A 66,828-nucleotide genomic window follows, 5' to 3' on the forward strand; every position below is an offset into this window, starting at 1 on the left:
CACCTTCCGCCAGGCCTTCCGGTCTTCCGCCGTCCTCTGAAGTTTGCTCAATTTCATATTTGTTGCATCTATGACACTGTCTAACCATCTCATCCTTTGCCGTCCCCGTCTTCTTTGACCTTCAATCTTTCCCAGCATCAGGGTCTTCTCCAGTGAGTGCTCCCTTCTCATTTGGTGGCCAAAGTATTTGAGCTTCAGTTTCATTATCTGGCCTTCCAGGGAACAGTCAGGGTTGATTTCTTTTAGGATTGACTGATTTGTTCTTCTTGCAGTCCAAGGGACTTTCAAGAGTCTTCTCCGGCACCATAGTTCAAAAGAATCTATTCTTCGGCGCTCGGCCTTCCTTATAGTCCAACTCTCGCAGCCATACATAACTACTGGGAATACCATTGCTTTGACCATGCGGACTTTTGTTGGCAGGGTGATGTCTCTACTTTTTATCATGCTTTTTAGGTTTGCCATGCTTTCCTCCCAAGGAGCAGGCATCTTTTAATTTCATGGCTGCTGTCACAGTCTGCGGTGATCTGGGATCCCAGGAATGTGAAGTCTTTCACTACTTCCACGACTTCCCCTTCTATTTGCCAAGGAGTGATGGGGCCGGATGCCATGATCTTAGTTTTTTTGATGTTGAGCTTCAAGCCCACTTTTGCGCTCTCCTGTTTTACCCTGAACAAGAGGCTCTTGAGGTCCTCTTCACTTTCTGCCATCAGAGTGGTATCGTCTGCATATCTGAGGTTGTTGATCTTTTCCCCAGCAATCTTAATTCCCGCTTGTGATTCAAGGGAATTAACAAGGGAAGGCAGCATGCTATAGCCAGATCTTGTTAGATCTCAGAAGCCATGCAGGGTCAGTACTTGGGAGGGAGACCTCCAAGGAAGGATCTGCTGAGGAAGGCAATGGCAAACCACCTCTGCTTCCCAGTTGTCTTGAAAACCCCTTGCTGGGGTCCCTATGAGTCAGCTATGACTTGATAGCACTTATGTGTGTATAAATGAATTGCGGCTATATATAAACTTTCATGTGGCAAAAGTACATGAAAAATTACAATCAGTGAAGTCAGTGTCACTTCATGCATCTGAAAAGTGGGTACATGCAGCTAGAAAACCTACTCACAGACACATATACATGGGTGTTTAAAATACATGGGCATGTATGCATGCTAAAATGCTGTCCATGTATATACATTATCCATATTGTTGAAGAGAATATAAGTGTGTCTTCTGTGTACAGGCAGCAATAATTTTGGCACTGTCGTCCAAATTTATATGTTACTCTTGAATTTGATCTGCCCCTTCTCTTTGATTGGCTCCTGGATTTCATTTGTCACCTGGTCACTGGATTCTATTTGTCACCTGGTCACTGAGAGCCAGTTTGGTGTAGTGGTTAGGCGAGTGGACTGTAATCTGGGAGAACCGGGTTTGACTCCCCACTCCTCCACACGCAGTTGCTGGTGTGACCTTGGGTCAGTTACAAGTTATTTATTTATTTTTCACATTTATATCCCACCCGTCCTGTAAACAGGCTCAGTGTGGGTTACAACATTTCCATAAATACAATAAAATTTTAAAACACATTATAGGCATATAAAATCAATAATCATAGCTTGTCGTAGGGAGAATTTGGCCCATTGATGTAGGTAGGTAGGTATGGCCGGTTATCAGTGAGTGGGAGACAGCAACCTCAGGGGGCCATGAATGGATGCTCACTGCCTCAGCCAAAAGCCTGGCAGAACAGCTCCATCTTGCAGGCCCTGCAGAATTGAATAAGATCCCGCAGGGCCCTGGTCTCAGTAGGGAGCATGTTCCACCAGGTGGGGGCCAGGGCAGAAAAAGCCCTGGCCCTGGTCGAGGCTAGGCAGACGTCCTTTGGGCCAGGGATCACCAGGAGATGTTGACTCTCAGAGTGTAATGCTCTTCGAGGTGTATATGGGAAGAGGCGGTCCCTTAGGTATGTTGGTCCCAGGTCATATAAGGCTTTGAAGGTGATTACCAATACCTTGAAGCAGATTCGGTACTCATCCGGCAACCAATGCAGCTTACAAAGCACATGCCAAACGTGAGCCCGCACAGTCGTCGCAGTCAGCAGGCCCGCCACCACATTTTGTACCAGTTGTCATTTCTGGATCAGCTTCAGGGGTAAGCCTGCGTACAGTGAGTTGCAGTAATCAAGCCTGGAAGGGACCATTGCATGGTTCACTGTAGCTAAATCCTGGGGAGTGGGGGTGTGCAAAAAAAAAGGAAAGAAAAGAAAAGAAAGAAATTTGGCCCGATGCGGATTTGGCTGAATTGGGTTTCGGTGGGCAGAAAGATTCCCGCATGTCAATTGCAGCAGTAGGAGCCTATTCCGGAGTCTTTTGGTCAGCCGAATGTCAATTTCGGCCCCATTATATCTTATGGGTCATTGAAGTCAATGGTGAAAACATAGGGCATATACTGGGGGCTGGAGGGGAAGGGGTTTGAGGGAGATGCTCCAAACTCATGGGGTAGCTGCTGGAGTCTCCCCCCAAAATACCCACCAAGTTTAAAAAACATTGGACCAGGGGGTCCAATTCTACGGACCCCTAAACAGGTTGCCCCCATCCCCTCCATTGTTCTCTATGGTGGGAAAAAGTTTCGGGCAGCAGCCCAAAAGGGGCCCAAATCAGCCATTTTGGGGGGTGACATCCCTACTGGGGAGAGAGATAGGGTTTCAGTAGTCTGATCTGCCGAAGATGGAAGAATGCAGATCTGACAACTGCAGCACCCTGGGCCTCCATAGATAAGGAGGAATCCAGTGTTACTCCCAGGCTCTTCACTGACTGGGCCGGCACCAAAGGTACCCCTTCCAGTGTGGGAAGCCTGGTGCCCACCTCCATACCCCCACAACCCAAGTACAGGACCTCCGTCTTTGATGGATTTAACTTAAATCGACTCTGCTACAACCATCCAGCCACAGCATCCAAAGCTTCAGCCAGATTTCCAGGAATGGAGGACGGGTGACCGTCTATTAACAGATAGAGCTGAGTGTTACCAGCATACTGATGGTGACCCAGCTCATAAGTCCTGACTAACTGGGCGAGGGGGTGCATATAGATGTTAAATAACATTGGCGAGAGGATTGCCCCCTTCGGAAGTCTGCATTCTAGTGGGTACCACGGGGAGACCCTCTCACCCAGCGCCACCCTCTGTCCCTAAACATGGAGAAAGGAGGAAAACCATTTCAAGGCAGTACTATGAACTCCTAATTCAGCAAGGTGGTGGGTCAAAAGATCATAACTGACCATATCAAATGCTGCCATTAAATCTAACAACAACAGCAGCTTTGACCCGCCTAGATCCGGATGTCTATGGAGGTCATCTGTAAGGGTGACCAGAGCTGTCTCTGTCCCATGGCCAGGATGGAAGCCAGACTGGAAAGGATCAAGAATGATCATTGAACTTTGTATAGTTGGAGACTTCAACGCGGTTTTTGAAACAAAAATGGATAGGAGAAATATGGGGAAAAATAAAAGATGGGGCAATACACTCCCAAAGCCTTTTCTGGAATTAGTTGAAGAACAAAATTTAGCAGATATCTGGAGAGTGAGAAACATGGGAAAGAAAGACTTCACGTTCTTTTCGAATAGACATAAATCATGGTCAAGAATTGACATGATTTGGGCATCAATAACCTTAATCAATGAAGTTAAAGAAATAGAAATACTCCCGTCTACCTTCGCAGATCATAACCCAATTAAGATGACAATATTGGGAACTTATAAGAAATCAAGATGGTTCATGAATAAAAGACTGATAAATAAGAAAAAATTTGTGGGAAAAAAAAAACATCTCAAAGAATTCTTTGAAAATAATACCCAATCCAAAACGTCAATTCTAACAATCTGGGATACTTTTAAAACGTATTTGAGAGGGTTATTTATAACTGAAGAAGCCTGGGAGAAAAAACAGCATAAGAATGAATATATGAAGCTGATAAGTTTAGTGAAACATGAAGAAGACAAAATGAAAAAAGGTAGAGACGAAGAACAACTTAAGACAAAATTAAATCTGTTGCAACACAAACTAAATCTGATCTTAACACAAGAAATAGCCAGAAAACTGGAATATGCGAAACAATACTTCTTTGAACATGCCAACAAACCTTCTAGATGGCTGGCATATAAAATAAGAAAGGAACAGGGGAAAAAACTGATTAAAGTACTCAGAGATGACAAGCAAAAAGAAAAAAATATTAATAGTGATCTTAAGGAAATAGTTGAAAAATTTTATGGAAAATTATATCAACAAGAACCTTGTAACCCACAGAGAACAAAAGATTACATATCAAGGTGGAATAATAAGACGTTTGATGAAAACCAAAAACGTATACTGAATAGTCCAATATTAGATGCCAAAATAATTGAAGCAATTAGGAACCAGAAAAAAAAATAAAACACCAGGACCTGATAGTATACCAATAGAGGTGTATCATAAATTTGAAGAACAAATACTACTCCCATTTAAAGATGTTATACATGAGATTGTACAAGGGGGAGTAATGCCCCAATCGTGGAATGAAGCATTGATTACCTTAATACATAAACCAAATACAGACGCAAAAGAAATTAAAAACTATAGACCTATTTCTTTGCTTAATGTCGATTATAAAATCTATGCGGCTATAATTACATCTAGACTAAAAAAGATCTTAGTAGAGATAATCCACCAAGACCAGGTGGGATTTCTCCCAAGAAGACAAATGAAAAGTAATATAAGGGTGATTATGAACGTACTGGAATATTACAAACTACATCCAGGGAAACAACTAGCTTTAATTTTCTTAGATGCTGAAAAGGCTTTTGATAGAGTAAACTGGAACTTTGTGCTACAAAAACTAGCAAGATGGGATTGTGGTGAAAACTTTTACACAATAATACGAGCAGTTTATTCAAAACAATTTGCAAAAGTGATAATCAATGGAGATACAACACAAAATATTCCTATCCAAAAAGGCACGAGACAAGGTTGCCCGTTATCACCTTTATTATTTATTTTTACACTAGAAACCTTAACAGATTTGATAAGAGACAATGACTCAATATTTGCAGATGATCTAGTGTTTATAGTTGAAAACCCGATAGAATCTATCCCAGCGTTGATGGAGGTAATCGAGAAATATGGAGAAGTAGCAGGCCTAAAAATAAATTATAAGAAAACAAACATGTTAACAAAAAACTGTACACCATATCAAACTGAACAATTAGAAAAAACGACATATATAAAAACGGCTACTAAAGTTAAATATTTGGGAGTGACTATGTCAAAAAGAAACAACACATTAATTGAGGACAATTATGTTAAATTACTAACAGATATAAGAAAAGATTTGTTAAAGTGGGAAAAACTACAACTTTCTTTCATGGGAAAAATTGCAGTATTAAAAATGAATGTGCTACCGAAATTTCTTTTCTTAGCCCAGAATATACCAGTACTGAGAAATGCCAAAATATTTAATGAATTAGATAAAATGTGTAGAAAGTTTGTATGGTCAAACAAACCAGCGCGTATTAAATGGAAGGTATTACAGGACCGAAAAGAGAGGGGAGGTTTAGGACTCCCCAATTGGAAACTTTACTATTCAGCTGCGGCAATGATGTGGATAAAAGATTGGGTTACGTTGGAAAATAAAAGGTTACTGTTGTTGGAGGGTTGTGACCTAGATATGGGTTGGCATGCCTATATAGGATATGGGAAAGATAAAGTCCACATGAAATTTAAACAACATACGATTAGAGGAGCTTTAAACAAAGTATGGCAAGAGACCAAAGATAAATATTATGTTAAAATACCAAAGTGGTTATCTCCGATAGAAGCCTTTACAAAGCCTTCCCTACTGTCCAATTTAGCAAAAATAACATATGAAACTTTACTGGATTCAAATGGAAACCTAAAAACGCAAGAAACCCTAGAAAAACAAGATATTAAATTAACATGGTGGGAAAACATGCAGTTGAAAACAAGGTTTGATAAAGACAAAAGGAAAGGATTTTATTGTGAAAAGAACGATTTAGACAAGTTATGGCTATCCACAAATGATAAATTAATACAAAAACTGTACAAGTTGTTTTTGGTAAATTATGAGCTAGATGAGGAAGTCAAAAGTACTATGATCTCATGGATGCAAAATTTTGGTTATATCATAGAGGACTGGTCTAAAGTTTGGACAGCTGCAAATCATTTGAGATCTATTCCATATAAGGAAAAATATTCAAAATGTTCTATCGGTGGCACTGGTCGCCAGATAAACTAGCAAAATGTTACCCAAATATGTCCAAGAACTGTTGGAAGTGTAAAAATAATGTAGGTACCTTCTACCATATGTGGTGGAGGTGTACTGTGACCCAACGATTTTGGCATAAGATACATAAGATGCTGGGTGACATATTAGGAATAGAGATACCATACCACCCAGAATTTTTTCTGTTAAACGTGATCCCAGAGAAGTATAAAAAAGAAGAAAAAATATGTTATGGGGTATATAATTACAGCAGCACGTATGTTGTTTGCCAAGAATTGGAAACAAGGGGGAATACCTTCGAAAAAAGACCTAATGTCCAAAGAACAGGAAGTGGTTGAAATAGACAAATTGACCACAATACTACAGAATAAAGATACAAAGGTATTTTATAATAGGTGGGGAACGTTTTATAAATGGTTAAAGAAGACGTAAATTGTCAAATAAGATGATGTGAGACTCTGTAAGCTGTTATATGTATATGTAAATTGACTATGATATGCATGGTGTAATGCATACAGGAAAAACTGAAATAAATATAATCTTAAAAAAAAGAAAAGAATGAAAGCATCATTCAGGAAGGCCTGGAGTTGTTTGGCCTTTTAGAGCTGTTCTCTCATGAGCAGTTTTCGAAAGACCTCTCTCAGCCCCACCTACCTTACAGGGTGTCTGTTGTGGGGAGGGGAAGGGAAAGAACATTGTAAGTCACTCTGAGACTCCTTTGGGCAGTGAAGGATGGGATATAAATCCAATCTCCTCTTCTCTTCTTCTTTTTCACTTGGAAGAAATGAATATCGATATTCATGTTTTTAAAATATTGAAATTGATAAAATATCTTATATATACTCTGTTTTAAATGCGGGTTTAATGTTGACATAGTTTGATGTTCACCACTTTGGAAGCCCTCTATTGGTGGAAAGGCGGCATAAAATGTTTTGAATAAATAATCATAATCTCCGGCATCTATGGCACTGATGCAGGTGTGGTATCAATGTGGAGAGTACCCTTGTGGTAGAAGTCTCCACTCAGTTAACAGCTTGGGTGGTGGAAAGTGTTGTCAAGTTACAACTGACTTATGCTGACCCCATAAGATTTTCAAGGCAAGAGACATTCAGAGGTGGTTTGCCGTTGGCTGCCTCCATGTCAACACCCTGGTATTCCTTGATGGCCTCCCATCCAAATACTAGCCAGGGCAGATCCTGCTTCGTGTCCAAGATCTGCTGAGATTGGGCTAGCCTGGACTATCCAGGTCAGGGTAATGAACAGCTTAGGTATTATGAAATTTGGGAGCTGACCACAAGGGATGTTTATTACAGGCCATCCTGATGACAGTTTTTGAAAACACAGTGTAACAGGAAAAGTTTCATAATATTTAATAATACTAATATTTAAAGAAAAGGGTTCTCTGCATAAGAGCACAATCCATACAGAAGCCACACTGACAAGTGAATGCTGCTTCTAGTGGTTCCCCCCCCCTCCATTCTTCTTTAAAGCTGCTCTTGGACTTTATTGTCCACCAGTCAGTAGTGGCACCTGGAAAATGCACAGCTCTTCTCCCTTTACCTCCACTGCTGTCCAGGAGTGTAACCAAATAGTGCCACATGTCCTACCACACTTCTGTGCATGGATACAAATGGCAGACATGTCTAATATCTGGAAGGCATGCAAGTGCTTACAAAAGTATCCTCCTTTCTTAAACAAACCAATCTTTTCTTACTCATTTTGGGTGTAAGGAGGAAAAACATGATTTGGATGGGGCCCAATAGCTGCTGTATAAGTGCTAGAGTGCAGCTGTTCAGGGGATTGCAAGCTCGTTCAGGAGAAGTTCTAGATTGCAGCAGGACAGAGTGATTGTAGGCTTCCTCTAGCTCAGTTTTGTCAACCTTGAGGGGCAACAGCTGTCCATGGTCTTAAGCGGAAAAGTTTCCTTGCCCCACTGCTATTTTTTTCCTTTATAAAAGCAGGTTTTGGAGCAGGCTTTTGAAAGCAGATAAGCAGCTGGGAGGGAAAGCTTAATCCTTTCACTCCTCCAAGCCACCCTCCATGCAGTTTCTTCCCCACAAATATGGTGTAAAGAGAAAGGGCTCCCTTTATACTGCTGCTTCTCCTCTATCAGTAAGCCTCTGCTCTTATAAATGTTTCTAATAAGCATCTGGGCTTATACTTGCATCTGAAGGAAATATGTAGTTATCCCCTAGGGTCTTTAACCAAATATACCCATGACAATTTGATTTTGAGCCTCAGAGTCTTCATGTCATGAGTATCAGAAGGACCCATTCATTTTCATGTGGCAATGCCCCTTGTGAATGTTTTCCCATCTGTGATTTTTGGTTCCATTGTTGAATTCACCAAAGATCTTTTCCTGCCCCTCTAGAATGGGGTCTCCAAACTTGTGAGGACTTTCACAAAAGTAAGAACAGGTAGTGGTCAATGTCACAAAATGATGAACACAGAGGCATGGCCCATTTTAAAATGGCAGACACAGATGTGAAGCAAGTCCCTAAATGCCTGCCACAGTGAAAGCCAATGCCAAAATATTGAGAGGGAAGTTCCAAACTAAGGAACAGATGCAGCTGAATGGGCAGTGCCTGAAGAAACTTCTGAAGTACCTCTTGTACCAAAGGGGCAGAGAAAACTCAGGCCCAACTCAGCACTTTGGGAAAGAAGAAGAAATTGGATTTATAACTCGCTCTTCACTACCTGAAGGAGTCTCAGAGCTTTTCCCTTCCCCTCCCCACAACAGACACCTGTGAGGTAGGTGGGGCTGAGAGAGCTCTCTTGAGAACTGCTCTTGAGAGAACAGCTCTGAAAGAAGTTATGACTGACCCAAGGTCACACCAGCAGCTGCATGTGGAGGAGTGGGGATTCAAACACAGTTCTCCCAGATTAGAGGTAGTGATTAGAGGTAGTGATTAATTTCAGTTTCCAAGGGGGAGGGTTTGCTTCCTGCAAGACCATAGGGAGAGGATTCCAAGCCCAGAGACAAAAAGGAAGACTGCTCCCGTGGACACACTGGGAATATATAGTTGTGAAGCACTGGCTTGGAATAAGAACAGGAGTTTACTAACCAGTCTGCTAGTAGAAAGTGATCCAAAGTGCCCCTTTTCTATTCCATTCCAGGTGCTTTAGATTATATCCCCAAGAGTTAAAAAAGGGAGGCACCAGGGAATGTACTGGGAATCACCCTGGTACCCCTCGAGACCACACAGGATGCTAGTGCTCAAGGCTATTGTGGTATCTGATGCTGCATGTCATATTAGTCCCCCAAGCAAAAAAAGTTGTTGGAATGTAGTGCCTATTAGGGGGTCCCTGCTGTTGCTGGATTTCCACTTTTTTTGGTTTCACAGCAGTTATGGACTAGAAAATGTGCAGTGCCTTGTTAAGCTTCTAGAATGATGTACCACAGAGCATTGACAATGCTTGGGTTATCTCTGTAATGGAGTAGACCCTTCAGTGTAAAGGTGAAATGAACAAGAAACTATAGTCAAATTTATCTCTTAAAGTGGCCCCAGTCACACGAGAGGTTTTGGGCCGGGAAAGGGACAGATCGGGGGCGCAGCAAACAGGCGCGATCCCACCGCAACATCTGGGAAGCGTTGCGCACCTGTCCCCGATCCGGCCCTTCCGCCCAAAACACGCAGCAAGAATAAACCACCTACCGAGGTGGTTCTTCTGGCAAGGCCGCATCAAGGCCGGCCGTGGGATCGCTGGCGCGTCCTTTCGCCGGTGCATCCCTGGCCCCTGGCCGAACTGCGCATGCCGGGGAGCAATTGTGCCGCGGCTCATGGGATCTGTATGATCCCGCCGCCGCATGCCTATTTTGGTGCGGCTTTTAAAAGCCACACTTTTGCCCAACTCCCCCCCCCGTGGCAGGGACCAGTGTTTCTGTGGATTTTGCATCAGAACTGACAGGAAATTCTACCACCCCTGCTTTCTGCAGACATTGAACTAAATTCTGGCAATTGAAACAAATATGTTATGCATGTATTCTATTCTCCGCCGCTGCCCCCCCCCCCAACCGTCATGAAGATGAGTTTGTGTACCCAGTTGCTTGTTATTTTTTCCACAGTATGGGATCATGAGAAAGTATCGTCAGTCCCTGAGGAAATCAGTCAAATTAAGCTTTCAGAATGAATAATACTTAATTGAATAAAAATTAATGCACTTGGTAACACAAATATTGAAGTGGCTCGTCCAATAAAAAAAAAATCGCAACACAACTGGGCAGCTGCAGGATTCAGAACTGGATGACACTGGCGCCATTCTACTGACAAAGCTTCAAGAGGACAGAACAGAAACAAGCAGCCTCGAGGGACATCTAGATATGCTGACTGACAGGAAGTAGGAAGAGACCCAAATGCACAGTGATTGACAGGAAAAGAGGAGACAACAGAATGACACAGAGGGAAAGCAGAAATCCCATTGACTGTATCTGCACATTAAAAAAAATAATACTTGAATATGGCTGTGCAGGGAACGTATCTGGTCAAATTTCAGCTAGTGTATTGGGTATTGGATTATCACTGCAGATTTATTTTACCTTTGCTGCCATTCTGTTTTCTGAACAGTCCTGCAAGGTAGGTTACATTAGGGCAAAAATGTTGCCCCAAGGTCACACAATAATTGTTGTGGCCAAGAAAGGATCTCAACCAAGATTTCCAAGTTTCAGAAACTATGTAGTGCAGTACACTGAATTTCATTTCCAGTTTGTTTGGAACATTTTTTATGTCATTGGCTGTATAGTGATATTGGTCTGTGATTTCTGCAGAAGACAACATAGAATGAACCATTCATGTTAAACAAACCCTACCATATTTCTTGTGTTACTTCAAATTTCAGATGGAAGCAAACTAGGAGGTGCACTTCAAAAAGATGGTGTGGAATTGCTGGAAATATGTTGCAGTTCAAAAACAACAGTGTCCATGCCTCTTTCTAATCGATACAATGTCAGAGCACTTTTTGAAGTCCTTCGTCTTGATTGCTTCACCATTTTGGGAGCCTTTGCCATTTTTTAACTCTGACTTTTCCTGCAGTGGTTCCAGAGATAACTGTACAAGCAGAGGTCACTGGGATCAATAATGATGTTGCCAGCACGAATGTATGAATGGGGAAGATAAAATCAGCACTAGACAAACGGAGCCATAGCACCTGTGGCGCTTTTAAGTAAGAGTAAATACCCTGGGATGTGCAATAAGAATGAAGCTGGAGGATAGAATGGAAAAGGCAAAGCAGGAAGGGAAGTGTCTTCCATTACTTTGGTCTTGTGAATTGAGCCACAAATGTGAACTGAGGCCCCATTCACACGGAGGATTTGCCACGCTAAAGATACAGATGATAGGCAGATTTTCCGGGCACGATCACACTGCAACATCTGGGAAGCAGAGAGCTCCCGTGGCTAACCTGTGGCTTCCCGCCGAAGATGTGGAGTAAAAAACTAGTACTTACGATGTACTGGTTTCCGGAAAACGTGGGGCAAGGGCGGGCGTCTGATTGCATTTCCGCTGGAATCCCGTGGCATCCGGCGCCCGCCCATGTCCCCTTGCAAACCGGATATTTTTTAAAAGTCCCTACAGGATGCGCACAATCATGCACATGCGCAAACTTCGGTGAGACAAACAAAAAATCTCGTTTGCCACGGAAGCGGCGCCTAGCGATTGCTGGTGTGATCGCACCACGCCAGCACCTCACCCCCTAACCACGGGACCTCGACGGGACGTGTGATCGGGTGGCCACGTGTTATTTTGCTCCAGGGCAAACAGCCACGCTTCCCCCCCGCATTTTCCGACCCGTGTGACCGGGACCCAAGTTAGGAGGGACCTGCTTCCCCTTCCACAAGACAGACAAAGGGGGGAAAGTTCTTTTCCCATACAACTGGACCTAGTTAATGGCACTTTTTTTTTTACTGTCAAGCCACAGTTGTCTTACAGCAACCTTGTGGAGTTTTCAAGGCAAGAGATATCCAGAGGTGGTTTGCCATTTCCTGCCTCCACGTCATGACCCTGGTATTCCTTGGTGGTCTCCCATCCAAATACTAGCCAGGGCCAACCCTGCTAAGCTTCCAAGATCTGACAAGTTCAGGCTAGTTGTGAACATGGTGGGCACAATGGGAGAATCTGGGACATGTTGAAATGCAATGGGAACTGTGTTTGTTGCAAAAATGACCTTTTGCAAAGCATCCACGCTGCAGGCTGTGGTCATGAAGGTGAAAATACTCCAAATGAAATGAAATGAAATGAAAAATCCATAGTATAATTTTTGCTCCAAAGTGGACATTTTCCATTACATCACCATCCTCGACCAGTCTATCATTTCAGAGGGCCCAAGCCAAGCAAGTGATAATCTGCATAAAAGCAAAGGTGAATGTTATGGTTAAAAAAAAAAGTTTTAATATATGGATCGCTCCTCAGACAGCCTGTCATGCTTTGCTACTATATTTCCATCACTGCCGACAACATAATGCTGCTGCACCATTCATGTTCCAGCGAACACCTCAAGTCAGGTAGACACATAGCAGGTTAATTAGGGGGCTTGGTAAATTGAATCCGCGGACTGTAATTACTGGCACTCAAGACCTGCAATTTCTGTTTTAATTAAAATAAACAGTCTGAAGAAGCTGACATCACAGTGGAGTAACCAGCATGTAAGTCACAGTTAATTACGTTGAACCGTGGCCTCTACTGTTGGGAAAGGAGGTTGGGGGAGGGGAACCTGATTTGAATACACATGTACTGGACCAGACTGGCTATCTTGGTAGAGCTTAATTAGTGGACGTACACCACAAATCTCCATTTGTAAGCAGACAGCACTGTAAGCAGACAGCACATAATATCTTATGATATTAACCATATACATAGGAAGTTGCTTTGGCTTTTAAGCCAAAATGAAATACTGTGTGCTATCATTTACAGTATAAACCTTCATTTCCGATCCCACCTAATAAACCTTTCTAAGAAACTGGGGGCAGATGGATCTACCAGACTGAAGCCAAATGGCTCCTACTGAATCCAGTGGGACTATGTACTTAAGTGCTGTCAAGTCACAACCATCTTATGGTGGCCCCAGCAAGGGGCTTTGGAGGCAAGTGAGAAGCAGAGGTGGTTTGCCATTGCCTTGCTCTGCAGACTATTCCTTAGCAGTCTCCCATCCTAGTACCGACCCTGTGTAGCTTCCGAGATCTGACAAGATTGGGTTATACCATGCTGCTTTCGCTCTCCCTGTGGGACTAAAGGAGCTTAAACGCAGTTATTCTGTCCTAACTGACTGGAAGATCAAAGATGAAACTGTAAAGATGAGCATTATCAAGCTCAGAGGGAAAAAATCAGCATAAATTACAGTTACATTGCAAAATGGATTAATGCACACCTTATTATTGCTAAGAATGGATTTAAGAGCAAAAATATGCAGAGAAAATATATTTAAAGAATCAAGGATTTGATAACCCAATGTCCCATTGAGAATGCAGCATTGGTACATGTGGGTTCCTCATCAAAGGCTCCTAAGTAAGCTCAAAAATCATGGGATAAAAGGACATGTCCTTTTATGGATCAAAAACTGGCTAATTAATAGAAAACAGAGAGTGAGTATAAATGGGCAGTTCTCCCAGTGGAGGGGGGTAAGCAGTGGGGTACCACAGGGATCAGTACTTGGTCCACTGCTTTTTAACTTGTTCATTAATGATTTGGAGTTGGGAGTAAGCAGTGAAGTGGCTAAATTTGCGGATGATACGAAGTTGTTCAGGGTGGTGAAAACCAGTGAGGATTGTGAGGCACTCCAAAGGGATCTGTCAAAGATGGGCGAGTGGGCGTCAACATGGCAAATGGGGTTCAATGTGGCCAAGTGCAAGGTGATGCACATTGGAGCCAAAAATCCTAAATATAAATACACGTTGATGGGGTCTGAACTGGCAGAGACTGATCAAGAGAGAGATCTTGGAGTTGTAGTAGATAACTCACTGAAAATGTCGAGACAGTGTGTGACTGCAATAAGGAAGGCCAATGCTATGCTGGGGATTATTAGGAAGGGTATTGTAAACAGATCAGCCAATATCATAATGCCGCTATATAAATCAATGGTGCGACCTCATCTGGAATACTGTGTGCAATTCTGGTCACCACACCTTAAAAAGGATATTATAGCTTTGGAAAAAGTGCAGAAAAGAGCAACTCGAATGATAAAAGGGTTGGAACACTTTCCCTATGAGGAAAGGTTAAGGCGCTTAGGGCTCTTTAGCTTGGAGAAACGACGACTGAGGGGTGACATGATTGAGGTTTATAAGATTATGCATGGGAAAGAGCAGGTAGAGAAAGAGGTACTTTTCTCCCTTTCTCACAATACAAGAACCCGTGGGCACTCCATGAAATTGCTGAGCGGTCGGGTTAGAACGGATAAAAGGAAGTACTTCTTCACCCAAAGAGTGATTAACACTTGGAATTCACTGCCACAGGAAGTGGTGGCGGCTACAAGCATGGATGGCTTCAAAAGGGAATTAGATAAGCATATGGAGCAGAGGTCCATCAGTGGCTATTAGCCACAAGGTATAGATAGGGACTCTGGGGCAAGTGATGCTCTGTCATCTTGGTGCTTGGGGGGGGGGGTCAACAGTGGGAGGGTTTCTAATGTCCTGGCCCCACTGGTGGACCTCCTGATGGCACTGGTATTTCTGGCCACTGTGGGATACAGAGTGTTGGACTGGATGGGCCTTTGGCCTGATCCAACATTGGCATCTCTTATGTTCTTATGTTCTCTTAATCACTGTAGCATTCCTAGCTCTGTCCATTCCTTTTTTATGTCCAGGAGAGGGGCATTTTCAGGCACTCTTGTTTTCATGTTCCCATCGAAAAAATACTAAAACATAATGGAGAGGGGTAAGATGCCAAGGAGGAAAAGACTTATAGATATTTAATAATTGTGTGGAAGAGGGATTTCCCCGTGCGTAGGTACAGATTTCTTTGTCCTTGCATAATAAGCGTCATCTCCCAACATTTCCTCTTCCGTACAGCTATTAATTTTTTTAAATTAGGAATCTTGTTCTTCTGTGCATCTGGTCTCTGGGGCTGCAGGACAGGTCTGGGATGGAGGTGTGAGTAGATTAGACATTCGGGGACCCTTGCAACCAGTGATACTTCCCTTCTCCTTGTTTCAGTTTCCCTGTGCTGTCCTCCATTTTCTCCCCAGCAAAAGAACATGATGCTGCATCAGATGTCACCTATTCAAAGAGATATTAAAGTTTTAGTAGTAGATTTCAGTGTCATTGATCCTCACTGGTGGCCATTGAGTGTCCTTATGTTTCAATCCTGGAGTCAGTGATAGAAAGCTTAACCTTCTGTCCAACAGCAGCAGACACTGGGGTGTGGTAGCGTGGGGTGTGAGTCACTTATGGCTTTCTACACAATGATTCTGTTGCATTGGCTGGCACATAGCCAGCCTCCTGACCCAGACAGAACATAGATAAGGAATTAGGTACAGGAGGAGGCAGAAAAGGTGACGGTGTCTTTTCTCTCCACACCTAGTCATGAAGACCTGTTTCACAATGGAAAATATCTATATGGTACAGAAATCTACATTATGATCACCAAACAAAATATGGTCTTCCAGTCATGTGTGGCAGGCCAACAGAAGGTCCTACTTCTGCTCTGTTCCTGGGGCTGCAGAAACCAAGGTGGTAATCAAATATCTGACAAGCCAACCTTGATGGCCGGTGGGCTGAATTCAGCTTGATGGGTCATCAATTGTGCCATAGAAATGCAATCACATTTATTAAGCAAGTTTATTTTTGAATTAGATGGTTCTCTATTAATCCCCCAAATGTGATGTAACTTTATTCTGAGCATGCACACAAACCGGAGATCAAACTGTGGAGATACTATGACTGTGGAGATTGATTTGGGTGAATTGGTTTGATGTGGATTCCCTTTTATCTTAAATTGCTCAGGTTCCACTGGGAATGCAGATAACGAGCTGATAGAACACTTGGTTTTGATATGGCCCACCTTGGCTGCTTATATTATTATATAATTGGCTGCTTATATTATTATATAACCCCCTCCAAAGAGATTTCCATATGCAAGCCTCAAAGAGTCTTGTAATGCTAGCTTTGCCAGCATCAGTGCCTTTATTTGATCCCACACCCCTCCCATATTTTACACTCCACCCAGGCTTCTCTCACATCTACTCCCTTTACCCATTTCCAAATATATGTTTTCTTTGATGTCATCTGACACACTAAGCACATCCTCCTAGTGAATTCATACCAGACTTCCATCTTCTTGTACCAGATGCCCATAGATGTGCTGTGTTAGTCTATAACACATCATAAACACCTGAGATTAAACACAGAGCTTTGAGACATTCAGACAATACTAAGCATGTGCTCAGGGAACTGCAACAGCAGCAGCTGCTGTTACTAAAGCTGCCTCAGGGTTCAAAAACCTTGAAATCCTACATCTGGACAATACAGCAACTTCAGAAAAAAAACACTATAGCAATGTAGTAGCTTAACATTTGCAAAGGAATCTGCAAAACCAGCAACTAAAAATCATAGTAAAATTAGAAGTGAAGATCAGACACAGGTATCAAACAGGATCAGTAGTTCTCAGAACTTGACTACACAGTGGTCTTGATCCAGTGACCTGAGAGGAGCCATATGCCTGGGAGGAATTTTGCTTGCAAACAGGTAGGCTAGGAGACTATTGGTATCTGCCAAAGAAGCTCCCTTGCATCAACTGGCTGGAGTTGGACAAGTGATTCCACTTGACACCTTTTCTTCCAGGGCAGGTGTGCTCAGTAACCTAAGCATCACAATTATGGCCCTTTCTTACACATCCAGGGAAATGCTGATCACCACTTTGGGGTGGGGAAGCAATTTTTTCTCCAGGCCAGTTTGGCTGGGGATCCTGGTGGTTTTTTGTCATCTTCTGGGCATGGAAGAGGGGTCACTGGAGGTGTGGGGGGAAGGTCTTTGTGTATTTCCTGCATTGTGTAGGGGGTTGGACTAGATGACCCTGGAGGCATCTTCCAACTCTAAGATTCTAGGAGCTGTAGATTCAAGACCCACTTTGGGGAGATGTAGCCTTTTGACTGCAATGATACCTTTAGATAGAAAGGAGAGGGGCAATGAGATCAGTACACAAAACCTCCTGCACCAAAGAACAACCTCCTGATCTCATAAGCACAGACAGAAAAGAATCCCTTAATTATGGTGTCTTTGTTGTCCCTCAGCGGTCCTTCTCATTTTGGATAATTTGTTCTGAGATGCTTGAAGCCCTCCCTTAGTACTCATATTCTTCCTTTTAGAACTTCAAGTGATAGCTAGTTATCTTTTTGCCATCTCTCTCTTGCTCCCCTCATTGAGTGGGGTAACTTTCATAGTATTCAGATGCTTGGCTCCTTAGTGATGTTGTCATATTGGGTGTCAATATTGAATGCCTGGATTATTCTCACCATTTGCCAGTTCCCAAGCCTAGATATTTCTACTGCTCCCCTCAATACATTTTTCCTGTGTTCATTCTATATGGATCTCCCTACTTTGCCAAAGATAGTTGCCTGCTATTTTATTCCAGCCCATATCGGGGAGTTCTTTAAGCTGGGTATAAAACCTAAACCAGCAGTTCCTTTAGGTTAGGACCCCGTAAATCCAATCCTCACCAGACTTGGAAGGCAGGTAGAGAAGAGTCAGCTGGAGAGCCCCTGTGAGTTTGGTGCCTCTAATTTGCTGAGGTGGAGCATTCTACTGCATCACAAACCTCACAAACCAAACCAGTATGTTTGGTGCCTAAACGTTTGTGACAGTTTGTGGCTCACGAACTGGGCACACCATGAACCACGAACTGAAACAAACCACATTTTCCTGGTTCACGCCCGTCCCTAGACATGACTAGCATCAGGGTTTGGAGGAAGAGTTTGGCCACACACATACTAAACTATACAAAATTAGCAACACTAAGGCTGCGGTCTCACGGAATATTAGCCACGCAAGAGAGACGGAAGACAGGAGGAGTTTCCGGGCGCGATCTCACCGGCACATCTGGGAAGCGTAGCGCTTCCGTGGCACAACCGAGGCTTCCCGCCAATAATGCGCAGCAAAAAACTAGTACCTTGGAGGTACTAGTTTCCGCAAACCGCGGGGCAAGGGCGGGCATCTGATCGCGTTTCCGGTGGCATCCGGCGCCCGCCCATGTCCCCTTGCAAATAAGGTGGTTTTTTTCCAAGTCTCCGTGGATGCGCACAAGCACTCACCGGGGCATGCGCACACTTTGGTGTCCAAACAAAAAACACCCGTTTGCCGTGCCGTGCCGCTTCTTTGCTCAGCACCTCCCCCCCTGCCACAGAACCTCCACGGGACTGCCACAGTATGTCTGCTGGCACAACCGCACGTTTCTTTGCCCCGGGGCAAACAGCCACGTTCCCCCTCGCAGTTTCCTGGCCGTGTGACCGGAGCCTAAATATATTATTATGATCAGGAATAAGTCATTAAAAGGAATAAAGAACCTAAGGGTTTGCACTTGTTATCTCTTCCTGCACCAGTGCTACTGCTGCCGAGCCTCAGCAACCAGGACCAGCATCAGCATACCCTGAGGTGGGGCAGCTGCCAGGGCCTGGGACTTCTGGCAAGGCCCACCACTGTCACCTCCCCCCTACTCACTTGCTAGAGCTCCACCACCCATGCTCCAAATGCTTGTATTGCCTAATGTGACTGGGGAAAAGGCTGTAGGCAGTGCAGTTGGCCGTGGGCATTGGCAGTGCTGGGAGGGCTCCCAAGTGGGCACTGGGCAGAGGAAGGTCACACAGGCAAGCGGGACTCATATAGTGGGTGGGAAAGAAGGAGGGTATGAGAGAAGGGGTGGGGCCCACCAAAACTGGAGTAGGGTTGCCAGCTCTGGGTTGGAAAATACCTGGAGATTTTCAGGGGTGGAACCTGAGGAGGGCAGGATTTGGGGAGGGCAGGGACTTCAATGGGGTATAATGCCATAGAGTCCACCTTCCCAAGTGGCCATTGTCTCCAGGGGACTGATCTTTGTTGCCTGGAGATCAGTTGTAATTCCAGATCTTCAGCCACCACCTGGAGGTTGGTAACCCTAACTTGGAACCAGCCCTGTCAGCAACAACACACAATAGCAAAGGTATGGTCTGTAGTGCTCACCCTCCTTGTTTCCAACAGGGGGAACAGAAACAGCAGGGCAGAAGAGCATGAATGATGGGCAGACTTAATGGGAAGAGACAACCTTTCAAGTATGCTGGTCCCGGACCTGGAAGGCTTGTGCACTGACCTGACCTAATCAAATTGCATGTTCTGTCTGTCCATCTGTCCTTCCATCCATCCATCCATCCATCCATCCATCCATCCATCCATCCATCCATCCATCATCTGTCTGTCTAGTACTGCTCTTACAGCGGTCGCCTTGAGCAGAAAATAAAACGATAAAAGCCCTATTTAGGTCCTGTTCACACTAGGGGTTTTGGGCCGGGAGCGGGACGGATCGGGGGCGGAGCAAACAGGCTCGATCCCACGGCAACATCTGGGAAGTGTTGCCTGCCCGTCCCCGATCTGTCCTTTCCGCCCGAAAACCCGCACTACAAAGAACCACCTACCTGGGTGGTTCTTCTGACGTGCCGCAGGCCGGGGTGTCGGATCGCCGGCGAGTCTTTGCGCCGGCTCATCCCTGGCTCCTAGCCGAACTGCGCATGCTCTGACATGCGCAGTTCGGCAGGCTCCCCGTCTGAACTGTGTTTTCTCCCCGGCATCTGATCGTGCCGGGGAGAAAAGGCGCAGCGGCCCAGGGGATCGTGGGATCCTGCCGCGGCGTCTCAACTTTGGCGCGGCTTTTAAAAGCCACGCTTTGAGCAACTTATCCCCTGCCGTGTGGCAGGGGCCTTAATATTACAAATGGCATGTTGGATTAACAAAAGATTCACCCACAGCAACTAAAGTTGGTAAGGTGGGGACGGGAGTTTCCTGGAATTATAACTAACCACCAGTCTACAGAGGTCAGATTCCCTGGATGAAATGGCAAGTTTGGAGGGTGGCATCACACTCCACTGAGCTGCCTCTCCTCTCCAGGCACCACCTCCAAATCTCCAGGAATTTTCCAAACCAGAGTTGGCAACACTATCGGGCTGCTACGCCATAGATCTTTTGCCATGTTCACACTTTAGCCATTTCCAGTGACAATTTTGCTGATATCTTGCTAATCTTTAATGCATGTCAGCTAGCATAGGCACAGCTTGCATCTTACTAATTGTCAATTAAAAAGCACTTGGAAAGCAATCATGTGATTAAAGAGGTACTTATTTATTTATCTGGGATATTTCTATAACGCTTCTTCGAAGTCCTGCTCAATTAATAGATTGATATGATTTTAAGGTACCTGGCATCTTTTCAAACATTTCTTTATAAATAATTATCCAATAATTTTTTTAAAAAAAATTAGGAGTTTGCTTAGATCATGTTTCTCTGATCGTCTTTACATTTTAAATATTATGACTTGGGTTTAGTGCTTGTTCCTTGTTTTGGCACTTAATAGACATAGCGCCCCAAAGTCCGTATGTAGGAGAGGGCATTGCAAACCTTGACAGCAGGTACAATTTGCAAAGCAGAATGTTCACACATACTGTAATGCCAGTGCATGAGAATAGAGGGCCAAGGGACTGAAGTATGCATGACCACTGCTGAGCACTGGCATGACTGGGGAAAGCTGAAAGTGTGTGTGGGTTAAGAGATGCACCGAGAACACTCAGATATGGTTCAGCGTCACCCTCCTCCCCAGGTACTCCTCATCCTTCAGTGTGTGGCTTTGCCTGAGCCCTTCCAAGTGGGCAGGTCAATGACAGCAGATAAGCATTGGGGGGGCGGACGGAATCATAAAATGGAGTTGAGAAGGGATGCCCTTAATTTACTTCCTCTTCTCTCTGCCCCAAGGCAAGCATTGCTGTGGGGGACAAAAATGGGAAAGCTGCCACAATGCAGCAAAGCTACATGTTAAATATTTGAAAGGATATTTGACACAGCCACAAATACTGGGCAGTTTGTAAAGTTTTCCAAAGCAGCAGCACCTCCCCAAATTGTCATGGTGTATGGGTCACAAGCCCCCCCCCACATGACATCCTTTATATGCTTGATTCATTCCGTCATGGCTGACCAGAGATGATTGGTTGAGGATCTATCAGCAAAGCATGAGGGAGGAGCAGCCAGGCCCTCTGGAGTGTACCTGGAACGAGACCTCATCGAAAGCCCTCTCCCTGAGCACGTCTTGTAATGAATATTTTTGTTATGACTAACCTCCAAAAGAATGGGTTGCCTTGCAATAAAATGGGAAATGCCAGACGTTCCTCCATCCAAAGAGCTATTGAGGTATGTTGACTAGTAGGTTGGACTAGGACTAGGGGAGACCAGGTTCAAATCCCCACTCAACCCCAAAGCTCACTTGGTTTTGTTGGTCCAGTTACTTTCACTCAGACTAACCTGCTTCACAGGATTGTTGTGTGTGGGGGGGCTAAATGGATGAGGGAAGAGGTTGTGTGTTGTTCTGAGGTGCTTGGAAAAAGGGTGAGATAAAAATTAAATAAATGCTGGATCTCTCCCTCCCCCTCCTCTCTCTCTCTCTCCCTCCCCCCCCTCTCCCTCCCCCTCCTTCTTTCTTTCTTTCTTTCTTTCTTTCTTTCTTTCTTTCTTTCTTTCTTTCTTTCTTTCTTTCTTTCCCCTTCATTGGTACAAGGCTATTTTGATATCTGGAAAAAATTACCATCCATTGTTCCTTGTTAGCTTGTTTTCTCAAATATTCTTCCTTACAGCCTTGACATGCCCCCTCAAACCTTATTTTACATTGCCTGGGCTGATTATCCCATATTTCAGAACCTGGTTTCCTTGCAACCTTACCAGAGAGCCTATCATGGACAAGTCGATCAAGATTTAGATTTTTGTGCTTTCCAGTTGTGTTAAAGAATAACCTTCAAACACACTCAGTCTGGAGCATGTCACAGGAGAGAGAGCTGCTGATGTATTTCCTTACCAAGTAAAGATGACAAAAGAAGGATCACACCCACTTTTGCTGGGTGTGCCATTTCCTTTTCTCATATCCTCCTTTCCATGAACTGGGCTGGGTACAAACCTTCAAGAGTAAAGCAATAGAGATGTTTTCTATGTTAAAGTTGATCCAAAACACCCAGGAAATGTTTCTATGCATTTTGATGACCCTTCAGCATCTTTTGGAAGCTTGGCTTTACATTCAATCAACATATTGTTCTCTTTTGTTGGTGAGAGTAAGCACCCTTCTGATTTCTTGTACATCTTTTTACCATGCTCAGAAGCTTGAAGCGTATAATTTTTGGAAAGAAGAGATCAAAATTTCAAACAGTGTCAGATAAGAAGTGAATGCAACTGAGGAAAGAGCAGATTACGAAAAAGCTTTTGCAGTGACTACTGTAAACTAGTGTTTAAAATGTATTTTGCACCACCAAAGTGACAGATTCTTTATAGAACATTCACATGATCACTTCCTGAAGATCTTAGGGTCAAAGTAGCTGAGAGGCTGCTGCTGGAAGTTCCATGTTTAGAGCCCCCAAGCATTTATTTTTGTTGTAAAACAGCAGCCATATGAACACTTTGTGTGCTGGCCATTTTGTTTTTCTTCCTTCCGGCAGCAGCTACTGGAGGTGGCTGGCTTGGGAATGGAAAGAAGGGATTGAATCTCCTAAAAACTCCTCACCCCAACATAATGGCCAGGGCAGTTCTCCTTCCATGAAGATGATTGTTGTGCTACGGCTGCCCTGCCACTGCTGAAATGATGTATTTTTTTCAGTTTTAGCTAGGGTTGCCAGGTCTGGGTTGGGAAATACCTGGAGATTTTGGGGGTGGAGATTAAGGACAGCAGGGTTTGGGGAGGGGACAGATTTCAGTGATGTGTAATTTCATAGAGTCCACCTTCCAAGGAGGCCATTTTCTCCCAGGGAGCTGATCTCTGTCACCTGGAGAGCAGGAGAGCGGGGATCTCCACTCACCACCTGAAGGTTGGCAACCCTAGTCACAGCAAGCCACACCCAGACCTACCCTCTTTTTGTAAATGCTCAGCGGGAGCAAGAAATGGTGTTCATGGGGGCCCTAGCACCCACAGGCTTCGTGTTGGGGACCCCCGGGTTAGAGTGTCTGACTAGGATCTGTGTGACCCAGGCTCAAATCCACACTCTGCAATGGAAGCCCGCTGGGTGATGTGTGGGCCAATCACACAGTCTTGGTTAAACCTACCTAACAGGGTTGTTGTGAAGATAAATTGTATGAGAGGAGAATGATGTGAGCCAGTTTGGGTCCCCAGTGGGGAGAGAGGCAGGGTACTGCTGAGGTAAATAAAATGAATAAATAATACAATAAACATAAGAACATAAGAACATAAGAACATAAGAGATGCCAATGTTGGATCAGGCCAAAGGCCCATCCAGTCCAACACTCTGTATCCCACAGTGGCCAGAAATACCAGTGCCATCAGGAGGTCCACCAGTGGGGCCAGGACATTAGAAGCCCTCCCACTGTTGACCCCCCCCAAGCACCAAGATGACAGAGCATCACTTGCCCCAGAGTCCCTATCTATACCTTGTGGCTAATAGCCACTGATGGACCTCTGCTCCATATGCTTATCTAATTCCCTCTTGAAGCCGTCCATGCTTGTAGCCGCCACCACTTCCTGTGGCAGTGAATTCCAAGTGTTAATCACTCTTTGGGTGAAGAAGTACTTCCTCTTATCCGTTCTAACCCGACCGCTCAGCAATTTCATGGAGTGCCCACGGGTTCTTGTATTGTGAGAAAGGGAGAAAAGTACCTCTTTCTCTACCTGCTCTTTCCCATGCATAATCTTATAAACCTCAATCATGTCACCCCTCAGTCGTCGTTTCTCCAAGCTAAAGAGCCCTAAGCGCCTTAACCGTTCCTCATAGGGAAAGTGTTCCAACCCTTTTATCATTCGAGTTGCTCTTTTCTGCACTTTTTCCAAAGCTATAATATCCTTTTTAAGGTGTGGTGACCAGAACTGCACACAGTATTCCAAATGAGGTCTCACCATTGATTTATATAGGGGCATTATTATATTGGCTGATCTGTTTTCAATACCCTTCCTAATAATCCCCAGCATAGCATTGGCCTTCTTTATTGCAGTCACACACTGTCTCGACATTTTCAGTGAGTTATCTACTACAACTCCAAGATCTCTCTCTTGATCAGTCTCTGCCAGTTCAGACCCCATCAACGTGTATTTATAGTTAGGATTTTTGGCTCCAATGTGCATCACCTTGCACTTGGCCACATTGAACCCCATTTGCCATGTTGACGCCCACTCGCCCAACTTTGACAGATCCCTTTGGAGTGCCTCACAATCCTCACTGGTTTTCACCACCCTGAACAACTTCGTATCATCCGCAAATTTAGCCACTTCACTGCTTACTCCCATCTCCAAATCATTATCTTGAGCTTTCTGGAAGTCAAGGTAAACAATATCTATTGGATCCCCCTTGTCCACATGTTTGTTCACCCCCTCAAAGAACATTAACAGGTTAATGAGACAAGATCTTCCCTTACAGAACCCATGTTGAGTCTGCCTCAATAGGTTTTGTTCATCTATGTGCCTACTAATTCTTTCCTTAATAATGGTTTCCACCAATTTACCCGGTATCGACATCAGACTGACTGGCCTGTAATTTCCCGGATCTCCTCTGGAACCCTTTTTAAAGATAGGAGTGACATTAGCTACCTTCCAGTCCTCAGGAATGGAGGCAGATTTTAAGGAGAGATTACATATTTTTGTCAGGAGATCCACAAGTTCACAATTGAGTTCTTTAACATCTGTATTGAAGTACTGGGTTTACCACTTGGAGATGATTTAGATCCACTATGGAATTAGTAGAGACTTGGGAGGAACTGAAAGCAAATTGTTTTAACTGATTGATTGATCAGATTGCTGAACAGTAGCAATGGAACAATATTGAATAAAGTTTGAAGTTTGCCTCCCCTAAAAACCAAATTTTCAACCATAAAACGCTTGCATTTCACCAAGATGAAAGTGAAAAAAAATCCATTCCATTCCACAACAGTACACCTGATACCACACTTTGTTCCTCCAAGCATCAGGGCTACCCTGGGCCAGTGCCCTATTGAAACTCATGCGGACAGAAGATTTTAGGAAGGAACTCTCTGTGGATGCCTCCTTTCATTCGTTGCCATATTCATCAGGTTGTTATGTGTCAGCGTCACTCAGCAAAGGCACTGGAATAATTTGTGGTGGCAACAAGAAAGGCTAATAATGTTCTGAGAAGCTAAACTCTAGACTGGGGGGTGGGTGGGATTCAGAAATGCCATTTGCTCTTAAGTTGCAAATTCTACTCTAGCTGTTGCCTTTGCCCTTAATGGCACTCTGTCAGAAAGGAGACATTTCCCCTGGCATTCTGCTTTGGAGCACTTAGCACTGGCTGGGGAACTCTGTATAACTCTTGGAGGGCACAGCCCCCTGAATCTGGGTGGGTGGGTGGGATTATCATTTGTCCAAAGATTATTTGGGGGCGCAAAGCTTAAAAGAAGTACTGTCAATATGTATGACTGGATTGGCAAATAAAGATGAAGGAATCACAAATAAGGAACTGGGAGCTGAAAAACAGCTTCAGCCTCACAACAAATGAAGAGGTAACTTCCCACTCTCAACCCCATGTGGCACTGTGTATGGTGTCCCTTGCCAGTGCAATATATTCTTTGCATGATAGTAGGCTCAGGAGTCTAAACACTGATGTTCCCCTGTTCCTGTGGAACAGAAGCCAAATGGCTATAATATTCACAAACATCAAGGATGACATTATGATGGTGTAAAAACATCTGACGGTAAAACATTGTTTCTGTGGTGGAGCCCTAACCTGGCTGGCCAGTCTCACCAGGCTGGCCAGTCTCACCAGATCTCAGAAACTAAGCAGGGTCAGTGCTGGCTAGCATTTTATGGGTGACTTCCAAGGAATACTGGGGGAGTGACACAGAGGCAGACAATGGCGAACCACCTCTTAAATGTCTCTTGCCTTAACAACAAGTAGCTCACCACCTTGTGGTGCATAACACTAAAAGAGCTAGAACTTCTGGATGCTAGATAATCTTAGGATCTCCTGGGTATACTATACACACTGCCATATGATAATTAATTAGTCCTAGGGTGGAGGAGGGGACACAATCTTTACTGATTCCCTTTCCCACTGCAGACCCCCACTTCACTCCTGTACTCTGTTCCTGCAAGTCTCTTGACCTCTAGGAGCAGAATTTGAAGAGGCCATTGCATTTCAACAAGACGGGGAATGTAGGAAAGCCCTGTAACTTGAGCTTCACCCCAGTTGTGATTGTGCTCCAACTTTGGTTTGGGATTTTACTTCAAAAACGAGTGTGCATAAAGTGCCGTCAAATCATAGGTGACTTATGGCAACCCTGCTGGGTTTTCAAGGCAAGTGATTCAGCAGAGGTGGTTTGGCATTGCCTTCCTCTGCAGAGTCTTCCTTGGTGGTCCCCCATCCAAATATCAACCCTGCTTAGCTTCTGAGATCTGACAGTATTGGGCTACACTATATCATTCCACAGCCCAATTTCAGGAATACATGCACTGTATTCCAAAAGGCAGCATTCTCTGTTATTTCTCAGAAGATACTCAGCCATGAGGAGCAAGAGAGCAAGCAGAATTATGCCTGGCCTCCTGGCCTCAGCAATGTGCTCTCCCATCATAGCTTAGTTCTGTTTATTTATAGACCACCTTGCAACTAAGAAGGTCTCCATGGAAGTTTACAGCACATTAAAATGCAGTAATGCATACTGAGACTTGGAGTCAAACTAGATGTGAAGAAGATCATGGCTCTCCCAGCATCTTTTAATGCTCAGTTATAGCAGTATGGAACATTGATTAAGGTCAGAGCCACAAAGAGAGGGAAGGAGTTTTAACTGTTACCTGCCTGCACAGTGTTGCAAACTGACCCCCCTCCCATCTTTTAAAAAGCTATTTTTAATGGGACATATAATATTTTTTTGCAGAAAGCCTTATTAGGAGGCTTTCTGGAAAAAAAATGGAAAGGCTGAGTTTTTATTGGTATGCTGCCACACCAGAGACCTGTTTGAGGTGGCTAGAACAGGGATACTCAACCTTGTTTAGCCTGGGGGTACTACAGGAAGTTTGGGATCAGATGGTGATTGGGTTGCCAACCTTCAGGCCGGGGCTGGAGGTTTCCTGGAATTACAACTTATCTCCAGACTACACAGATCAGTTTCCCTGGAAAAAATCACAGCTTCTGTGGATGGAATCACATCCACGGCCCTGTTGAGCTCCTCCCCTCCCCAAACACTCCAGGCACTGCTCCAAATCTCCAGGAATTTTCGAGGCCAGTATTGGCAACCCTAGATAGTGGCTGCGATGGAAGAGGGAACTGTTTCTGAAAGGGTGCTCCCTGCAGAAACAAGAGTGATTGCTCTTGGGCTCTTCTGATGCCCTTCCTGCTCTAGTGAGGTGGAGGAAAGCCAGGACTGGTTCCTCGTTGTGGGGGAAGATATGTTTTGCAGACATAGGATGTGTATGCTATTAGGGCTCTTTTTGTAGCAGGTACTCATTTGCATATTAAGCGACACACCCCTAATGTAGCCAATCCTCCAAGAGCTTACAATAGCTCCTGTAAGAAGAGCTCTGTAAGCTCTTGGAGGATTGGCTACATTAGGGGATGTGGCCTAATATGCAAAGGAGTTCCATATATTGGTGGCCACAATGGCACTAGTAGGGTCCATACTGGAAATTCCTAAAGTAGAAGATTGTGGGTAACGGCAGCAGCTTGAAGTTCATAATGATATTATTTTAACTGTTCTTTGCAACCTGATGCTGTGACGTAAGCCACCTTGAGTCCTCTGAGAAATGTGTAATAGAAAAAAAATTAATAAGTAAAGGGGACCGGTATTTGCCTATCATTTCTCTTTAAAGGGCAGTAATAGCTCTGCTGGAAGAATTGATTTGATTAGAGAAAGGATGTGGTGGTGGAAAAGTGAAGCTCTGTCTCCCCTCCCCGCACAATCCTGGTTCAATCTGAGGCCCTACATGGCTGTAATTGAGCTTTGAAAGATGCTAGGAAGATATAACCATGGTCTCTAAGGAAATACCTGGAGATTTTGGAGGTAGAACCTGGAGAGGGTGAGGTTTGGGAAGGAGAGGGACCTCACTGGGGTATAATGTCATACCGTCCACCCTCCAAAGCAACCACTTTCTCCAGGGAAACTGATCTTGGTCATCTGGAGATCAATTGTAATTGCAGGAGACCTCCAGATGGTTGGCTACCCTAACAGTCTCCCGGTCTCTGATTTAAAATCTATGTGAGAATTACTCACTGTGACTGGTACATATATGTGCGAGCACACAGTTTAAAGTCTCAATATTATTACGGGCTCCCCCCCCCCTTCTAAAGGCATTGTTTTTCTTCCCCATTTCTTTCAGTTTGGAAGCAATTTCAGGCACAGGGTTTGTCTGACAGACAGCCTTTTTGCAGTAATTGGATGGCTGCAGCTTCCCTCCCTCAAAAATTCTCATAAATGCTCTCAGAAACTAATATAACAAGGTTGGTGTTCGCCTTTCCAAACCCCAGAATGCGGCACAGCATTACTGGCGAAGATTTCCTTTAGTTAAAGAGAAAGAACAAGACAGCTATTAAAGTTACGAGTGGTGGGAGGGCCTGGTCTGAGCCTAAGTAAGCTCTCAGCAATGTCAACGGAGAGATCTGACTGACATTAGTGGGTGCTGAAGGGAGCCTTTAAGAGAGCAGTGCATTAGGTCTGAAATACCTAGACTTCCTGGAACCACAGGTTCTATTCCTGACAAGGTGACTGAGCCCCTTATTCATCTATGGCAGATAAATTGATTTCTCTTCATTCAGTAGTGTGTGTAGGCTCATCTGTGACACCTCAAACCAATTCCTGTGTTTTCATTGAAACTGAAACAATTGTGCTATGAAAAGTACTCGGAAACGTGGAGTGATTCAGCAAAGAGTACTTTATTTAGATCAGAACAAGACAAAGTAACCCGGCTCGCAGACCGGTATATAAGCACAGAACACCCACCACCAAAACACGCCCCTAATCACCCTATAGGTTATTTACAGTAGCCGAGAGTCCATAGGCTCTTGGCTGCGGACCCGGCCCCCTGATTGGTGCGGGCTAGGATCCGCTTTGGCTATTGTCCGAAAGTGTGAAGCTATGAACGTGTGCTTGACCGCATGGCCCAACGGTCGCGCATGTGGTCATGGCGGATACATTACATGCTAACACCACCAAGGGATTATTTACATGGCACTTTCCCCCCTTTCTCTCGGTTTTTCCCCATGAGCAGTAGTCTGTTGTCATGTCGGCTGAATCCTGATAATATTTTCTCTCTGTGAGTCAAAAGTATGTCATTTTAGGATCCTGATTTATTCATTTCTTTATCACATTTATTTCTTACCTTTCTTCTAAGGCATTCTGGTCCTCATACATAGAATTATCATGGCCCCACCTCACAACGGGCTGAATATGGAGAGTCAGTATGGTATTGTGGTTTGTGGAGTAGTGAGCAAGAGTGTCAAGCTAGTATTGGGAGACCCAGATTTGAATCTCCACTCATGCCATGGAAGCTTGCTGGGTTACCTTGGGCCTGTCTCACTCTCTCAGCCTAACCTACCTCACAGGGTTGTTGTGAGGAAAAAATGGAGGAGAGGAGAATGATGTAAGCCACCCTGGGTCCCCATTGGGGAGAAAGGGGGGTATAAATGAATTAAATAAATCCAGTGGTAGATTTCCACTAATAGCAGTGTGTGTGTGTGTGTGTGTGTGTGTGCGCGCGCACGCACACACAAACACACACACTCTGAATCTCCTATCCCCATTGAAAAGCATTTCTGGGAGCCCTTTGGGATGCAGCAAGATGGGGGAGGCATGAAAGTCTCATTCAGCTGATGGAAATCCCTTCCACTGGACGCAGCCCACTACCTCTGCATTGTGAGTTAGGTTGAGAGGCAGTGATTTGCCACTGACTCTCATGGCAGAACAGGTTTCCAAGTTTTCCCAGCTGAAATCTCCCACACTGTCTATTGTTACCTCCATATTGGGGAGGGGAATCCTTTCACATTGTCATGAGATTGTTCTTCTGCAAACATCTGGAAGTACAACTACAGCTGAGGTTCTGCACTGCACATAATACAGGGTTATATTTCTCATTAAAATCCTGAAAATGTCCCTTCCCCACACAATAAGGCCTCTGAATGTGCTATTTCACTCCTGTACTCCAGCAGATGTAGCAAAGAGGAAATTAGACCTGGAATGATTAATTTAATGGTCAGTTACACTAAAGATGGAGTGAGTGGCGGACAGAAAGATAAAAAGTTTTCTTTTTTGTTTTTAAAGGGTGAATGAGGCAATCTCTGAGAACTGGGGAAGAGAAGTTAGAACTAGAACCTCAGCTAGGCTCAGTTCCCATCCAGTGGGGAATGGAGTGGATTGGCAGGGCAGAGGGGAGCCCAGCTGCTGAGGACTCTCCCAGCTGAGAAGGGTGACAATAGTCTGATGTATACTCTGATTCGCTCCTGGTAGCCACAGATCCTTGGGCACGAAACCTTACATTTCTCCAACTGAGGTGAGGGATAGAATATAGGAAGAAGGCAGTGGGTAAATGTGCATGCACATTTTCCCCATAGCACTCAGATAGAAGAAGAAGAAGAGAAGAGATTGGATTTATACCCCGCCCTTCACTACCCAAAGGTGTCTCAGAGCGGCTTACAAACTCCTTTCCCTTCCCCTCCCCACAACAGACACCCTGTGAGGTGGGTGGGGCTGAGAGAACTCTGACACAAACTGCTCTTTTTCAAGGACAGCTGTGCCAGAGCTTGTGACTGACCCAAGGTCACATCAGCAGGTGCAAGTGGAGGAGTGGGGAATCAAACCCGGTTCTCCCAGATTAGAGTCCGCACACTTAACCACTACACCAAACTGGTGTATTTAGTATTTATAGGTCCTTTCCAATCTCTTCCCTGGTTTTATCAGAGTTCAACTTGTGACACAATACTTTGCATTTATCCCTGGTTATAACAGCATCCCTTTATCCTGGGACAAGTGTGGGGCAAAACTGGGGTGACTTCAATGTAACGTGGAAACAAAAAATACCCCAAGATAATTACAGAGGTGAATTTGAGTGTAGTGTAGAATGTAAATATACTTCGAGATAATTACAAAGCCGAACTTTATTGTGTAGAATGTAATTTCGGGGACAGGGTTGAACTAGGATTTAAGGTCTAGTGTGGAAAGGACCATAGTTACACGTTGAAAATATTCTCTCCCATATAGATGGAGATGGAGATGGGGAGGGGGAGAGAGAGAGAGAGAGAGAGAGAGAGAGAGAGAGAGCTTACTACTGCCCCCTTCTTCTCCACATCAGGGCAAGCTCCAGGTTTTACACCTTGAAATCTAGGGTTACTAGTAGTCAGTCAACATAGCTACTAGGAGGGCATCACTTCTGGTTCTACTGTTTCTTTTACCCTCCTCAAGTGTAGTCTTTCTTATATGGACAAACACAAATGCATTATGGGCTCTTGCTCCCTCCACCTAGTTATCCTTTGTATCTTCAGTCATTGAACTAATAACTTGCAGTGGCACAAGTTCTCTTCTGTGCTTTAGTGGAATTGAAAATAGTAGTAATAATAATAATGATAGAAGCACTCCACACTTGTAAGCAAAGCAAAACCTGTAGTGTATTCATAGCTGCCATGATACACTAGGACCTATGGTGAAACATCCCATAGCGAAGCCATGCAAAGCTTCGTCTTGGACTGAGGATTCAAGTCCAAGACTACTGGTCCAATCACGTTCAAGCTAGCGACAAGCGGGAACGAGGATGATTGGTCCTTATGCGCTCAACCTGATAGGTTGTTATGTGTATAGTGGGAGTGGCTATGTTAGCCGGGAATGTTTAAATACCGGGCAGTTTCAATGGGCAAACTGTTCGGGCTATCAGATGTTGTACCGTGTCGAAGAAGTGAAGAAAGAGCTGAATAAACTTGAGTCTTTGCTGAAATCACTCTCCGACTCATTGTTAAGCGCCGGACTTAACAATTGGCGACGAAGGTGGGATGCTAGTGCGGGTAGGCAGCCCCGCTACACCCAGACCCACGACGGACAACGAAGAGCAGCAGCTCGCCGTGGCCAGTCAGCAACGGGCACCACCAGAGCCGGTGGCAGCGATTGCAACGATGGCCAATAGCCCGAAGTTCGAGGCCTTCGAACCAGCGACCGAGGACTGGGACTCCTACCTGTCAAGGTTCGGGTTCCACCTCGAAGCCTCCGACATCACGACGGAGGAGAAGAAGCGGGCGACGCTCCTGAGCTCTTGCGGAAAGAGCGTGTTCGACATCGCCCGGTCCCTGGTGGCACCAGCGGACATCTCGACCGTCTCGTACAAGGACCTGACCGAGAAGCTGCAGGCACATTTCTCCCCGAAGCCATCGGAGATTGCGTGCCGGCATGCCTTCTACAAGAGGGGTCAGGCGGCCAGCGAGTCGGTGGCGGAGTTTGTGGCTGCCCTACGAAAGGCGGCAAGGCCCTGCAACTTCGCGAATGTGGAAGAGGCCCTCCGAGACCGGCTCGTGTGCGGTATGAGGGACGACCGGCTGCAACAGAGGCTGTTCGCTAGAAAGGAGCTGACCTGGGCAGCTGCCTATGACGAGGCCATCGCCGCGGAAGCAGCCGACAAGTCGACCCGAGAGGTGCGTCAGCGTTTGGCAGCGACGGAGCTGCGCGTTCACCACCAGGGGGCCGACAGTGACAGCGAGGGTAAGCTGAGTGACGTCTGCATCGTCAAAAAGAAAGCAGACCAGCGGACCCCAGTGAAGACTTCGACCAGCCCAGCCTGCGCAGGCTGTGGCGGGAAGCACCCACGTGAGCAGTGTTGGACGAAAGACGTCACCTGCCGTAAGTGTGGCAAAATGGGCCACATCGCTCGAGCCTGCAGAGCAATTAAGAGGTCCACGCCAGAAGCATCACCCCGGAATCAACGCTCACGAGCAGCACATCGTGAGGACGACCGTCAGACGACATCGAGCCTGTCAACCAAGCCTGCGGTTCGTCGAGTCGGAGGGACGGGGAAGATCCACGTCACAGTCTACCTCAACGGAGTGCCCTGCAGCATGGAGGTCGACTCCGGATCGTCCGTGACCGTCCTGTCCTCCCACACCTGGCAGCGCATGTTCCCGACCAGGAGCCGGCGGCGTTTGAAAGCCGCTGAAACGCAGGTGTCCGATTTCCAGGGGAGGCGCATTCCTCTGGCGGGGAGGGACACCTTCATGGTCGAGTTTAAAGGGAAATGTGTTGAATTGTCTTGTTTGATTGCCGAAGGTAACCGGGTGAATTTACTTGGGTTGGAGTGGTTTGAACCACTCGGTATAGCACTTACTGGAGTGAATGCAGTATCGGAAAATAAATGGGCTGTACTATATAAGGAATTTCCTGATGTGTTCGGGGGCGGTCTGGGAAAGTACAAAGGGCCCCCTGTGTCTTTTGAGCTCGATCCATCTGTGACACCTATACGGTTGAAGTATAGGAAGGTGCCAATCCCGCTTAAACCACGGATCGAAGCCGAGCTGGACAAGCTCATAGCCCAAGGAGTATTGGAGCCAGTCCCATTTAGCAAATGGGAGACGCCTATAGTCACGCCAGTAAAATCGGATGGCTCCATCCGAATATGCGCTGACTATAAGTGCACGATCAACCGTGCCTTGCAGCAGCATTCCTACCCTGTCCCGGTAATCAGCCACGTCCTGGCGTCACTGGGAGGGGGGAAAGTGTTTGCAAAGTTCGACCTCGCCCAAGCCTACCAACAGCTGCCTGTGACCAGGGAGGCGGCTGAGGCGCAGACAATCGTCACCCACAGAGGGGCTTTTCGAGTGAACCGGCTCCAGTTTGGGGTAAACGTGGCTCCAGGAGTGTTCCAAGGCCTCATGGAAGGGTTACTGAGGGGAGTTCAGGGGACTGTCCCTTATTTTGACGATGTGTTGGTGGCTGGGAGGTCCGATGAGGAACTCATGAGCAGAGTTCGAGAGGTACTGAAACGGTTCTCTCAAGCGGGACTTAAGGTGAAACAGTCCAAATGTATAGTGGGTGTTCCCAGTGTGGAATTTTTGGGGTTCAGGATCGACGAACATGGTGTCCACCCCACAGAGGACAAGGTGAGGGCAATTAAGGATGCCCCATGTCCAGGGAACAAAAAGGAGCTCCAAGCATTCCTTGGACTCCTCAATTTTTACCACGCCTTCCTCCCCCACAAGGCGTCGGTAGCGGCCCCACTACATGCCCTCCTGCACAAAGAGGCAAAATGGCGGTGGGGGTCAGAGCAGGAACGGGCGTTCAAAGGAGTCAAGGCATTACTGGTGTCCAATGCAGTGTTGACTCACTACGATGATAATAAAATGTTGGTGTTGGCTGCGGATGCATCTCCTTATGGGGTGGGGGCGGTGCTCAGCCACTTGATGCCAAACGGCGAGGAAGCTCCCGTAGCATTTTATTCCCGCTCACTGTCAAGCGCGGAGAAGGGGTACGCCCAGATCGACAAGGAGGGACTGGCGCTTGTTGCAGCAGTTAAAAAGTTTCATGACTTTTTGTATGGTCGGAAGTTTCTCCTTGTCACCGACCACAAGCCCCTGTTGGGAATCTTTGCCCCGGACCGGCAACTTCCCAACATCATGTCAGCGCGGATGCTGAGGTGGGCTCTGTTCCTGTCCGCCTACGATTACGACCTGGAACATCGGCCGGGTAAGGCGATTGGTCACGCGGACGCTTTGAGTCGCTGCCCTCTGCCCGGCCTGGACTCAGACCCAGCTCCAGCTAGCGAGGTGTTAGCGATTGATGAACTGTCCCAGGCTCCGATCACCTCTAAGGACATTGCGGCTGCGTCCGCTAAAGACATTGTGATCTCCAGGGTTTTGAACTGGGTTTGGAGGGGGTGGCCTGTGGGCTCCGTGGAGCCAGAATTTGCGTGTTACAAAATGCGTCAAAACGAGCTGTCTGTGTCAAAGGGATGTCTTTTGTGGGGAAGCCGGGTGGTGGTCCCTCACAAACTCAGGGAAAAAGTGCTGAAATCACTTCACGAGGGCCATCCCGGCATGGTCCATATGAAGGCGCTAGCTCGCGGGTACGTGTGGTGGCCCAGGCTAGACGCCGACATTGAAGAGTGGGTTCGGGTGTGTGAGCCTTGTCAGCAGGCTAGGCCTGAACCACCAACCGCCACTCCTCAGAGATGGGAGTCGGCGGGAAAGCCCTGGTCGAGATTGCACCTCGACTTCGCAGGGCCAGTACAAGGGCAAATGTTTTTGGTAATTGTAGACGCTTATACCAAATGGTTAGAAGTGGCTCACATGCGATCGACCACTTCTAGCGCTGTCGTCACAGTGCTGCGACAGTTGTTTGCCACTCACGGGTTGCCTGACGTACTCGTGAGTGACAACGGCGCACAATTTACTTCCGAGGAGTTCAGGAGGTTCTTGTCTGATAACGGGATCAGGCAAATGACGGCCGCGCCGTTTCATCCGGCCTCAAACGGGCAGGCCGAGAGAATGGTGAGAACAACTAAAGAAGCCCTTGCAAAGCTGGTATGTGGTGATTGGGGGGTGAAACTAGCTTCGTTTCTCCTGAGACAACATGTTACCCCTTGTTCGGCGACAGGCCGCAGCCCGGCCGAGATGTTAATGGGTCGCCGTTTAGCAACGCTATTAGACAGGTTGCATCCAGATCTGAACGATCTGAAACCACAACCACAGACCGAGAGTCCGAAGGTCCGGACATACGAAAAGGGTGAGCAAGTGTATGCTCGTAACTATGCCAGTGGTCACTCGTGGCTTCCAGCCACTGTCACCGATGTTATCGGTACTAGAATGTATGTGGTACGGCTTGCAGATGGACGCAAGTGGCGTAGGCACATAGACCAGCTGAGGCAGCGGTGGGCAACTGACCGTTCCACTGTGCAGCCGGCTGTGTCTCCAGAGGAATTCCCAAGGCCTCTAGCAGAGGCAGGTACTGTAGAGCCTGAGGGCTACAGTAGTAGTCAAGAGACAGGGCAGACCCCTAATCTTGAGCTACCAGCAACGGGCGGGAATGTTCCTGACTCTGAGACCCCAGAGCCAAGCGGAGTGCCACTGATGGAAATGTGCCCTGAGGCCTACGAGCCTGAGCCACCGCGAAGGTCTCAGAGAACGAGACGAGCTCCCACGTACCTAAGTGACTATGATTGTTCCTGAGGGGGGAAATTGTTGCTTAGGGGGGAGGGAATTGTAGTGTATTCATAGCTGCCATGATACACTAGGACCTATGGTGAAACATCCCATAGCGAAGCCATGCAAAGCTTCGTCTTGGACTGAGGATTCAAGTCCAAGACTACTGGTCCAATCACGTTCAAGCTAGCGACAAGCGGGAACGAGGATGATTGGTCCTTATGCGCTCAACCTGATAGGTTGTTATGTGTATAGTGGGAGTGGCTATGTTAGCCGGGAATGTTTAAATACCGGGCAGTTTCAATGGGCAAACTGTTCGGGCTATCAGATGTTGTACCGTGTCGAAGAAGTGAAGAAAGAGCTGAATAAACTTGAGTCTTTTGCTGAATCACTCTCCGACTCATTGTTAAGCGCCGGACTTAACAAAACCAAAAAAGATGAGCCCATGCTTTTCTCTTATTATAATGAGACTTTTAATTAAAGATTTCCTGATCTCATTTCCTTTTTTTGCAATGGTGGTTTAAAAATAATTAGAGAAGGGACCATGTTGCTGGACTTTTAAAAACACAATCAGGAAATGGTGATCCATTACGAACCACATCACTAAGCTGGTCCTTCCTCTGGCCAGGTGCATCAGTAACGTTCATGCAAGTCCAGGCTGAATAGGCTAGCACGGCGACCCCATGCAAAGCCCAAAACTACTCCCACAAACCAGGGCTGTAAAAGACAGGAGCACAACACAGGGAGTCTGTTGTGAAGTGGGAAACGGGTTTAGTGGATCCAACAGCAGACTCTTCCCAGAATACAACTTTGGAAAAAGATGTTGCCTTGTGTTCCAGGGAAAAGAGACCTCCTTTGAGTTTATTGCTTAAATTTGTACTCCTAGATTCATTCATGGCAGAAAGCATAAGAACATGCATTTTTGTTGGCTGCATTACCTCAGCCCTCAAGCCATCATCAGCCCACACCCATGACATTGCACAAGTGTGAAGAATTAGAACAACCAAGTCTAGTTTAATAAACTTTTTTTAAACAAGACTGGGAGTTTTCTTCTTTTATGGTTAATTTTACACTGCCACATTTTCAGAGGATTGGGTCAGGATGCTTTCTTTGTATTTATTTCTCCCCGTAAAACCAAGGAATGAAAAGCAGTACAACCATGAGACTTCTGAACACAAATTAGCTGGTTTGTCAGAGCTGCTTCTCAGTAACAGTAAATAACTCCCCCTCCCAGGGTTGCCAGGTCCCTCCTAGCAACCAGTGGGGGATGGGTGCAGACTTACCAGGAGAAAGAAGTGACATCATCATGCTGTGACACTGCAGCAATGCTTTGGTATTTGGGCAAAAACTCTATGGTAAAAATGGCCCAAATACCAGAGCAACACCTGAAAGTCGCTGGTGTGATGACATCACTTCTGGTGTGATGTCACCTTCCTCTTTCTCCTGGTAAGTCCCCCTACTGGCCAGCTGATAGATGACAGGGGCAGGATGGGGAGGGCTGGCAACTACCCCCATTTTGGAGCATTAAGAATAGTTGGTTAATATGGACAATTTTACTTGAAAAATGAAATAATAGCTACCCGCTCATATATTCACATATTCATGTAACGGGGGATAATTTTAGATGAAGTGAAATGCCAACATTTTATGGTGACCATTCTAAGAATGAAAAAAGAAAACTCAGACACTCCCCCAAACCTCTGTTTTGCTGAATGGAAATAAAATGGCTTGCATTAGGCTACATTACATATTCATAGCTAAGGTGGGGGCTGGTGATGTGGAGCAGAAGGCGCTGCTTAGTGATGACTGGGGGGGTTGTCATTGGAAGGCAGGGGCAGCGAGGTGGAGCAGAAGGAAGGAGCAGTGTTGGCACTGGACCTATGATATTACTGGTAAAGCTGACTGCTGCTGCCCCTGCCCCTGTCATGAACCCCAGTTCCCCTCAGCTGCCATTCAGTGGTATTAGTGCCTTACTGTCCTCCACCCCACACTACCTGTTGCCACATAGATGGTCATGAATGCACCAAATTCTAAGGAGGAATCATGCTGTAAAGGCCATTTTCCTGGCTCAGACACAGAAGACTTACCTACCCTTTTGGATTTCTAACTTATTTCAAGTTCTAGTTCAGGGGAGGAGCTGTGTCACAGTGGTAGATTATCTGCTTGGCATTCAGAAGGTCCAAAGATCAATATCTGGCATCTCCAGTTACGGAATCTGGTAGTAGGTTATGTGAAAGACCTCTGCCTGAGATCCTGGAGAGCTCCTGCCAGTCTGAGTAGACAGTACTGACTTTGATGGACCAAGGGTCTGATTCAGTATAAGGCAGCTTTATGTGTGTTCAGTTACAGCTGGCTATGCTGCTTCCATGTATACTTAGCTTACGGTCACATTGGCTCACAGGTTTTGTAGATTTAAGACTGCATAAACAATAAAGCAGTTCCTAGTTGGGATCTGGTAAGCTAACAGACAAAACCGTAAGACATTGATGAGATGCATTCCTGGAACATGATTTTGCATTTGCGCAATTTCTTAATTTGAAGCCTAATGCAGTTTTATACAGAATTCCGCTTCAACCCTAATGAACTCATGTTAGGCCCCCTGTATTCTGTGACCCACACAGGCTATCAATGAAACAGCAGCAATAATCCTGGCAATTCACAAAAGCAGAATTATATGTTTTAAAATATTTCTTGAACTTTCAATTTAAAATCAGGAGAGATTATTCAAAGGGCCAGACTATATGTGTTGATGGAATCCTCTGCCTTGATCTTAGGGTTCCCAGCCTCCAGGTGGTGGCTGGGCATCTCCTGCATTTACAACTGATAGAGATCAGTTCATCTGTACAAAATGACTACTTTGGAAGGTGGACTCTATGGCATTATCCCCCCCTGAAGTCCCTGTCCTTCAGGACAGGACACTCCCAAAATCTCCAAGTATTTCCCAATCTGGAGCTGGCAACCCTACTTGAACTCCAGACCATAATATTGTCATGATAGGGTATAAAGATCAACAGATTTTTTTTTATTTAAATTTTTATTATTTTTTACTTACTTACAAAACATCAAAATAAAACAGGTTAACAACAGATACATGAAAGAATTGCAAATGAGCATTATACAACAACTGTGCAACGTATAATGTGCATGGCTGAATAGAGTGTCTGTTTACAATTTTGTCGTAGGTATCAACTTCAGTGTCAGAAGTGAAGCAGGTCCTTGAGGTGTTCATTTCTCGGAATGATTTCTTCTTTTGCAAGGTATTGGACAACTGGGAACCATGTTGCTTGAAATGTTTCAATAGAGTTCTGGGATTGTTGATATGTCGATTTGCCATATATAAAATGCTCCCATAATTTATTTTGCCAGTCTGATAGATCTGGGCTGGCCTTTCCTTTCCATTTTTGAGCGATGGTTATTCTGGCAATAGCTAGGAGCGTCGAAATTAATATCTTTTGAATTTTTCTCTCACAGGTATCCGGAAGAGAGTCTAAGCCTTTCCAGCAGTATTTACTACCTTGAGGATTAATTCTATTTAAACGCGCTGGAGTAAGGTAAAAGATCAACAGATTTTAAGGACACTCTTCACCCATCATCCTTGTGGAGTGTGATTATGACTGCATGTACATGAAAGTAGCAGCAAGCACCTCTATCTCAGCAGCAGCAATTTTCGGCATGACAGAAGACAGGAACAGAATCCATACACCCCATCTCTACCCTGCTTGGTGATGCTGCTCACTCCCACCTCTTGTGCCAGCCACTCCCCCATACTTTCCCTTCTTTCCTCCTCCCAGCTGAACTACACTGGATCAACTGTGGAGGGGGCAAGAGTCCTCTCAATGACCAACAAGGGGGAGAAATTTAGCTTAGGTCCATTTTGAAGGCAGAGCTTATCTCCACCCCTTTCCAAAATTTGGCCAGGAGCAGACTGTCCACATTGATGCTCTTCCCATAGCTGCTCATGGTTCCTCCTCTGGACTGGATAAAAGGAGATTTTCCTTTGATCTGTCTCATAAGGAAAGGCCCTGGGAGGCACACAAGTCAGGCTTAGATTGAGCATGTTGTCATGAGGAAGCTCCCATTTCTTGGACTGAAAATGGATCAAACAGTCAATACAACCAATTGGGTGGAACAGACAATAGACAGTGCAACAGTCTTGTAGTAATCTGAATGCAACCAGAGGTGAAGCAAAGCATAATTATTAATATGACACATTAAATTAGGGACTTATGTTCTCTATGTGGGGGAGAAAACCCACATGAAAGCAGCCTATGGTAGAATCTGAATTGAGACTGGATTTGGGATATGCCTGAGACCCTGATGAAACATTTTCCACCACTGCATTGCCATCCTGGGAAAAGCTGCACCTCTTTGGATATCCATTAACTGTACTATAACACTTATACTTAATAAATATTTATTAAGAAAATGTATATGCCCAATAGAATAAACCTATTAAAACAAAGCCATTAAAAACAAAACAGATCCATTAAGCCAGTCATTAAAAAACAAATGAAAAAGCCAGGGCATAAAAGCAGCATAAAACACACACTGAGCAGCCTAAAATAATACAAATAAAATAGTTCTCAGGCCAGAAGCATACCATAAAGCAACTGAAAGTAATATAATCCCTTAAATGCACAAGTATAAATGTGAAAGGCAAAATAGCAAGAAGGAGGTTATTTCAGCATGAAATAGCTGGTTTGGAGGGTGGAGTTTATGGCATTGTACCTGTCTGAGGTCCCACCCCTCCTCTAACCTCACCCTCTCTATGCTCCACCCTCAAATCTCTGGAAATTTCCCAACCTGGAGTTGTCAACCCTATCTCCCTCCCAGCCAACCATCAACCTACTTTTATCCGCCCTCTGACTTCAGCTTTCCATCTCCTCCCCCCTAGAGAGCAGTTGTAATTCTGAGTGATCTCCAGCCTACCAACCTGAAGCTGACAACCCTAGTCAGAACTGGCCCCAATGAATTACAAAGGCCTGGAAAGGGTTTCCTTCCTTTGTCTTTTTACTGACAGAACCAAGCTTGGTTGCCTACCAACAGCCACTGAGGGGAAAGTTAGTCCCACAAAGGAGCCAAGCAGGAGAAGTGTCTTCGTCAGGAGAGAGAGCCATTTGTCAGTTATTCTGACAGGGAACAGTGGCTGAAGTGGGAGTGGGCGGGGAAGAGGAGCTAACCCAGCACTCAGCCAATGGCATGCAAGTACTCTTGAGTGGTAGCTGATGGGCCAATGGCTGATGGAGCACATTGCACAGCCAATGGGAGAGCTGGAAATGGTCAAGACGCTAAAAGGATTATTATATAGAGATTATAAAATGTCTCATGAGAATTAGTCCTGCAATTAGGTTTGCCAGCTCTGAGTTGGGAAATACCTGGAGATTTGGGGGGTGAAGCCTGATGACATCATGGTTTGTGGAAGGGAGGTACTTCAATGGGGTACAATATCATAGAGTTCATTTTCCAAAGTGACCATTTTCTCCAGGGGAACAGATCTCTGTCACTTGGAGGTCAGCTGAAATCCCAGGAGATCCCCAGCCACCATCTGGAGGTTGGCAACCCTATCTGAAAAAGTTACCAATCCCGAACCTTCGGGATATGATGGGCAAGATAAAGTAAACAGATAAATACAAAACCCTTTTCTCCAAACCGGTCTGAGATTATTTATTTAGAAAATTTCTACACAGCCTGTCCATGGAACCAGTCCAAGGCAGCTAATTATCACAAAATATAGGCACTACACTGCAGCATGGGCTCAGTTGGACTGGGGATTACTTAGCACAGTAGTTAATCAAACCTAAAGGTGGAATTTGTGTAGAGAGAGATGCATAAGTAACCATGAAGGAAGCGCCATACCCAGAGGTCATTTCGGGGGGGAACGTGGGGGAACACAGTTCCCCCAGGTGAGGTGCAGGGGGCGGGGCACATGACGAAGTCCCGCCCTCTGCTTCCATCCGCCCCGCTTCCAGCCCTCATTCAGCCAGGAGGAGGCAGGAGAAGAGGGAGGGTAAGTTGCTTCCTCCCCGCCTCTCCCCACCCCTGCCTGCCTGGGGCCAGGGAGGGCCTTGGCGGGGCTTCCTCGTATTCCCGCTGGCCTTGCAGGTCCACCGCCGGGCCCCTGATGTCAGGGGGTGTGGCATATGCTAATGAGTTATGCTAATGAGTTCCCCTAGCTCTTTTTCTACGAAATGACCCCTGGCCATACCCAATTTTCAATTTAAAACTTTGGGCTTTGAATAATTCAATCAAATATTTGTAAGAATATCTTCAAGGGTTATATTGTATTGCTACTGATTACACTATCTGCTTGGATTAGAGGTTAGGCCTCTCTGTCAACCCATACAACACTTCCTTTAGCATGTCACTGATATGTTCAGATCATTTAGTTTTTCAAAGCCTCTTCCCTGAACTTTTCTTTTTGTTTCTCTCCTGGAGCAGAAGGGTGAAAGGAAACGCCTTTGACCGTAGTTAGAAAAAGGCAGTCATTTTTTATATTTCTATTCTTTCTTCACTGCCATACCCACATCTCTTTGCCTAGAGAGTTCAGATTTCCTTAATGGCTGTTAGAAGTGACACCTTTCAGGGAAGAGGATAGAGTGGGATAGGCAAGGTCTAGCCTAGCATGCTGGGTAGCCTGACCTGGATAGCCCAGGCTAGTCTGATCTCATCATATCTCAAAAGCTAAGCAGGGTTGGCCCTGGCTCATATTTGAATGGGAGACCTCCAAGGAACACCAGGGTTGTGGCACAGAGGCAGGTGATGGCAAACCGCCTCTGAACGTCTCTTGCCTTGAAAACCTTACAAGGTCTCCATAACGCAGCTAGGGGGGAAAAGCATGGTGGAGCTGAAGTTTGGATTTGAGGAAGGCCCCACACAGAGGATGTGAAAAGTGGGAATTTTGCAAATGGGCATTTTTGTACAGCTTCATGGAGACACAGTCCCCCCCCCCATTTAATGACTCAATGCAATCATTCATGACCCTGAGTAGAATCATCTCTCCTAGCACTTAGACGTCAAAGCTCCTGCAATCCAAGGAAAGGACACTTGACCATTTCTGCAGTAGTGAAATTCCCCACATTGTCATTTTTAAAACTGTGCATTATGTGAAATTTTCCACAGTAGATTTTTCCTCACCAGGTGCAAACCTGAAGTTTTCTTCATCTTACCCCGTGTTTTCAGAACTCACTAAAACTGGGGATTCCAAAAACACAGGGTAAAAAGAAGAAAACATCGGGTTTGAACCTGGTGAGGAAAAATCCAAGGTTGAAAATTTCACACAACACACAGTTTTAAAAATGTTAATGTGGGGAATTTCCTTACTGTGGAAATGGTCCTACTGTACAGCTGCAGAGCTACTTGAGAACCTTTCAAGCCAGCGAGGAGACAGACAACAAGATTGAATATTTAGCTCATGAGTGCTTGCAGCTGTCAAGCCAGTGTGGTGTAGTGGACAGAGTGGTGGACTAGGATCCTGGGCAACTCAGGTTAAAATCCCCACTTCTACCATGGAAGTTTATGGGGTGACCTTGGGCCCACGACAGACTTTTAGCCTGGCCTACCTCAGAGGGCTGTTGTGAGAAAATAAAGGAGTGGAGAGCAATGTGATAAAAACCACTTTGAGTCCCACCTGGGGAGAGTGGGATATAAATAAATAAATAAATGCAAATGCGTAAATGCAAGTCATTTGGCCACCAAATGAGAAGGGAGCACTCACTGGAGAAGACCCTGATGCTGGGAAAGATTGAAGGTCAAAGAAGACGGGGATGGCAAAGGATGAGATGGTTAGACAGTGTCATCGATGCAACGAACATGAAATTGAGCAAACCTCAGAGGACGGCAGATGACTGGAAGGCCTGCCAGGATTTGGTCCATGGGGTCACGAAGAGTTGGACTCGGCTCTGCGACTGAACAACAAAAAATGCAAGTCCACCTACTGAAGAAGAAGAGAAGAAGGGATTGGATTTATGCCCCACCCTTCACTCAGAATCTCAGAGTGGCTTCCAATCTCCTCTCCACAACAAACACCCTGTGAGGTAGGTGGGGCTGAGAGAGCTCTGAGAGAACTTTGACTGACCCAAGGTCACCTAGCTGGCTTCATGTGGAGGAGTGGGGAATCAAACTCCAGATTAGAATCTGCCACACTTAACCACTACACCAAACGTGCTCAAACATGTTACCATGCTGTTTGTGGCATCTTATGTTAGGGTAGTTGTAAATCTCTAATTAGGATGCCCTCAGTTCAGCCGGCCATGGGGCTTTTAGAAACATCTGTCATCAGCTTTCAAAACCATCTCTACCCGGATGCATTCCACTTCCCTCTCTTCTCATTCATAACCACCCAATCTTATTTTAAGTATTCTCTTTGAGCAAACATTAAGGCTCTGATCCCCTGAGCCCTTTCCATAAGAGAAACTCCTAGAATCAGACCCTGCCCTGTTTTATTTTTTTGACAGCTATTAATCTTGTTGACACATCGCGGCTGACACAAGACATGAGAGTATTTTATTCTCTGGCTGGTGAGAAAGTTCTGCCTTTGTGTGTGGGATATGCATGCACACCTCTTAACTGTTTAGCCTGGGCTCAGAATTCATCTCCTCATTAACTGGATATAATTACACCTGACAAACGTACTGAATGCACCAAGGCATGAAAGTAGAAGACAGAAGGATTAAATTGATACAAGTCTGTCACCCTGGCAAATATAGCCCCAGAAAGCTTAAGAAGGAGCAGGATGAATAATTGTTTAAGGATCATCGGCATGATTACAGGGTGTGATCTCACACACTGCACCTGAAGAGTCAGATAATTATGGAAATTACAAAAGAAAATCAATTGGAGTGCTAAGATATGAGCAAAGTTCTGTGTTGGAGCACCATGCCTGAAACACTATCTAAGAGCCATTTTTAAGGGGGGAGTTTCAGTGAATCAGGGGGTGGAATAAAATTAATGTGGTTTATCCAACAATTTCTTTTGGGAGGAGGAGTTAACGTTCTCCCCAAAAGTACAATATGTTGGGGGGGGGGGGGGGGGAGAGAGAAACCATGCTGGTAAAAGTTGGGAGTATCCTTTTCATCACAGATTAGCCCACCAATAAACATAAAAGGTGGTGTATAGAATGCCTACAGTTTACACAACTAAAAGATCAAATATAGTCTAAGCCTTTATGTTGTCATAGATACCCATAGAGAAATAAGGAAGGAAGGCTAGTTAGAGGTGTTTGGCTTCCCAAAAGGGACCAAGCCTGCATTGCCCCCTTGGACAATGTCCCACGATGGCATGATAGGGTTTTTGAATACAAATTTCTGTTCTCCTTGAAATGGCTACCATTGGTAGGGTCACATTGGCTGCGGTCACACGGAGCAGTAAGCACGCAAGAGGGACTGAATTGAGGCGGAGTTTTTGGGCGCAATCTCACAGCAACATCTGGGGAGCGTAGAGCTCCCATGGCTGATCCGTGGCTACCGGCCGAAGACCCGCAGTAAAAAACTAGTACCTCTGAGGTACTAGTTTCTGGGAACTGCGCAGCAAGGGCGGGTGCCTGATCGCGCCCCTGCCGGACTCCCGTGGCATCTGGCGCCCGCCTGGTGGTCCCCCCATGCCTCTAGAAGCGCCCGACAGCGCGTGCGGACAAAGGCGCGCGGCGGTAGGGTCGACGGAGGGCCATGGGGGGGCTGCAATGGGGGCGAGCGGCAGCGGCCAGGCAGAGAGCGGGCCGCGTGTCCGGCGGGTTACTCCCCCTCCCCTCCCCTCCTTGTGAGCGGCCCAGGACCCTGCCCAGAGTGGGCTGTGAACGGCCCGTTCCATCCCCTTCCAATCAGCCGGCTGCTCTTGGTGGAGGTGCGGATGCTCGTGTGATCGGCACCTCCACCTTAACCATGGGACCTTGCCGGGACCTTGCAGGGACCTCATCGGTTCGTCTGATCCTGCTGCCACTAGGTATTTTGCCCCAGGGCTAATAGCCACGCTCCCCCCCTCGCAGTTTCCTGCCCGTGTGACCGCAGCCATTAATTCCATCAACCATTCCCAAATATCCTGTTGATAGGCTTGCTAGGTCCCCCCATGCACATGAATGCCTGAAACTCATGGAATGAAACCTGCAGTGATATTGCACTGAACAAAGTAGTATGAATGGCAGTATTTTCACACCCCGTAGAACTGGTGAATGTGTGCACAAGAGGGAAGGAATTAATTATGTGCTAAATCAGTCGTTCCCAGTCTGGGAGGACCCCTTGAAGGCACATGGAGATGTCAAGAGGCCTACAATACATATGTGCACCAAGTCTTGTCCTTTTGATCTTTTTGGTCATTATGAATGTGTTCAGTCAATGCATACCACCAGTACAACTGCTATCATGTAGGCTCCTCAAAATGTTTTAGTGTTAAATAGAGGTCCTCCTAATCAAAAAGGTTGGACACCACCAGTGTGCTAAATCTAATATGGACCTGAGAAATCCCCCATCTCCAGTTTACAAATGCCATAGTAGCTACCACAGAAGTTTTAAAAGAAGGCAACAAGTTGATGGCCCTGATGTTTCAACCTGCCACCAAAATGAGACCCAAAACTTGATCCTCAGGATCAAAGCATGAGACCTGTTAACCCCTGATTCTGTAAGTTTGCCATACACATTTTTTCCTCTGTTTATAGTGTGGACAAACCTACTGGATTTGTCTTCGATGTTAGAAAGCAATTTTAAAAAGTAAAAGCAGGCAGATAAAAAAAAAATCTCCAGGCTATGACATTCGACAGTTCATTAACAGTTAGCTAAAGTAAGAATGAGGCCCTTAATAGAGTCTTACAAACTCAGGTACTTAAAAGGACTGACATAAACACAAATGTATTAATCACATCTATAGTAGTAACAATGCTACCAGTGCTACTAACGTAGCATATATTTCAACACAGCAAGCTTAATGCTTCCTGGCAACAAGAAGATTGTCTTTCAACCTCAAACTATAGCGAGACCAGTGGTAAAAGAAAACAAAAAATTATTCCCGCACAATACTGACATAAGTGCATACATGCATAGTTTATATGATCATAAATCAAGCAGTTTTAAGCTCTGTAGTACAGAAGCTATAATTATTATAAGTACTTAATCAAGACACACAACAGACAGTTTGACAAATACAAACAGATGTAAAATATTCCAGTTGTTTACAATGCTTCTTGGCAAATATTCTGAAGCATATTCAGAGCAAAAAGAAAGGGGGGGGGGAGGAGTTCAGATAGCCTTGGTAGGACTTGCTAATTGTAACAGAATTGGGCCGTGATCCAACAAAAAGAAAATACTATGTAAAGTTGTGATTTCTGTGTTTCCATGGGCTGAAAAGCCTGAGATGAAGTACATCGATGACTTTAGATACCTCAGTCTTTCCAACAGAGGAAAACACACACAGGGTGCAGTCAGACAGTGTGCTTTCCAAGCTCTGACCATGCCTCTAATCTCATCGGTTTTTTCGTGTTCCAGAGAGAAACGTTCAGACTCCTCCCCCGTTACCTGCTTCACTAAATGCTCACCCTGTGGGTGACTGTCCAGACCGTCCAACCAGAGGAATATTGTCACATGACTTTGAGTCTAGTTCCAGATGAGGAAAATGGCCCTGAATACAAGCCTGACAAGGGACTATTTTCAAAGCTGTCCAGCCCCCAGAAACAAGAATAAGGGTAGCATTCCTCGAATTTCCCGCTGGCAACCAACCCCCCTTGGGGCTCCAGATCCCAAAAAGTACTGCAGAGCAGGAGCACACAGGTGTTGATTTAAATCCCAGGGGCCTTATGCACATATCACCAAGTGGGAGGGGGGAGATGGCACCAAAACGGAAGGGACGATTCTCTTCTGTCGTGGCTTGATTGCGAGGGGGAAAGTCCAGATATCCAGAACTGTGCTTGGAATCCCTAAACCTTGAACTTTTCCAGGTTCTGAAAAGAATGCACCAGGAGAGTGCTGAGTACGAGAGGCCAACAACTGGGGAACAGGATACAGATGTGGATGTCTGAACGTGCACTTTAAATCCGTGGGGCTTCAGCAACGACAATGGAGCAAAAAGCACATCAGCAATAGATTGTGTGGAACCTGTGGATAATGCTGTCCCTTGGCACATCACTGTTAAAATTAACCTAGGAGACACTCTGTACCAGTATATTACTTTCTGAACATGGGCCAGTGAAACATTGACATCACTGCTCTCCTTTTATATTTTTTCTGGCCCTTCTCTCATTTATTTTTCTTGCTCACAGGAACCTTCTGAGGTAGGTTAGGTTGAGCGATAGTTCCAAGATGATCTAGCAAGATTAATCAGATTTTAATTTAGGTCTTCCCAGTCTGTCTGAGACATTGTCTAACACACCACATGGTCTCTCTATTATAATGTTTGGAGAGTCACAGTTCTGTTTTCGATGTAATCCTGTGAGCACTTACAGATATGTATTACGTAAAACCTTTTCCACAGTTGTGAATATGATTAGGGAAACATTCAGGTTCTTTTTCTTTGTAGAAAAAGATTATTTGGGAAGTCAAATCTAATATTTGCGCTCACAGGATCATGTTTCAAAGTGAGCACCAACATTACCACAAGGGCACCCAGTGCTAATGAAATGGCAAGTGAATCTTTTAAAGCTTCAGTTTCCTGTTTGTGAAATCAAAATAAAGAATTGATGCCTAGATTGACTTCCTCTGTTGAATGAACAGGAAGAATGCTCCAAGCAGGCACACTTCTGAACTTCTGGAAGTTATTTCACCCAGGCAGGGGAGATAACATGCAAGGCTGTTCTTGCCCAGCTTAATCCACAATCCTCTAATTTTGACTACTGTGCAAAGAATTCACAAGCATTATCAGTTGACTGTGCACTCAGGCCATCTGGTCAAAGTGAGAGTGGATGAGTTATATGCACAAATGGAGAAGGAAATATATCCCTGAGGTGACTCCATAATTTCAGTTGATAGGGTTAAAATGTCCTAGCATTTTCATCTAAAGTAAGTCTGCTGTGCCCAGAATGTCCACCTATCTTTTCAATCTAAAAGAAAATTGATTTAGGATTTTCTAAAGTCTGCAATTGTTCTATTGTTATTCTATTGTTAGTCTCTTTTACCCTAATCAACATCACAGGGTTGTTGGGAAGATTAAGGGTGAGGAAGAGATCTACATTTATGGCCCTGAGCTTCTTGGAGGAAGTGCAGGATAAAAAAAATGTACACACAAATCTTGAAGTCATTGTGCATTCTTAGGAATTACAAAAATCTATCTGCCTGAAATCCTGACCTAGAAATCCAAATGATAACCTCTGCAATGCAGCATGGCTGGCCCTTACATGTTCTGTACATAAAAATGCCAAAAATAATCAGTTGTTACTCATGACTTACGTGCTCTTTGTGTCTGATTGCAGTGTCCTTTGGCTATATGCAATAAAGGTTATTGACATTTTTGTACCTTTTGCCAGAAGTAAGTCTGTGCTCTAAACACAGTGCTAAACCCTGACGATCTTTAAATCAGCATGACTGATGTCCTGGGTGGAGACATAACTTATGTTACTTTTAGAATGAATCATTTAGCTTCCCTCTTGAATCTGCTCTTTAGTAGCAGTTGTATAAGAGACACTGACTAAACCAATATTGACACCTGCCAGTCACGGTGATAATGACTCCTTTTGTACAACCAAGGCTTACCCTTTCTTGGGGAGTGCAAGTATATTCATCGTTCATTTAATATAGAGAACATCACAGTTTTGGTGGTAATTACAGAGGCAGTTTTGCTTCACTTATTTGATCTGGGCAATGCCCACGACATCTGCTTTCATGCAATGACACCATCCGTGCTGAGTTTGTAACTGGTACCCTATGTGGCTATTCACATTGGTTTCTCCTAATGAAAAAGACACTGGAGATTGTTCCAGGGCACCAGCAGCAGAAAATTGCTTAACTTTGTCAATGTGGAGGAACCTACAGAGTAAACAGAGCAGCGTCAGCTGTTTCAGAAAGCAGCAAAGCTAAATATACCAGAAAAGAGATTTTTTTTTAAAAAAGCACAAAACAAAACTCTAGCTTCCTGGGGAATTCCTGGCAAACACATGAAGGGTCTTCTAGAGCAGCGATTAAAGCAAAGCAGAAAATCTCCTCTTTGCCAGTTCTCACTTGCTAAACATGCTTCTCAGCTAATGTTTTTCATTGATTTACAGAGCTCTTCCAGGTTTTTTTTGTAGTAACAATTTATGTGCCTTGGAACAAATACTCTGGGCTCTGCCAGGTTTCAGTGCCAGACTGGACAGTTGTGTGCTCAGTAGCCAGAAAGGCTAATTGGGGGACTGTTTAAATTTTGTTTGGACTAATGTGCTCTCTTTCTGATTTGCTTTCACACATTTATCTGCTCATACCTGGGGAGGCAAAGAATGTTTCTCTTTCTTGCTGATCTGGAGCTGCCATTGTAGTTACCCGCCTTGCCTTTCTAACTACAGGTACAAAGACCTCACCCTCAAGCTGTGGGTCTTCTCCTAAACTAGACCTCCAATGCCAGGGCTGCCAGCTGGCACCCAAGTCCCCACCCCACCCCTCATTGCAAAGAATTCCTTTCCCTTTTCCAATGACCCATCTATTATTGATTGATTGATATGCCACCTTTCTGGACACATGTTCCTGGCTGGTTCCCTTGATTTCTCCCTGATTATTCAGCTTCTGAGTTTCAGCTGGATGTGTGAATGGAATCCACTGAAAAAGTTTGGATTGGATCCTAACCCCTCATTCCACTTGTTGTATGTATGCGGGAGAGGAATTTTTGCTGATTCTCAAATCTCAGTACAGTCCCCACTTACTTTAACCCCCTTGGTGTGGGTCCACTGATCCATAGTGGTCCAATTTCATGGGTCATTAGATACTGCAGTGGGGAAGATAAAGTTTCTGTTTATGCAGTTCAACTCTGTTCTCATTACACATCTGAAGTACTGGTACAGCTATGTGGTGTGATAGAACTGCAATAACTGATCCACACATGCTGGTCACTATGGGATACTGCCATCAACAAAGATCAGTCATGTATTAAAGTTGTTAAGTAGAGATGAGCCTACACAGTGTCATGGCTGATGTGTTGGGCTAGGACCAGAAATCCAGGTTCAAATCTGTATTTGCTTGCGATGGTCATTGGATAATTGCCAGCCAGTCACTCTCTTTCTGTTTAGCTCTGAGGGTTCTTGTGAGGGGAAAATGGGTAAACCATGGATATTACCCTAGTGTCCTTGGGGAAAGGATAAAACTCTGCCACATCGATGACACCATTGTAATTTCCTTTAAAATCCATATGTAGTCATTGTCATCGTCCATTCAGTATCATTTCTGGTGCTGTCAGGGATGCTATTTATATGCAACCAATGCACAAGTTGAAACCCTGGGGGGGGGGGGCTGGCAGAGGGCCCTTTGGGTCCCAAGCAGTGGCATAATGCTCTGATCACTCTGGCTGGTCTGGAAGTGACAGGATGCTGCCTTGCAGCCTACAGAGCCAAAAGACAGAGGCAAGCCAATAAAAGAGGAAGCTGGAGGCAGAGGGCAAGCCCTCCAGATGGAGGAGGAAGCAGCTGGAGGCCCAGCCAAAGAAAGGGAAAGCAGAGAAGGAGGAGGAGGCACAGAACTGCAGCTTCTGCTCTTACCCATGGTAAGAATGATACACGGGAACTGGGCATGCAGATGTAAGAGGACCCACAGGAGAGTACTGCCTGAAACTGGAAAGAAAAGAGAGCAAAATATAAGCCACAAATTGGACCAGGGAAGACCCCTAAGGGAACCTGACCTGGGGCTGCCAACCTCTGGGTAGGGTCTGGAGATCTAAGTTGATGTAATATAAGATATAATGATGATGTCCGAGTCCTCCATGCGGCGAACCCAGTACTTTACAATGACTACTGGTTTGAATGTCTTGAAAGGACTAGCAAATTCAGGAAGAATGAAAAGGTCCAGCAGTGGCTATTATCCATGATGATTAAATGTATGCAGCATCCATATTCAGAGGCAGTAACCCTGTAAATATTGATGCTGGTGACAGCAACATGTCTTGGTGTTAACTGATAGGTCCTCTGGAACATCTCATGGCCATTGTGTGAAACAGGTGCTGGACTAGATAGATGACTGGCCTGATCACATATGACAGCTTTATGCCCTGGTCTTATGTTTAGTATACGTAACATTCTTGAAAGAACTGATATGAGGATAAGAAGAGAAGAAGAGAAGAGATTGGATTTATACCCCGCCCTTCACTTGGAGTCTCAGAGCGGCTTACAGTCTCCTTTCCCTTCCCCTCCCCACAACAGATACCCTGTGAGGTGGGTGGGGCTGAGAGAACTCTGACACAAACTGCTCTTTTTCAAGGACAGCTGTGCCAGAGCTTGTGACTGACCCAAGGTCACATCAGCAGGTGCAAGTGGAGGAGTGGGGAATCAAACCCGGTTCACCCAGATTAGAGTCCGCACACTTAACCACTACACCAAACTTAATATCACCATTAATATCACTGAGACAAATCCCATGAGCCTCTGCCATGAGGGCTGGTGGCTTGGCTAGAAGAAGAGGGTTGGGTTTTGCTACCTTAAGTAGCCTCAAAGTAGCTCACAATTACCTCCCCTTCCTCTCCCCACAACAAGCACCCTGTGAGGTAGGTGAGGCTGAGAGAGTTCTGAGAAAACTGTAACTGGCCCAAGGTCACCCAGCAGGCTTCCTGTGGAGGAGTAGGGTATCAAACCTGGTTCTCTAGATTAGAGTCCACCACACTGGCTCTCAGATGGCTAAAGGGTCACCAAACATGGCAGCCAATAGAAGCCTCTAAGAAACAAGGTGTGAGGAGACAGAAAGAGGCCAGCCAAGGAGATGGGTGGGAGGAGGTGACCCTGCTCTAGGGTTGTTGCCAGTGGTCTGTTGACACCAGTTCTGGGAGCATGGGGAATGAAGTCAGCATTTTGGGATTCTGCTGATGTCCCCCCCTCCTCAGTTTCCTGCCATCCCCCCCACCAGCCAGCTGAGTGGCAGCAAGGAAGCACCCACCCCAATGGGTGCTTAGTAATCCTTGCCCTGGAAGGGAAGTTCTGCCTATGACCCCCTTCCTCAGCACATCCACCCACTGTTTGTCTGGTCTTCTCTGGCAGTTCCAGCCTAGCCCAGGTTTCTTGTACAGAAAGCCATTGTGTTTAAAGCAATCCCAAAGCTGGTGATATACCGAATAAACAGATTATCTATCTATCAATCCCAAAGCTGCTACTTCTCTAGTGAATATGCTGTGCTTATGATTGGAGCCAGCACCTGATACATGTTTACTTGAAAGAACTCCCATTGGAGTCAATGGACTTTACTCCCTAGTAAGAGCACATGAATAATTAGAACTATCTCAATGCAAGGAGAGAAGGAACATTCTTTATAAAGAAGGAGCACTCCAAGGGCTCACTTGAAAATAAGAGTGACAGTTCTCTAAACAACAGTTTGTTGTTAACCGTACTGTATTGCATTTGATCTTTACTACAGGATGAGAGAAAGAGAGGCTTGAACCTCTGTCATCATCAGTTATGTGTGAACTGTTCAGGTCTCTAACAGTGGTCCCGTTCACACGAGGCGATTTGGCCCGGGAGCGGGACAGTTCGGGGGCGGGTCAAACCGGCGCGATCACACCACAACATCTGTAAAGCGCCGTGATACTGTCCCCGAACTGGCCCTTTCCCGGGAAAAAGTGCCTCAAACTGAACCACCTACCTCGGTGGTTCAAACAGAAGAGGCGCTTCTTCCCGGGCATTTGATCGCCGGCGCGACTTTGCGCCGGCACAACCCCGGGCCGGAGCCGAACTGCGCATGTTCTGACATGCGCAGTTCGGCCGGCTCCCGGTTAGGGCCGTCTTTTCTCTCCGGCGTAACTATAACTTATCTATGATAGCAGGCATTTCTTTGCTCATTTCCTCCCTTTTCCCCTCCCCTTCTGCAATTCTCTGCATAGAAAAGAGGGAAATTATTTTCTTCTTTTCATTGCATCTGAGGAAGTGAGTTCTGACTCATGCATGCTCATGCTGGAAAAAATGCTGTTAGTCTTTTAAGGTGCCACTGGATTTTGTAAAGAGAAGGGTCTACATAGTATAGATTCAGAAGCTGAATACCTCTGTCTTCTATTTGAAATGTATTTATTTAATTAATTAATTAATTAAATTTAATTTATATCCCACCCTCCCTACCGAAGCAGGCTCAGGGCCGCTAGAAGCTCAGGAAACTACATTTCCCAGTAGCCCCAGCAACAGTAGACATGTGTGCAGTAGAGTGGGGATATCATGTCTCTCCTCATTGATGAATTACCTGAGTCCCCTGAAAGTAAGTGACGCCTGGGAGGCAGCTCTGGAGGTGGTAATGTCTTACAGAAAACTCTGGAGGTGGCAATAGAGTTGGCGGGAGGATCCTTGGTCCTCTCTGGGGGTGATGCTCTAGTTTTTGGGTTAAACTCTATGGTTTGTGGCCAAATTTACAATAGAGTTTTGCCCAAAAACTGGAGCATCACTGTGTGACATTGACAATGTGATGACGACACTTCCAGGTGACATCATCATGCTGCCCTTTGGGCCAGTTGGGGGTGGGATTTCCCCCACTGGCCAGTGGCAGGGAAGTGTCCCACGAAAGCAGGGCTTCCCCTGCCCCAGCAGGGGTTCAGCAACACTAGGTGGTCATGTCTGACAGTAAAAAGTACTCAAAAGCTGTATATTTTTCAAATGCTATACCCTCAGTCTCTGTTTACTTCCTTGTTATATATAGTATCCCCAAACTGATAATAATTCCAGACTAAAAGTTGCATTAATGTGTTGCAGCAAAAATAAGTACTGGTATTTTAAAGATGAATAAGTTTTTATTCTACCATAAGCTTTCATGCACTAGATAGAGCCCATTTTGCTCACCAAATGCCTGTCCCTAAACTGAGCTTCCGATTAGGGTTAGGGTTGCGAGCTCTAGGTTGAGAAATACCTGGAGATGGGGGGTGGAGCCTAGGGAGGGTGGGGTTTGCTGAGGGGATAGACCTCAACAGGACATAGAGTGCACCCTCCAAAGCAGCCATTTCTCCAGGGGAACAGATCTTGGTTGTATGAAGATCATTTGCAATAGAGGAAGAGCTCCAGGTGCCACCTGGAGGATGGCAACCCTAATTAAGGTATAATTAGAAGAACCTTCATCTGAAGTCTTAATTCTGATTATCGAGCCATAGTCATTGGAGAGAGTCACCCAGTGCATCAGGGGCCAATTTCTTTATTGTGCAGCTGTTTTATAAATTCATTCATCTTTTTAAGGTATCCTACTAGGGGCAGAATTGATTGATTTGCAGCCAAATCTTTGCCCAGTAAAAATGCTCTTATGTTTCAGCATCAAAGCTATGCTGATGCTCTCCGCATGGAAACTCAGAACAGTGTTTATGTATCTCACTGTTAATCACTGTATACATATATTTCTTTGAGTGGTTTTACTATTTCAGTGTCCAACAGTGAAAATGTGGAAAACACACTTGCTGTATTTTCAATGTACAAACACGGCCACTCTAAATGATTGAAAAAATATGTGAAAAGTATCTGTGGGTGCTTACATGGGACAACGTAACTATTATTTCTTTAAAAACATTGAAAACAGCTTCAGACTTGGATGTTGATAAGGATTAAACTACACAATGATGCTGTAGTTCTGTGACTCGAACTCCAGATGTGTTGTTTGGTCTTAGAAAGCAATCATGAGGAACGTACGGATCCCTGCACACATGCACACAATTATAGAGAAAAAAATGTAAAGATTATGAAATGCAAGTAGAGCAGTCTGTGACTATTTCCATGTAAACCTTAAATATGATCACAAATTAACATATTTATAGCAAGAAGCCCTGGTTATCATTCTGCCTGCCACATACTGAACTACTTGAAGTTTCCAGACCCTCTTCAAGAACAGCTCCATGTAGAGTGCACTGCAACCATCTCTTCTGGATTCTACCAGTATATATATGAGAGTGGCAGGGTTAGTTGTCTCCAGGAGGGACCATAGTTGGTGTGCCATCTAAACTGATAAAAGACACCCCTTGGTAATTCAGTCACGTATTTATTTAGGAACGGAGAGAACTCCAGGCCAGCCCATATACTGCAAACCTGCTCTTTCATGTAGTGTGCAACACCAATCCAAAACATGTGTACATCTATCCCTATGTCAGTTTTATAACCCAGTCCATAACACTTCAATTTTATCTGGATTACATTTCAATTTATTGATCCTCATTCAGTCCTTCACTGCCTCCAGACCATTGCTGAAAATATCTCTGAGAATGTGCTTTTATCAGGTAGACCAGTTACCCAAGTAAGATTCACTAAGAACCCTGATTATCTATTTTGCTCACTGCATTTGACCTGCATATATGCCTGCTTGCTTGAGTCACTCATTTAATAAGCACTTTGCTTCAATATAGACACTGGGAGAGTGTGGTCCACCGTGTCTGTTCCCAAGCAGATGGGAACAGACATCTCCCCAGAGCTAAATGAGAAGATGCCCCAGAAGCTTCAGGATTGTTGCAGAATCATTTGGGGGCTTTGGGTCACTTCAACTGGCATGGTTGCTAGGGCAAAAATAGTGCCTGTTGCTAAAAGATGGTTGAGCTATGGCTTCTGACCTTGAAAGCATCTTTACACAAAGTGAAAAGACACTCCATATTCTATAGCAACACAAAGCCCTCTGACATATTATCTCCTTTAGCACCAACAGTCTGATCAGGAGAAGCATTGCCCTGCCCTGTCATGTTCAAACTGGCTAGGGTACAACAGAGAGTAGCAAAAAACTGAGGTGCAGTGAGGTGTGATATAAAGTCCATCACTGGCACAGTCTAAGTTTTTAGAGCTTAGGGGGTGGATGATTCTTACCTCTAGCAAAGTATTGGGACAGTTAGCCTTTGCAATTCTATGATCTTTTAAAAAAAACTTGGCTGAGCTGTACCATTCCCTTAACACTGGGCAAACTTAAATGCACTTAAACAGTCATGTTGCACTCTGTGTTAGTCCAAATTGACTTAGTTAGCCTTGGCTATAAAGGAAATTTCAGAATGACAAACTAGAGAGTCTTGTGTACACAGTCCAGTTGCACCCACCATGTTGGTCTGTAGCCTGTGTCAATTTGATCTGGGCAGAAGCCACTTCCTAATGAAGTACTGAAGTACCCTAAATAACTCAATCATATTTTTACATATTTTCTCTGGATAAAGACATCAGCTGTAACTGAACTGTCTGTAAAGCTTTAACTGGACATTTTATACCTGCCTTTAAATATGTCACATGTCTGCTTGGGCCACTGGGATGAGGCAGGCAATATGCTCACGTTATTGCTGATCTTGAGGTCTAGGCTAAAAATCTAATAAATGAATGAGTCAAATCAGCACTGGATTTAGTAGCAAATACATTTGAAAAGCAAAGACAGTAGGAAGGTGAGCAAATCTGGGTAGCAGGAAAAGCCTCCTTTTGTGCATAGGCACCCTACAGCCAGTTTAGTATGAAAGCCAGTTTGGTGTAGTGGTTAAGTGCGCGGACTCTAATCGGGGAGACCCGGGTTTGATTTCCCATTCCTCCACTTACACCTGGCTGGATGACCTTGGGCAAGCCATAGTTCTGTCAGAGCTGTTCTCTCAAGGACAGTTTCTGTCAAGAGCTCTCTCAGCCCCACCTACCTCAGAGGGTGTCTGTTGTGGGGAGGGGAGGGGGAAGGAGTTTGTAAGCCGCTCTGAGACTCCTTTGGGTAGTGAAGGGTGGGGTATAAATCCAATCTCTTCTATTCTCTTACACAGCCTTGGAAAGTGGCATTCCCATAAACTATGGGTTTGGTTCCAAATAGCTTTTCAGCTGGTGAAAAAGGAAGGAGGTTCACCAATCTTGGGTCACCAAACAAGACTTTGCTGGGAATCACAGGGCATTGAGCAGGGGGTTGGACTAGATGGTATGTATGGTTCCTTCCAACTCTATGATTCTATGACCTGTATGAACAAAAGACATGGGGGATGGGAACTGTAGTAAGGACAAGAATTGGGTGGGATTGAGTGGAAAATCTGGCTGGATCCAACTCAATTTATTTATTATTTATTTTGGATATTTGTATACAACACTCTCCATAAAATACCTGAAGCATAATATACCCACTGATTTCAGCAAACATCAAAATATTAAAAATCTGCAGGCTGGCTCCAAATGTGTATCCTAGCTGGTGCAATTTTGAGGGGGGAAAACAAACCTTACTCTGTCTTGGCACTGATCTAGTAGAGATGAATTGTCTGTTCATGGAAACACCTTCTGATTCACCTGAAAAGGTAGATCAAATATTTGCTATCTGTTCACTATTGACAGTAAAAAACGGTTTAACCAATGAAACTGTGCTTTTCAAAATATGGGTCCACTTTGAGAGCCAGATCTGAAGAAGCCAGAGCTGGTACGAAAATACTGCAGAAAACCACTTCGGAAAATATAATTTTGTGAAAAACAATCCCCCCCCCCCTATGTTGTTTTCAATGAAAATTTTCCATTGGAAAAATGGTTGTGCAAAGGGTGCATCTTGGTTATGATAAAATGTTTCATTGCTATTGCATTAATGGGCTGCTGTAGTCACTTTGTGGAAAACACGTTTCCTTGTTATTTATAGAAAAACATTTCATGCTTTTTCCTTTGGCCTCTGCGTGTCTTGACAGCTTACTTGCTGTATTTTACAGATTACAATATAAGTATTTTAATGAGTCAGGTAGGTGTTCCCCTGACCCAGCTCAATTTCTCTGTAGCCACAGGGCAGCTCCAGAGGACCTCCTTCCCAAAGCACTGCAGACCAGGACCATGGCAGCAGGGAGAAGGGGCTCCAGCCTTCTTTCTGTGCTTTTATCATGAGCCCAAATGGCTCTGGAAGGCATTGACTCTTTGCAGGCCTGAACATGCACATTGGGTCCCTCAACTGGGCAAAAAGCAGGACAGGAAAACAGTTGCAGGAGGGGAGGCTGGAGCCTCTTCCTCCCCAAGGCTGTGGTCCTAATCCAAATCAGGTCTGTAGCATTTGGGGAAGTATGTTCCCTGTAGCTGTTGTGGAGATGCAAGGAAAGTGAGTTGGGTTGGTATTGTGAACCTTCATCCTTAATGGGCTTGTGAATTGTCCAGACCCAGATTAGTTGGTCCATACATGTTCACATAAAGCCTCATGGGAGTTGTAGATTATTTGCTTCCCCTTTGCCCATCCATATCCTACCTTTGGCCCAATCTGAAGTTTTGTTGTTGTTTTTAAAAAAATCAAGATAGAGTCCTCCAACTGTGCAGGTGCCAAAAGCAGGTGATTTCAATGATGCTTCCTGTGTGCACGTACAAAGATGGGTCAAACTGAGTGATCTCTGCTTGGAAAGTAGTTCAGTTTAATGATCTGACTCCATTCTCAAAATGCTGCTTTAAAAAAAAATCCAACAAATCATCCATCTGATTGCATATGAGGTGCTCAGCTCAAGAGCTGGTATTGGGCGTTCTTCTTTGTGAAAATGCAGTCATCATTCACTGGGATATATCAGGAGAGTTCACAAGAACTGAAAAGAGAAGGAAGAGAATATGATGAGGCATTTGAGGGAAAGTGCCAGAAATGCAAAGACAGAAAATGTACAAACCACAAAAAACATGACAAAGACAACAAGCTTAGTTACCAAGGTGTAGTTTTGATCTCCCACAGTTTGAAAAAACAATGCATAACTATGTATTTCATCAAGGAAGAGAGTTACAGAAGTCAAAAATGAAACACACATGGCTACACATATAATCTCTCTCTCTCTCTCTCTCTCTCTCTCTCTCTCTCTCTCTCTCTCTCTCTCTCTCTTTCTCAATCTGGCAATATATGTATATGGGGGGGGGGACTAGGAAATATAAAAGCACATTTATTCTTGACCATACATTGTAACTAGAAGACAAAAGGATTCCCCATTTGTCTGGCTTTTTAATTGCTTTTAATTATCCAGTGCTGTTTTACCTCTTTACTGCAATATCAATGCAAAACCATGTTACTCAATATCCCCTAATGCCCTTTAAAATCATTAACATATCATGAAATGGATGACAGACACCTGCTATACTACTAAAAATACAGATAGGAGGGGAAAAATTCTCCTTTGTTAATGGAAAAACCAATCATACTGAAATTGAATTATTTTAACAGCTCTGTTCCTATCGTGGGAACTCATTTAAGCAGACTTGGACAGCATAAAATGTAATGAGAGCCGACTCTAATAGGGAAGATGTTACTATAGCATTTAGGGGAAATGTAAGCTGATTCCATTATCTGTGTGGAGCAAAACCTCTGACATTTCAGCCACTACCGGGCTATTTCAAGATTTTCCTATGACATGCAAAAAGAAAGATCAGAACAGACTGACTTCTCTGATCCATAGCCCAAATGACAAATGAGGTTACCGAGAGACATCAGAATAAATTATGCAGTAGGGTGAACCTGGCATTCATAAGTCCAAAAGATTTGAGGAATCCCCTGTGACAAGAGGCTGAATCTCTCAACCCATGAATTGTACAAACATGAATGAAAAAATAGGGATTTGGGAAATAATTATGTTATCAAATTTCTATTATGAAGTTTGGAGGTTGGGAAAAATATTTTAGTGGAATCCTTCCTGAAATTTCCATGTGGCCAAGATTATTGGGTTCTCACCATTACTGCACATAGTTCTCAAAAGAAGTTATAATAGCTGACATCTTCCAATCTCAGATTCCTCTCAAGTCCTGAAATCCCATTTTTTAATGACATTTCACTGTTCGACACCAGGCTGTTTAATCTTTTGGTTTTTCCATCTCTCTTTCCATTTCTGCTATTTCTTTAATGGCTGCCAATGCTATTACTATTACTGTTGGGAATTCCTTATTTCCTGCTTCCTAATAGACAACATCCAAGGAGCTGTAGTGATTCAGTACACACTGTATTTTTCAGTGATGGAATGTCATTAGAGGGAGGAACTGTGGCTGAGGGCCAAAGTAGACAGGACTACATCCATGGGTTTGACCCATGCATGCTGCCATCATTTAAAAACCTAATAAGTCAATTTAAAAATACTGTGAAGCCTGCAGCATGGTGAGATGAGGCACTCTACCTCCCATACCTTTTCAAGTGTCAAAACAGCTGCACAGGGGAGGGGTACTCTTTCAACTGTGACTGCTCTCTTGACATCTGGTTGCCAACCTCAGTAGTTGGTTGCTACTATGCCCTTTTTCAGAGTGAAGGAATGAGGCCAAGAGATAATGGTCTGCCAAGGTGACATGGGGAGCCCATGTTTCAACTGAAATGCCCAGGTGTTTCCTGTCATTTTCATAATACGTTTTGACCAAAGAACATCACAGAGTGTTTGTGTGTGTGTGTAAAGCATTGACATTTGCATGATGCAAGGTTTGAAACCAACAAGGGCACCTTGTGTGTGCTTATGTAATGCAACACAATCTAGAAAGGTAAATATCAGAACTAATTAATAAAGAGCCAAGTTAAATAGTTCTTGAAGGAAGCTCTCCCATATTAGGCATGATGGGGTAGCATAAATATTGAAACCCCTGTAATTCATATGATCTATGGTATATTGAAGGGAAAGCTATTCACTAGCTGAGATGCATGGCCAACCCATTATCCTCAAAAAATCCCCCTGTCTTTATTTAAGTTGTAGGCTTCTGTGACACGCTGTGATTTATTTTAATGATATGCAGTGCTTTACTTTGCATTTTGTGATTTCAGGACTCCTATAAGCTTATGTAAATTCCAGCTGCTAGGCCACAAGATAAAATCATGGCTCTTACTTACTCTCTTTATGTCACATAAATGTGAAAAATTGAAGAGTTGCTCCAGGCCAACGTGCTACATTTTACATTGTGGCTGCCTTTCTCAGCTCGGACTAGGGATAATGTTTTAAACAGCACATGGTTGAAAGTGGGAGGAAGAGAAAGATCAGTTGCGATATTTGGAGTTTTGTATCTCATGGTTCCTTTCCTTTCCCTTCTTCCAGGTCATCTCTTTCCATCCTGCAATTCTTCCCCGTTAAAAAATTTGGTGCCAATAGAAGTGATCTGATGCAAAAAATAACCCAGGCTTATAAATATATTTCTAGTGGAATTCAGGGTTGTTCTATCCGTCTGTTTTTGACTTGATGAAGACATCATACATTGAGGTTTTCAGTGATTTTGTTGTTTCACTCCTTTGAATACTTCAACACGGATAAAGGCTCTGATTCACCATGTCCTGGTTTAACCCACTTGTCAATGGTTTTTCTGAATTCGTGGTGAGTCGTGAGTGTGGCATTGATGAGACTGATTTAATATGTTGTATCATTAAACAAAAAAAAAAATCCCAGTTCACAGTGAGCATATAGGATCTAGAACAAAGTTTGAGTCCAGTAGCACCTTTAAGAATAGCAACATTTTATTCTAGTTATAAGCTTTCGTGTGCACGCACACTTCTTCAAATACCTTGAATCAGAAGTCACCAACCATTACATTTAGGTAGAGGGTGGGAAGGGTGTTGCCAGAAAGGGCTAATTCGAGTCAAGAGGCATAAGTAGCTGAGCAATAAATATAGCTAAGATTGTATTAAGACAATTGGTCAGACCTGTGAATAGCAGCAAATTAGCATACAGCATAACAAAAGAGTTTACAAGCAAATGTGAGAACTTAATGACATTAGCATGTGTAGTGAGATAAAAAATCAGTATCTCTGTTACGCTCTGGGGGCTCCATTGTCCTGAGTATTGTAAAAACTTATAACTCAGCAATATCAACAATATATCAAAAATAGGTGTGTATGGTTAACTACAAATGAAAATACCACCTGGACACACAACACAAAAAAATGGGATAATCATACAAGAGTAAACAACATTCAATACATTATCAGGTGATGTTATTTTGTAAACACCCAGACCTCTCCTGCAGAAGGGCAGTTTGTACAAGATGCCTCTCTTTAAATATCACCCCCCTAATCTTGTGTGTACTGTACAACCGGGCCAAGAAGTGGAACTACAATGGAGCTGGAGAAAACAAAATGGATGTTACCCAGAGACTAGCCTGGGAAAACTATTTTGGGAAGGTGATTCATGGCACTGACTTGCTAATAGATTTCCCCCCCACCTTCAAAATGGGCTGACTTCAATGGGCTTCTCAAGAAAAATGCCGCTCCCTCATCATACCTGATCCCCTGGTCACTTCCACACCTGGTCACACTTTCATAATTAATAGGCTATTGATATAGTTCAACAGCCTCTTCCATCCTGTACTTGAAGGGTCATCAGAAAAACTATATCACCTTTGGTTTACATTCAGCAACTTCATCAGAAAACATTAAAACTTTCAGTCTGCGCCTGACAATCTTATCAAGCACCATTAGTCGCACTCATGCAAACTGTCACAAGCTTCCCTTGGTCTTTATCCATCCATGGGAAAGCATCAAGCGTTTCCCATCACATTATTTTACCCCTAAAAGCCAATTATGGGCTCCGGTCACATGGGCAGGAAAATGCAGGGGGGAAGCGTAGCTGTTAGCCCCGGGGCAAAATGACGTGCGGTTGCGCGAGCAGACGTCTCCTGGAGGTCCCATAAAGGTCCCATGTATAGGGGGGAGGTGCTGATCACACGACCATGTGGCAAAGAAGTGGCTGAAATGGACTACATGTCCCAGAAGGGCACTCGGTGGGAGGAGAAGGGAGAAAGGGACGTGGCCAAGGGGTGGGGAAGAGTCCTGACAATGAAACCGAAAGGCAGGTCCCCCGGAGGGGGGGGGTTTGTCGCTCTGGGCGACTCTGAGCTGCCTTCTGTGCAGCTCCTGGGGACGGTTGGACAAGCAGTCGCCTCTTCGCCGTCCTCCAGGGCAAACGTTTTTTCCCCTGTACATTGAAGTATGCGCATGCTCCGTTGGGTGCTTGTGCGCATCTATGGAGACTTGGGGGGGGGAAAGCTTTTTGCGAGGGGACATGGGCAGGCACCGGATGCCCCCAGAAATGTGATCAGATACCCCCCCTTGCCCCGCGGTTTCCGGAAACTAGTACCTCCAAGGTACTAGTTTTTTGCTGCGCGTATTCGGCAGGAAGCCTCGGGTGACCCAGATGTGCCTGTGAGATCGCGCCCAGAAAATCCGCCTATCTTCCATCTCTGTAGCGTGGCTAATGTTCCATGTGACCGCAGCCATGGTATTGTTTTAGGGGGCACACACTGCCTCACGGCAAAAATTTGCTATAACTAGGCTCCCCATAGCCCCAGTCTTTGTATGTATTCTACTGGATCCAGACCTCACACCGACACAAAACACACCACCACCACCATTTAAAAAATCTTTGTTAGCCTTGTATGTGTGTTCCCTCTTTTGCTTTTGTGTATGTTTTTGCTCCTTTTAAATACAACCCTCCTGCAAGCTCTGTCTCCTTCACTGATTCCCAATTAAAAGGAGACTGTCTCTTTGGGTAATAATTTTGCATCGCATACAGCAAGGGCCAGAAACCTTTTTTGGCTCTTTGTTTTGAACTAGTGGCAGAACAGATCTAATGAAGATCTACTCAAAAGAGTTTACCATTTATGTTAATTCCTTTTTGAAGTTTCCTTTTTGAAGTTTCTTAGATTTCTGCAACCATACTGCTTATTCTTTGTGTATTTACACACTTGTTTATAGTTTTAAATACTGTTTATTGTAGTATGCTTGTCACATTTTCCTATTGTGGGTTCAAGCAGTTTTCATTTATTTCTTTTTTAAATAGCTGTTTACTTTTTAAAAAATTCCTTGAGGATATTCCCTCTTGTTTTCTCCCAATAACAGGATAATGATGGAAATCACTGGTTAAAATTGGTATCTGTTTCCATTACCCCCCCCCCCACTTTAGAGTTATGTTCTTTATAGAAATGCACCCAGAAGATATGGGCTATGTAAACTGAACTTTACTTGATAGCTGGTTTTAAGAATGAACCATTTCTGTGTTCACCAACAACTCTTGCACTGCTCCGTTAAGAAAATGTAAGTCAGGAGACAACATGGTCAGGACTGAACACTGGGGAGTAACAACCAAGGCTTTGGACACCATACTAATCCAGTAGAGCTCTTGTTAGGTTTTTATGTCCTTATCACTGCTGTATGGTTTGTGGAAATATTTTCATGCCCACTGCTCCTGAATAAGACTTAAGATCTTCAAAGGTAGCCTAAGCAAGAATAGATTAAACTGATGGTTTTGTTTAACAGGCCCAAGAAGCAGGTCAAACAATAGCAAAGGGATGACAGTCTTATGGTGCTGTTTCAGGCAGAATTATTCCCTTTAACTGATTTCAATGGGCACAGAAAGGGTATAACTCTGCTTAGGGTGGCACTATTAGCCTTTTAGAAATTGTCAGTATTTATATGGCAGACAATGTTCAGTTTATCCATATATTATGAAGGTAGGGTGCACATAGCTCCTAGGTCCATAGTCCCAAACCTTGTTGAGCCGATATGGACACTACTGGAATTTTGAGAGTGTGCAGCAAATGCTACCACACAATGGCTGTGAAGGAGGGGGTTACAGCCAACCATAAAATGGCTTCCATGGGTCCAATCACAAAATGTTGGACAGGTCCAAGCCAAGGGTGCTGCTATGATGGTGGTAGTTGTTTCCAAATCAGTTCTCCCTGCAGACACAAAGGTGCCACCTCCTGCTCCAGCGAGGTGGAGGAAAGCCAGCACTGGTACTTTGCTTTCAGGAAGAGATGTTTTGAAGGAGAAGGATGCTGGCACTAGGAAACACATTAGAAGGTGTTTTAGTGCCCATGGCTTCCATATTACAGAGCATGTTATTATGCTCAGCAAACCTGATTTAAGCCATACATGCTTTCAGCTTGCATGTTTTGTGGAGTTGGTCAATAGTGTAATGGCTACAAAATCCAATACGTCAGATGGCCAATATCCAGAGAGTTTCCAAAATATGTCGCATTGTTGTAATGATTTTTATTTATACCTTTGCCTAGCAGTTGTCACATAATCTGCAGCTCTGATTTACAGGAATATGTGAGAACATTTGTTTTCATTTATCTTTTACCATAAGTTTCACTTTGGGTTTCATGGTGAACTGACCACAGTGCTTAGAAGATATCAGCAAGTTGCATGGGTTTTCATACAAACTTTTTAAAAAGGTTGAGTTCCTCTTATTTTTGAGGCACCAAAAATAATGAGTGAATCAAATATATATGCTACAGATTACAGAATTAGATAATGGAGAAGGCTTTTGATTTAGTGGAACCATAATATCTATATAAATTACTACATTGTATGGGTTTGGGGGATAGATTTAAAAGGGCAATTATATATATAAGAAATTATATAT

General features: G+C 44.7%; 1 protein-coding gene across 1 annotated transcript; it reads left to right on the forward strand.

Moving 5' to 3' along the window:
* Window positions 1-32,538: 32,538 nt before the first annotated feature.
* Window positions 32,539-40,024, forward strand: LOC107114758 (uncharacterized protein K02A2.6-like; the record flags this gene model as incomplete). The annotated part of the gene is made up of 4 exons (XM_015416349.1): window positions 32,539-32,890; window positions 33,374-35,423; window positions 35,954-36,082; window positions 39,970-40,024. Coding segments are annotated over 4 exons (2,586 nt in total), but the record flags the coding sequence as incomplete, so codon positions are not given.
* Window positions 40,025-66,828: the final 26,804 nt, after the last annotated feature.

This window comes from Gekko japonicus, unplaced genomic scaffold (assembly GCF_001447785.1).
Source record: "Gekko japonicus isolate JY-2015 unplaced genomic scaffold, Gekko_japonicus_V1.1 scaffold1061, whole genome shotgun sequence".
NCBI lineage: Eukaryota > Metazoa > Chordata > Lepidosauria > Squamata > Gekkonidae > Gekko > Gekko japonicus.